The 72089-nt window shown below is 38.5% G+C and overlaps 1 protein-coding gene across 1 annotated transcript; it reads right to left on the bottom strand.

Annotated features, from left to right (window-relative positions):
- Positions 1-13225: 13225 nt before the first annotated feature.
- Positions 13226-64598, bottom strand: LOC140230512 (CAAX prenyl protease 2-like). The gene is made up of 9 exons (XM_072310660.1): positions 64473-64598; positions 35895-36000; positions 33538-33618; positions 27294-27354; positions 25090-25163; positions 19720-19828; positions 17268-17339; positions 15138-15200; positions 13226-13452 (listed from the first exon to the last, which is right to left on the bottom strand). The coding sequence occupies exons 1-9, from the start codon at positions 64595-64597 to the stop codon at positions 13226-13228; spliced, it is 918 nt and encodes a 305-aa protein (XP_072166761.1). The 5' UTR covers position 64598.
- Positions 64599-72089: the final 7491 nt, after the last annotated feature.

The raw sequence follows: 72089 nt of genomic DNA, 5'->3' as shown, positions 1-72089 counted from the left end.
ACCGTCCATCCTGACGAGTAAAATCGGATTTAAAATTGGCGGTTTTTTGGCATTGTTGCACTGTATATCGCCATTGACGCGCGCGCGGAATTTCAACTTTGACGGGCCCGTATGACGTCATATTGAGTCGGATTGACTTGAAACTTGGTAGAAACATTCCTTGACATTTCAGACATCCGATCCGTGTGAAAAAATGGGAAATTTCTATTGCATATGAGCTGTGCGTGCGTATATGTCCGCGCGCGTACGCGTCCGTCCAATTTTTTCAATTTTTCAAAAAATGCTCCAAATGGTCTGAAACGTGTGCAAAAAAAATTTGAGCTCGATTTGAGCATACAAATATTTCAACGCGCGCGTACGCGCACTTTTTAATAAAAAATGTGAATTTTGATAATATGAGTAGAATGCGCTTGACTTGAAATATATGTGACGTAAATTTCATTGAAAAATTCCATTCCAATAATGAGATATGAATGAAAATGTGTTTTCATATAATGACGTCATAGTGACGTCACGGTTGACTGATCACTATGATTTTACTTGCGCTGTCGTCTTTGCGACATGATACATATATGGTATAAGTTTGACATTGAGAGGCAGTGCACTTTCTGAGCTAACCTCTGCACAAATTTTGTCCAGAAATAAAGAAGATTAAAAAGAAGAACAAAGAATCAGTACAGATACAGAAGGTGATCCGAGAGGATACTCGGATCACCTAAGAATCCGTACAGAAACAGAAGGTGATCCGAGAGGATACTCGGATCACCTAACAACAACAACAAAAACAACAAAATCACTAAGATAAGAATTTGTGATGCAGGCCGAATGATTATTCATTCAATCCTTATAATGGTGATTGCCAGCACATTTAAGACATCAGCAAAGTATTCATTAAAGCCAAATGGGCCTATTTGGTTATGATATGGAAACCAGTTTGTTCATGCATTCAATGCAAAACAATGAAAAGGATGATTCCCCTTTCTATTCTGGTCACCTCATTTTCGCAAGTTCATTCTTTGTTCTAATACGGTCCATTCCATCGTTACGTCAGGCAAGCTTATGCATATGTCGCTGAAGTGACTCGAGTGCTAAGCAATTGGGGGGGGGGGAGAGAAAAAAAAAGTGATTTGAAAAAAAATGTGCACGTGAGCTGACTGACTTACTGTTATTGAAAGACTATCATAAAGTGATTGGAAATTAGGAGCATGTGCAAATAAAGGCCCGCTATGAACTCCAAATGGCCTCTGTACAGTTGCGTGCGTGATATCTGTCACGTCCCGGCAGCCGCTCTCATCTTTTACGCGGGGCAGTGGTGCTGGTGAAATGTCACGCTTGCGAGCACGCCCCCAGCGTTCGTCACCAGTGAATACATGGGGCACGTACATTGCGTGTAAACAGGAAACGTACACGTTTTTACTCTCTCCATTATATCTCACTCTATTTCATCCCGTTGCCTTTCAAAAGGCCATGGCACACTGAATTTCCATACTATCATTATCACCAGTGGAGGATTCAGAGGGGGACGCACCGGGCCCGCGCCCCCTCTTTATTTTTTGTTGAAACAAAAGCAACAAAAAGAAAACAAGGAAAAGTAGAAATTACGCGGTGCGTAATATATGTCCCCGCCGGAAGTAGCATTCAGTAGCAAAATGTACAATATAGGTAAAAAGATGAAGGTCAAAGGTCAAAGAGGTCAAAGGTCAAAATTCTATGTAGAAGTTTTGAAGCCCTCACCTAGTGCCATCACATAAAGCAAACGGAATCGAAATCGGGTTAGAAATGGCGAAGGAGTAGCATTTTGTAGCCAATGTACAATATAGGTAAAAAAATCAAGGTCAAAGGTCAAAGAAGTCAAAGGTCAAAATTCTGTGTAGAAGTTTTGAAGCCCTCACCTAGTGCCATCACATAAAGCAAACGGAATCAAAATCGGGTTAGAAATGGCGAGGGAGTAGCATTTGGTAGGAAAATGTACAATACAGGTCAAAAATCAAGGTCAAAGGTCAAAGAAGTCAAAGGTCAAAATTCTGTGTAGAAGTTTTGAAGCCCTCACCTAGTGCCATCACTTAAAGCAAACGGAATCAAAATCGGGTTACAAATGGCGAAGGAGTAGCATTTTGTAGGCAATGTACAATATAGGTCAAAAATCAAGGTCAAAGGTCAAAGAAGTCAAAGGTCAAAATTCTGTGTAGAAGTTTTGAAGCCCTCACCTAGTGCCATCATATAAGGCAAACGGAATCAAAATCGGGTTAGAAATGGCGGAGTAGCATTTTGAAGCAAAATGTACAATATAGGTCAAAGGTCAAGGTCAAAGGTCACAACTGAAATTCTGTATAGAAGTTTCAAAGCTCCCATGTAGTGCTATCATATAAAGCAAACAGAATCAAAATCAGGTTAGAAATGGCGAAGGAGTAGCATTTTGAACATTTTGATCACACACGGACGCACACACGGACACACGGACGGACGGACACACGGACGGACGGACGGACGGACGGACGGACACACGGACACACACACGTACGGAGCCCGTTTCATAGTCCCCTGCTCGAACTCGTTCGGCGGGGACAAAAAAAATGGTTTGTAAAGGCGCCTCATTCCTGGATCCGCCCCTGATCACTGTATCGCCGGTCTTCAGAATCGATATTCGTGTAAATAACCCTTCTTAGTCCGAGTACGTAGCGCAACTAGAGGGCGTATTTCACAGTGAAAGAAAATAAACTTAATTCATAGAATCCTTTCTTTTCCATAATGCATAGGTTTCAGCTGCAATCCACCACACATAACTCAAGGCCCTGCACAACTTTCCTCTTCACACACATACATACACACACACACACACATACATGTGTACACAGATATTCAAACATTTAATCTCCTCTATCTCTTTCTCCTTCACTGAAAATAGAAATGACATTTTTGAGGCCAACACAGAACTAGCAACAAAGAGAAGGGAGCGTATTACATAGAACAAATACCTTTAATACATCAATTGAGAAATATAATTGTAAATCTAAATACAATTCCTCTCTCTCTCTCTCTCTTCTGTGTGTGTTTTTTTAAACAGATACTCATTTGATAAACATTTTTGTTGCATATAAATACAGGTACTGCATTTGATCTTCGCTTGGCTCTATATTATCCTCGTACACTAGTCACACATGAGTGTATTCAGCAACTATAAAGAATAAAAGATGAGTAAACATAAAGTAGCACTAAAATGTTTTGTCAAAAGACCACAGCTGACTGTGGCTACATCAGTAAGTGATATGCTTTTGGTAGTGCACATGTGACAAAACAAGATAAAAAGTGGCAGCATCAAAGAAAGTGGATGCAAAAGTACACATTTGTGACTCAATGACAAATTTTGCACGAATCAAGTGAGTAAGAAAAAAAAAAGTGTTTAGAAACTGAGAAACTCACACTGTTAATATATGTGTAACATATTTCAGAACCTCATTGCATAACATTGAACTGGATTAATTTCTCTAATGATGCTATTCTTTTTGGCTGCCTGCATGCTTACATTAACAAGCCAGAAAAAAAAAAGTGAATTTCTGAACACAGCGTGAGGACAAATATCATCATAATACAATCATACATTTGTCGCATAATACAATACCAAACAACGTCAGGGCTTGTAACATGATGAAAGTTGCAATTGTAATGATGGTGGTTCTTTCTTAAAACATTTGATTTAAAAAAAAGAACAATGTCAAAATTTTAACTAATCAGCACGTAACTGAAACATTTCACTTTTGCTTACTGTAGGGCTGCTAACTGTACTTGAGTTAACAAGCCAGCAAAAAAAAAAAAAGAAAAGAAAAAAAAGAAGAAAAAAGCGAATTTTAGATCACAAAATGTGAGGACAAATCTTGTCACAATACAATAATCAATTGTCACAAAATACTACACAATATCAGGGCTTGTATAGCACTGAAAATCACAATTGTAATGATGACAGCTTTTACAATGCTTGATTTAAGAAAAAAGTGTAAGAATTTCAGCTGATCAGTACAGTATGTAGTTCACACATTTCAATTTTGTTAACTGCAGGACAACACATTACAAAACAAAAGACCACGTATGTAAACAAGCTGCACTTTCGGAACATTCTGTTCATGAAGTAGATTAGTTATGTAATGACACCAAAATTCCAAAGGAATGGGCAACTCAAGCCAATGAACAGAGGTTTGAATTTACAAAGTCTGCTTGTAAACATACTTAAGATATAAATTCAAATTGTCTTGGTGTCTGCAGTTCATTGTTAAGGGAAGTGGTTACAGTAGCATCATTCGTAAAATTGCCAAGCAAAATGCTTTAAACAGAAAACATAGCACAAACAACACAAACTTTGTGTGTTCACTTGACAGCAAAGTTTAGATGCAATCAAAGTCAAGATTCTGATATGAAATTGAGATTTCAAATCAAACCCGTACAGAGTAAACACCAAAGTGACAAAAGCATAAGTGAAGCATCACAACTTCAAGCTAAGATTTTGCACAAATTGCCTTTTCAGCTGGACCGAAATTTTGGGGGACAAAGACTAAACAAAAGATTCATTTCAAGACAAAATTTCTGAGTAATGACATCATTCTATGAAAATATAATATCATCAAAACTCATGCAGTGTACAGAGATTACACTGATTGTGTCATATTGACAAGACTACTTCAATTACAACAACTAAATTGAAATTCACTATGTGTACATGAAAGTATGACGAAAAAAAAAAACCTCAGTGACACAAATATCTTGTATTTATAAACCTGTTTTTTGCAATATTTTTCATTCAGATTTACGATTACACATCTTTCACATAAACTACTATCAATAGAGTCAAAAGAAGAGTTAAAACATGTATACATCTTTTTGTTCTCTTTCTCCCACTCTCTCTATCTATCTCTCCCTCTCTCTCTCTCTCTCTCTCTCTCTCTGAGGAATTAGAGAAGAAGCAAGTGCATAGATCTAAAGACTTTCTTATTCACAGTATTAAAATACAAATATTGAGGCACGTATTGTGAGTTATATCTCCTTCTTGCACAGTTTTAGTCTGTTACAAACACACACCCAAAGTGCTATATTAACTACATATGCACTTTCAACTTCCTTGGAAAAAAAGTGAAAAGTGAGTGTTTCTCTACACACAGAACTGGCTTTATCACAAAATATCACCAGTAATTTTGTAAATCCACCTGCAACTGCTCAGAGGCAAAAGTCTTAGATGTAGTGAACAATTAGACAAGATAACCCTATAAATTTGGATTAAAGCTCATATAAAGCTGGAAGAGTTCATTCAGCAAACTATAATGAACTAGCTCCCTTAAAATCAGCAAAGAATTATACAGGCACACAGACAATAAACACATTTGCTTATAAACACATATGTATAAGTCAACTTTCCATATCTCTCTCTTAAACACCTATGTATAAGTCAATTTTCCACATCTCTCTTAAACACACATGTATAAGTCAATTTTTCTTATCTCTCTGTAGTCTTTTGTTTCTTCTGCCACTGCATTGTAATACCAGTTATTGCCATACTTCCACCCCTTCCACAATCTAGACACACTTGAAGCAGAAAGACTTGGCATAAAACAATGATCAAATAAAATCTTGACATACATACAGATAACAAGTGATAGAGGCATTAAAAACAAACAAAAACAAAAACAATAAAGTCATACATGGAATACCATAAAAGAGGATGGTATTAAAGGTAACTTAAGATGTTTGCTGCATTGGCCTCCAACCTTACAGAACCTACCGTCATGCCACAGACTTTTGCAAACAAACTCCTTTTCCTTCGGCAATGTACAGTTGACAAATTCTGCCTTGTCCAAAATGCAAACTCAAACATGAAGAACAGAGGTTTGTTTGTTTGTTTGTTTTTCTTGGTGCAACACTACGGCATAACAAAAATCTCTCTCTTTTTTGTTAGTCTTCTTTTACTGAGATGTGGATCACAGTTTGCAGGAGAGCTTTGTGTTTAAAAAAAAGAAAAAAAGTTGATATCCTAGCAATGGTTAGGGACCAAACAAAATTATACATAGATGGGACTGGCCAAATATATCATTTTAGGGAAAATCTCACAACTAAATTTCTTGCTTGCAGGTACATATTCAGTAAATTAAAAAAGGAAGGTTGTATTAAAACAAAAATATCTTCCCTACTATAAATATCAATGTAACAGTTTTTCACCCTGTTTAATGAACACATTGGCCTAGTTTGTTTGTTTGTTTGTACATTTCTATCTATGAAGACGGCTGGATAGCCCATATTCAGCTATGTTAAGCTGGTCTTCCATGGGGTCCAGTTGGATTTGATCATTAGTGAATTGAAGTCTTCATTATGTCAGGATTCACTTTTTTCAGCCTTGTAAGATGAAAAAAAAAGTTGAAAAAAAAAATGTCAAAGTACCTTAGTTTAGTGTGCATAATTCATAACAGCTGCAAAATTATGATGCTCTAAGTCTTCAAGGTTGCTTCATCATACCACTCCAAGAGCCAATTATCAAATTTGGAAACGTGGATTTTTTCTTTTCAGCACTTGACTTGAAACACATTTTGCATAATTTTGATACCAGCAAGAAAAATAAAACACACAAATATTTTGATACTGCAGTTTGTCAACCAGCATTTTCACTAATTGTGGTAATGCATCTACATTCAGAGAGAACCTGTCATACTGGTCTGAGCTTGAAATACTAATCAGGAAAAGTCACAGTGATTGAGACCTCAAAACCCACAGAACTAGACCTCTAACTGTATACTCCCTCTACAGTTTGGGAGCTGAACTCCATATCATTCACTCACTCACTCACGTAGAGCATTACCTTTTACAATTTTTAGACATCAAACTCCTACTAAGCATGTATGAGTTCATTTGGGGGAAAAAGAAATCTAAATTTCCAACTGATAAGTGAGAAATGATTTTCAAACACAGATTTAGCAGTGATTCATTGATTCTTACAATTTTTCCTAGCCGAAACCCACATACAACTTGTTATTAATTACACAATAACCATGATAAGTTTGTGACAGATAAACCAGTTTAACACACAAACACTGATATTCCATAGACCCAATTCGGGTCTAGGACAATTACCCCCTGGGCAATTACCCCGCACCCTTCCCCTGGCCCTAATCCTAATCCTAATCCTGAACCTAACCCTAACCCTAACCCAAACTCCTAACCCTAAACCTAACCCTAACCCTAATCTTTACTCTTACCTTACCACTAACCAGTATTTGGCCGGGGGGTAATTGCCCGGATACGACCCAATTCTAATGATATTCTTCACAAACTACAAAAGGAACAAAGCGTTTCTACAAAGTGTTTACAACAACAACAACATTAAAAAAAAATTAATATGGAATGTCTGAAGCGGAATGAAATTAGAATGAAATCCTAAAATCACGGAGCAGATTTAAGTCAAGGCTGGAGTTTCTGGAATGATAGCTAAGTGAATGGCAATGAATGCAACATCATGGCACAGAGCCAAACATTGTTTATTGCTTTCATACATGACTCACAGAACTACAGCTACTGACGTACAAAGTGCCCTTTGAAGAGTCTTCAAGTGTGCATGAAGTTACAGATTCAATTCTTCCAAATTTGCCTTCTAAAGCCCAGATTTAACAGACCTTACCGCGAAAATGTCGCAGCAATGTCAAGAGAATAAAATTTCTCGCCTCTGGCAGTAAAACTGCAGGAGAGAGCAAGGGGTACCGTTTTGATAGACACACACCGATAACCTTCTCCGAGTATAAGTTTCTACGAAGGGGGTGTGTCCAATGATGCGACTACCCTGCCCATCGGCCAGCACTACGTGCAACAAAGCGTGGTTACAATCCATGCATGTGATCAGCACGCTGTGTGTCCATCATTCTCTGTCTGCAATGTTGCTCAGGCGTGTTGAGTGTATCACAGGAATGTTCCCGCAGTTGTGTTCTAACAGAAGGGTTACCCAGGTAATGTCATGGTAATTACCCTAGCTGGCTAGGGTAGAATTTGGCAAAAGTTACCGCGAAAACGTCTGAGCAACATTTTGCAGAGACCAATTTAACAGGCAGGGCAAAAACAAGTTACCCGCATGCTACCCAGATGCTGTCGCAGTAAAAAGGCTCTCTTAAAATGAGGCTTTAGTGTCGCATGTGATGATTACATGACAAGAATGCAGCCTCCTGCAAAATCTCCAAGCAAGCAGCATATTATTTTGTTTGGGTGTGTCTTAGTGTGTGGTGCTTAGTAACTCTTACATTCTGTACCTGTCAATTGTGCAAAAGTGACCAATGTCAAATTATATTATTAAATGAAATAAAAAATACAGCCACACACAGCCAACACATATGCAGGGCTTGACATCAGCGCAACATAAACTGAACACCAGGGGGGCATTTCATGAAGGAACTTGTCGGATAAAATATCTGACAAGTCAATTATATCCGACAAGTTTTGAGCAATTCTTAAGTCTGATTGGCTGATTTCTCTGAACTTGTCGGATATAATTGACTTGTCGGACATTTTATCCGACAAGTTCCTTCATGAAATGCCCCCCTGTACTTAATTGGAACATTGCAACCTCCTTGATTAAAAAAGAACGAAAGAAAAAGAAAAAGAAAATAAAAACACTTCTAAATAACTTGGTTCATACTGTCGTATAGACAATTCGTAATTATCATATCCTTTTCTACTTTGATCTACTTGGCACATAGTCCCTGACGTGATGGCACTCTATACATACACAGTTTTAACTCTTTGGCCCGAATTCACGAAGGTGGTACAAATGAAACCATGGTTTAAACCATGGACAAAAACCATGGAACGCCAAGTGTCGCATTGAATATTTCGTTACGAAATCAGTCATTTCGTCGATGAAATGATTATTTTGTAACTAAATGACAACATTTTATAGCTAAATGAACATTTCGTTCACGAAATGATAATTTCGTTAACGAAACGGTAATTTTGTCGACGAAATGACCAATATCGTAACGAAATATTTCGTGCGACACTTGGCGCTCCATGGTTTTTGTCCATGGTCTAAACCATGGTTTCATTTGTACCACCTTCGTGAATTCGGGCCTATGTGTGCTTTCAGTGCTGATTGGCAAGGAAAACCCCATAGCATTGTACACACTATCCAAAGACCCTGGTACAGAAAGGGTGAAGGAGTGAAGTAAGCTTAACTGCAGTTCCCATGGTAACTATCCCAAATTTTGCATTGCCAGCAATGCAATTAATGTAACAACAGCAGAGCAATGATGTGATTGTGGCTGCACAAAATATGCTATTGTGCATTACCTCGCCTTTGACGGACAAAAACAGCTTGTGTTCAAGATTAGCCTGCCTGAATTAAATGCCGCGAAGGCTTCACGAGCTGCCATGACATTTGATCTGAATCAAATCCATGGATGTGAAGTTGCTTCCGATTCATACAACCAGCCACGACAAACAGTCAAAAGAAACAGAAGATGTCTACAAAGTTTCATGTGTAGCTACTCAACTGCTTTTCATTCACATCACTGGGTTACTATATTTTTTACCAAATACCAAAAAACTAAATTCAAAGTATTTGATCATAAATCAAAGTGAAGGACTATCATCTCCAGACCGAAATATTTAAGGAAAATCATCATTAATACTAACAAGGAATTTTTCAATGACCTGTGAGTTTCTCACCACCAACAAATAATGCCATTGATATCATGGGGAAAGAAATCTCCATACGATTTCCAGGAGAATTCTGGATTCTAGAGGAATTTTCTTGTGCGTATCTAATGTCTGCAAGTGAGAATACACATGCACACACACACACAGCAGTCATCATATTTTTCTCTCCTAGAGCCAATCTGTTGAGCCTTCAAAATGAGGCCAGAGCTTACCGTCCATAATTGTGTTATGAAGCAATCCCAAACCAGGCCATTTCCTTCAGATAAAACACTGGCCAAATTCCAGGCCCACCTAGCTTTATCTGTTTTACGATTGCAACAGGGTCAACGTGAATGGTTTTACAACTGACAATGTCTTGACTTAACAACTTGAAATCCCATACTTTGTAATGTCATTATTTCTTACAAGTGAGCTAGATTTCAATCAAGGTGCTGAAACAATGCCTTAAAATAAAAGTCCCTTCTCCTGACCTGATTAAGAATATCAAATGGGTACATTACTAAAACAGGCAAACATGAACACATGCTGCAAATGCACAAATAAACTAGAAATGTCGCTTTGGCGACTGGTATGCCTCCGCCATAATGCATGATTTTCCCAATAGGTCTAGATAGTACATGTGGACACTGTGTGATTACATTTTCACAAAATTGGCAAAATATTGGAATGACAAATTTGTCACAAATGTGTTGAATGCTCACCTTCCTTGACGTAGGTTTAATTGGATGAATAGGAGAGCATGTATCTAAGGATTGAAGGACTTTAACTTGACTTTGAACCATTCATACATTTAGGCATTGAGTAATTTTCAAGGTACAGGTGTGGAGAAAAAGTGCAATTTCTGAATTGAATAGTAAATTGTTACCATTTTCATCTGGCCCTTGACCCTAAAATTCATGAGATAATTACTTTCAGGTAGAACATGCATAATATGTACTAAGTTTCAAGGTAACTTGAGCCACTTCCGAGATATGGAGGAAAAAGTTAGTTCAGCACTTTCAATTGATCTTTGACCTTTTGACCTTTGAGGCAAAAAGAGAAGAAAAAAACTTTCCAGAGAATTTCTATTAGGTTACACACGCATACACCAAGTGTAAAAAAATAACCCAGCTGGCATTGCATAAATATGAGGGTAATAGTAAAATTTGGAAGTCTTGCACTTGACCTTTGACCCCTGACCTTTGACCCCATGAACCCTACATTCTCTAGATAATCACTTCCAGTCAGTACATGTATATACTGTGTTCCATGAAGATACCTTGAACAATTTTCCAAGGTACAGAGAAAAAAAAAGAAGTTTTAATATTTCTACTTGACCTTTTGACCTTTGACCTTTGACCTCATGACCCAAACTTTCACCAGAGAATCTTAATTGGGTAATACATGTATACATTAAGTTCCAAGAAAATATCTTCAGGCATTCAATAGATATGGTGGAAATAGTGAAATTTTATGTATTTGGCCCTGACCTTTTGACCTTTGACCTCATGACCCAAACTTTCACCAGAGAATCTTAATTGGGTAATACATGTATACACTAAGTTTCAAGAAAATATCTTCAGGCATTCAATAGATATGGTAGAAATAGTGAAATTTTATGTATTTGACCCTGACCTTTTGACCTTTGACCTTTGACCTCATGATCCAAACTTTCACCAGAGAATCTTAATTGGGTAATACATGTATACACTAAGTTTCAAGAAAATATCTTAAGGCATTCAATAGATATGGTGGAAATAGTAAAATTTTATGTATTTGACCTTGACCTTTTGACCTTTGACCTTGAGCATGTGCACCCAAAAGTTGATAGGCACAACTTCACCCCCTAATACACATACATGCCAAGTTTCATTAGAATACCTCAACAGGTTTCGATAGTTACCTTGTCCACAAAATCCATTACGGACGGACGGAAGGACGGACGGACGGACGGACGGAAGGACGGACGGACGGACGGACGGACGGACGGACGGACAACCCGAAAACATAATGCCTCCGGCACCACTTCGTGGCGGAGGCATAAAAATAGTCCAATGTGGACTCTGAGTCCAGACATACATCCCTGAAATCCTTTCTAACCTGGATGGTTGGCAATTTGCTTGAAAGCATACACCCACATGAATCCCATCTTTAATGAGGAATTTTCTACCTGCAATACCACCCTCCTCCCATCCTCTTATCAACTTACTTCCATCCCTTCCCATCTTCTGCAATTACATGTATTGTCATATTCCGCACACCATCTGCTCCGGTCAAAACGCACAGACCCAAATTCATCCTGCTAATATTTTAACATTTTCATGCAACCTTCAACATTGCAACTTTAGGAACCTTAACGATAATTCTGTATTTTAAAGAGTAAGCCACACATGGACATCAAACCAAAGACAGTTCTCAGGCTTGACTCTTTTGATTTTTCTCTGGCTTACATGAAAAAAAAAATAAAAGATTGATGGTAGTTTGTCATTTTTCATCTATATTTCTGGCATCATTAGTCCATGCTGAAGGAAGAACAGTTTTGTCTATCACATGAAATGACCTTCCTGAGATGGATGTGCAAATGATGAACAAGAACTCACTTAGTTGCAAGCTAGCTATCAAATGAGTTCTGAAAAAAAAAATATCTGCATGGTCATCATAATTTCATTTGGTGCTTTGATTGATCGAGGAGGGAAATGTTGGCTTTCACGAAGAAATAACAGACAAAGAAAGAACTCACACAACAACAATTCTACGGAAGGAAAAGTGTCGTCTTGGTGAGATGTAACTCTTAAACATCACTTTAAGTATGCACCTGTGTGCATCCCTCCTCTTCAATTGGTGCGACATCTATTCTTCGCGAAGGAAAGATGTTTAGTCATAAAGGACACGTCACGATTGTAGCAGAATTTGAAAACACTGCAAGATGATTGCGCAATGAGTTGTCACTTCAGTTAGATTGCGGTAAACCCGTTTCCATCGTAGCCTCACAACCTTTCGTTTTTCGCGTCAAAGTGCGATGAAACCCGCGAGTTACCATTCGCACGATGGAGTTCCACCTTCAAGAACAGCTGGCCACATTAACTGGCTCCAATACCAGAAAAGGCAAGAAATCAGTGTTGAAGCATATGCCCCAGTAGTTGTACATCTCACAACAAACTGGTTCCCAGAGGAGAACTGCGTATGAGCTTGTTGTTGAAAAGTGCGGTAAGAAGATTTTGGCCGAGCGCACCTTCCTATCTATGCCTACTGTACTTGTCCTCAGCTGAATGAATGCATATTTTTATATGTCCACAAATTTCTCTTTTTCTCTCGCTACAAAGATGCTATCACTACATAGCCCTTTCTTAAACACAAATGACAAAGTAAAACAAAACAATAAAACAAGACTTGCAAACTTGTTGATATATCGCAAAAAGGCATTCTGCAGCTTCAAAAATATTCTCTCTCTTTTTGAGGACTGAAATAAACAGATTGCCATGACTCTCCAAGGCAAATGTTTTTTGCACATAACCTCTTGAACTGTTAAAAAAAAAAAGAAAAAGAAAAAATACTTTCTGTAATCCAGGATGTATCAGAGAGTTCGGGTGCCAGCAACGAGGTCATCCCGGTAGATGGAGTTGCTGAACCACTCGGGCGTGGTCAGAGGGTGGAGGAGGAAGAGAAAGAGGATGAGACCTACGACGAAGGTGGCGATGATTATTGCACGGTTGCGAGGGCTGTGGTTGAAGACCTGGCCGATCTCGGGGAAACCCATGTAGTTGCAGAATGAGTGGCAGATGAATGGGCCAGCTAAGTGACCTATATATTATTATTAAAAAAAAACACGTAAATTTGAATGACAGAAATGAAATCAATGTTTTATGCACATTACACAAAAATGTTATTGTAATTGTTATTGTTATTGCTCATTTTCCATCTGAGAAGATGGCTGGATAGCCCACATTCAGCTACGCTACGCTGGTCTTCCATGGGGTTCAGTCGGATGTGAGGTGGGACCACTTCACCGGGTTAGACACCCTGCTCTTTGCAACGAATGAATGAAGCAGGATCTTTTAAATGCATGAGTTGTGACTCTCCAAGACCCCGTTTACAGTCCGGCCTCAATTGCGCGGCCGAGCCTCGCAATTTTGTCCGTTTACACTGCTGGGCTCGGCCGCGCTTTTGATTCAAACCTTTCAATATTTTGTCGTAGTGGCGCTCTGCTTGTAAACAAACGCAATTTGGTATTGTCTGGTTTTCAGACCCTTTGCCAAATGAATTCCGTGGCGACGAAGTCGCCGTTCGGGCAAAGGCCTTTGCCGAAGGAAAAAAATCCTATGCAGGACAAAACCACCTTAAACTATACTAGTTTTCGACGTTGAGGGGGTTAATATCCTGAATAGCGAAAGATACAGGCAGAGGGTTTGGAAGCCAGACTAAAATTGGCCGCGCAATTGGCCGCGCATTTGGCCCAGTTTGCGTTTACACCAAGAAGAGGCAGGGCTCGGCCGCGGCTTGGCCGCGGCCGAGACCACCTCCAGAGCGAGGCCAAATGCGAGGCCAATTTTGGCCTCGCATTTGGCCTTTTGCGTATTTACACTGAAGCGGGGCTGGGCTCGGCCGCGGCTCGGCCACGGCCGAGCCTCGCACTGTAAACGGGGTCTCATACACGGGACCTCCATTTTATGTCCTATCCGAGGGATAAAGTGTTTTGCCTCTTGCTAGAGTGGACGGTACGATTACACACAACATTGCTCAGTTCAGACTCGGGTTCGAACCCGGGCCCTTAGGATTGTGAGGCAGACGCGCTACCGACTGAGCCACCTCACCGCCCTGCATGAGCTTGTAGTATTATTATGCCATATAATTCAAAATTTGGGAATATAGAATCAGAATATAGAATCAGAGCATTTGTCACCTTCATACTCCATACAAAACAGAGTAAATGGAAAGATCATAGAAGTTTTAATATGTGACATTACAAGTACAGCTGATAAAGCTGGGATATGAACAATTATGTAGTGGGTAGAAATTCTCTTTCCATTGTGAGACTGAGAAAAGATGGGAAATCCATTATTCTACTTCACGGAATAATCCAGAGGAACCACAGAAATCCTTCATCTTACATGAATTTTGACTTGTGCAATACAATTCACACATATCTAAATTCATTTGGGGTAGAATTTTTCTATGAATTTGCAAATTTGTATGACTTGCACGAGGTTGACTTGGGCAAGGTTGACTGTACTGTTAACAATGTTTGCATTACATGCGAGTGAATAACTTATGCCCGCTTACAGGTATACCTGCATGTGATGGAGTGTGGCAGAACTGCAAGCCAATTTGACTGGCATTGACTACACTTTCTTTGAATCATTAGTACGTGCAAACCAGCTGAGCCACCAATCTTTGCAGTCATGCGTGTAACTGCTGTTTAAACCACAAGAGATCCGCACATTTTCTGCTCACCAAATGTACCGTGGTACCACATGAAGTATACTCACCAGTTCTAACAAACAAGAATGCTGAGTAGGCACCGAAAACAGTTGTATAGCAAGACTGGAAAACTGTGAAAGCAATCAGAATTTCATTTGGAATGATTGATTATAACCATCTGTGATCACAAAAATGCAAACATGCTGGGCATGAAATATGCGACTGTTGGTATTTCTACCGTAAGCTTTCTTAAAATCGTCCCGTTTTGGTAAGTCACTTTCTGCAACCTTCTTAGTCATGCTGACATGACTCATAAAATGGTAACATGTAACCATGACACACACACACACACACACACACACACACACGCACATGCAAAGAATTATACCCATGACGTTCTGCTGCACCTCCCCCCCCCCAATTAAAAATAAAAGATGAGGCAGACTAAAACTGTCCACATGGAAACTAAAAACACAGAAATTGCCCTTTAATAGAACACTTCAGATTGTGCATGGCTGCACCCAATTCCTTTGATAAACATACAACTGAAGAGTTGATGTTACTACAAATTGTACGAGATACCTTCCTTCCTACACAGTAGTTCCTCTTAGATTATGACGAGTTAAAAATGTAAACAGCAAACAAACCCCAAAACATTACAATGAAGTTTATGTAAGACTTCATGCTTGACTATCGACATTGTTTGCTGTTGCTTTTGTTGTTGGCAATGTGTGACAAAGATTCATATGATTTTTTTTCTTTAATAGAAAATAACAGAATGATATAAGCTACTTTTTCCTTGGACACTTTATGTAATGAAAACTTGTAGGGATTAGATAACCATATTACAAAAAACAGAGAAGCGCTTTTACGAAATGAGCCATTAAGCTCCTTTTTCCTGTCCACAAACGGCAAGTTGGTATTGAAGAAAACAAACTGGAAAGTAACAAATAAAACATTTTCTCTGAAAACATGGAACAAACAAACCCATAACCAGGATCATAACAAAAAAAATGAATTAGCAGCACAAGCCACGTCAGGGCGGTTAATGGCCCGTTTTTCATCCAACAGATTACGTGATGGATAGGAACTAGATTACTGAAATCACTTACAGGCAAGAGCGTACTAAGTCATATGGCTTCTAATTATCTGACTGGCATGTAAGCACGGAATCCCGACATACGTCTTGCCCTCAGCCTTTCCAAATGTTGAGAAAGAAACTCCCATCAAAAGGTCAAATTTTTCACACAAAATCCTGATGACATACAACGCTGGGGCGATCACATTTTGCTTCCTTCACAGCTTTGCTCAGGGAGTGCATCGCATCACCGATACAGCAATTCAAAAATAATGAAAACAAAGGTCAAACCTCCCCTTTTTCAAACATTCATGGATGGATGATGCACACATTTCATGATAACACAGTGTCTCTAGAGGGATATTTTACAAGACATAGACCAGTTTGAGGTTTAGTCTGACAGGAAAAAGTGACATTTTACAAGCACAACAGTGAGAATTTGATCAAAATTGCATTTAACATTTAGGCAAGTCGCGAACACTGAAATTTTGTTAATTTTCCCCAAACTGTTTTTGAAAGGTCAATATGAATATGGAAATGGGTGGGTTTGATCTTGCCAAAACTTCACAACTTGCCTTATGGTATGTACATAAAATCTGGAAATTTCCTTTGTTTATCTTTATTTTGTTCAAATGCAATGCCTCAGTCTCAAATCTGATTGTATGTAACTAATTATTATTTCAAAGTTATTCAGCAAGGAATAACATTATGTGTGATACTTTGTAGTAGATGAATTGAATTCTTGGCAGAAAATCACACAAGTCAAGGAATGTGGTGAGGTAATCAATGATCTGATCGGCTTGATAATGTCCATATTCATATTGACTCTTTAAGAACTGTTTAATGAAAATTAACAAAACTTATAATTTCTCTAATTTCTACACAATTTTTGATTGAATTTTCACTGCTATGCTGGTAAAATTCTACTCTTTCTTATAAGTCTAACTTTTAACTGATTTGGAATTCCCCTTAAAGGTATTGTGCAACAAGCCAAAGAATCTTTTTTTTTCACACACCTGAAGTGAGCATTAAGTCATTTATTTTTTTTTCAGATTTTGTTTGTTTGTTTCGTTTTGTTTTGAATGTCATTTTCATAGTGGAGAAATAAGCGCATACTCACATGCTGTTAGAATAATCGCTGATAGAGGTTCCATGCCGAATCTTAACCGCTCAATGATGTGGTGTATATGAGCTGCAAATAGAAGCAGGGTGATGGGAGGAAACGCTGAACCAGACACCAATACATTCATGAAAAACAGAGGTCACACCCACAGAACTGAGCAACCAATCACCAACTTAATGAATGATTCATGTGTCAAGGTTTTTTTTTTTTTTTAATTGCAAGTGATTGACAAAGTGCCTTTCATTGATGTAAATGCACAGTGATTATTTAGTGTTTTAGTAGTAGCCATAATAAAAATCATGGGCACACAAGTTGACGCAAGAACGGTTAATTTTGATAAATATGCAGTACCTGCTGCTACAAGGGATCAGAACCCCCCCCCCCCTTCTCTAACGTAACGTACTGTATCATCGGTTGCCAAAGGGTCAAGCTTATAGCTTATTATTGGCGACAGTTCTGTATGGTAATTCACAACACATGTATTGTAATTGTGTCACATATGTATTTGTAATCAAAATTGTTGAAACTAGCTATAATGAATTTCATATTTGTATATATCATTATGCTTGATTATGTTGAAAAAAAAAATGTAAATGATGCCATACGGAGAATGAATAAATCAAATCAAATCAAATCAAATCAAACCATCACTGGCTATCAGGCAGAAGCTCGTAGTCTAGTGGATATGACGCCTGTCTACAGTGTAGCAATCAAGGAGGTCAGTGGTTCGAGTCCAACCTAGGGTATGTATGACCATGGACCTACTGTACGTCCATGGTATGAGCATGATTTATATTATGATGGCTACTACTAACAAACTGAATAGTCGGCATTTATTTCCGTCGATGGAGGGCAATTTGTCAATCAGTTGCAGCAATCATCAACTGTAGTAGACCACCCTGCATGCACTGCTATAAGTATAGGAGGCATGACGGCAACGTAGGTAGCAGACTCTGTACATACAGTACGAGCTGAAATTTTCGCGGTGGTTTTATTTTCACGAATTTCGCGACTCGCCTTTGAACTGCGAAAATAACAACATGCGAAAATAACAACGCGCAAATAACTAAGTGACCCTCGCAACCGCGAAAATTTCCTCAAGTAGCAATTTGCGAAAATATCTGTACACGAAAATTTCAGCTCATACAGTATGTAACTTTGAAATAATGGACTCCATACATGGAAGCTGAAAGAAAGCTACCATTTAATCCTTTGAGGGCCGATTAGTACAGAAAAACCCATTATGTTGTATACACCATTCAAAGCCCCTGGCACAGAGAGGGTTCAAACTGAGAAAATATCACCAGCAATATAATTTTTTCCTTTTTTAACCCGCTCCCTCCAATTTAAGGCATCTCCAAATCAACTTCATGCATCAGCAAGTAATGAGTGGAAGGGAAATACATATAAGACACCAAAGGCAAACGACTGGTGAAAATTTGAGCGAAATCAGACAAAATCTTTCAACAAACAATAGCGGTCTTTTGAATACCAGTAAGTCATCGCACCAGGCAACTGACTGGAACAATGCAAAAACTGGCCACACAACAATGATGTCTTACAAATAGGACTCCTCATAACTTTTTCTTCATGGGCTCTCCATGTTATTACCTGTACTGCTACTGCACAGAAACAGTCAAGATTTCAAACAAGGCTTTCATGTTCTCTTAGTATGAACACAGTTTTCTTGTATTTGTTGTTGAAATCACCATAAAGATTTGCATGATTGATGGTAATATCTATTTTGAGTTGACTTTGATAATAATGATTTACAGAATTTCAAACTGTTGCAGCTTTAAAACTTTAAAACTTTAAACTTTAAAAAAGTCTGAATTCAATGAACTTTTCACTGATCTATTTCTTTTGTGTCTCTGCCTTCTTCAAAACATTTATCTCTGTGGAGATAAGTTTTCCTTTACTGCATTCACCTTTGTGTGAGAAGTGAACATTATACGGCAATACCACTCTAAAACGAACACAAACAAACAGACAAAAACACCGCTCACAATCAAAGATACACACATACACACACAACACAAATGAATAGTTTGCATACTCGGATTATTCAGTATACACCCCACATGGGTTTCTGCAAGCCAATGTAGAGGACAATTACACACACTTTTTTGTTTTTGTTTTTCAGTACACACAAACAAACACACACAGCAAAGAAAAAGAGAATGCAGGCAAAGTCACAAACACTGAAACACACACAGATTAATTTATCAACACATACATACAGACAGACATTTTTGTAATGACACTCCAAAGCAGTGCTTTGTCGGCAGAGAAACTGTTTGTTTGATGTATTGAATTATGTTTATGTCAATTGTTATGATTGTTATCTTGTATGTATTTGTTTACAGGACCCTCTGGAAAGCAGTACTTGATTACTGATGGGGCTACCCTGTATGAATAAAATGAAATAAAAATAATAAAAGAAACTCACCTACACCGAAGAATAATGGGCACACAATGACGGCTGTTGGACAGCCGAAGCAAGGCACGAGGAGGGGTAGCATACATGCTCGGAATACAAACTCTTCAGTAAATGGAGCCTGCAGGAAGAAAACAATGAGGACAGACGGTTGCCTCTTAAAAAGAGATATCACAAGCAATTTTAAGAACTACATCTCAAAAATGAAAATTTACAACTTGTGTATGTGGTATAGGGAAGTTTGGGTGCTTCAATCTAATATACTAATACATACTATTCTACAAATACATGCAACTGTTATATATTAAACTACATAACTCCTATAACTACTACCTGTGTATGTAATACTTTTTTACAAATTCAGAGGAAATACTTTTTACTTTTCTAATTCACTGTTGCAGTATTCTGTCAGCATTTGCATTACTTTTTGCTCAGGTGTGCATCACACCTTGGGGTGGTCACGAGGTGTGAAAAATGAAACGATGAATAATCAATATACGCTGAAGTTACACCACATCTTTCTATGTATCTGTATCTATCTATGTTGTATGTGTGTATGTGTGTTGCATGACTATGTATTTTTGTGTGTGCATGTGTGTTGCATGACTATGTATTTTTGTGTGTGCATATGTCCATGTTGTATGTAGTTTATTGAAATCATGTCCCAAATATTGAAATGACAATACAAGATGTATTTATCACTATAATCATAGATAGAGCAGCTACAATGTCACCTATGTATATTAAGTCTGTCCTGCCTGAAGGCTGCTCATTTGCACAGATGTCCTATTGGGCAATTTTACTCATTGTGTTCGACATACATGCAGAGATGATTACCAATTGACAATGTGATTGACCCTTTATTTTTTTTTTTCAGCGCTTTTTAGTTCTAAAAATCCACAGAAACAAGTCCTTGGAGAAGAAAGAAAAAACAGCATAAATCAAGGATAGAATGGAACTAGAAATGTCGCTTTGGCGACTGGTATGCCTCCGCCATAATGCATGATTTTCCCAATAGTTCTAGATAGTACATGTGGACAATGTGTGATTACATTTTCACAAAATTGGCAAAATATTGAAATGACAAGTTTGTCACAAATGTGTTGAATGTTCACCTTCCTTGACCTAGGTTTAATTGGATGAATAGGAAAGCATGTATCTAGGGATTTAAGGACTTTAACTCGACTTTGACCCATTCATACATTTAGGCATTGAATAATTTTCAAGGTACAGGTGTGGAGAAAAAGTGCAATTTCTGAATTGAATAGTAAATTGTTACCATTTTCATCTGGCCCTTGACCCTAAAATTCATAAGATAATCACTTTCAGGTAGAACATGCATAATATGTACTAAGTTTCAAGATAACTTGAGCCACTTCCGAGATATGGAGGAAAAAGTTAGTTCAGCTCTTTCACTTGATCTTTGACCTTTTGACCTTTGAGGCAAAAAAAGAAGAAAAAAAAAACTTTCCAGAGAATTTCTATTAGGTTACACATGTATGCATACACCAAGTGTAAAAAAAAAACTAGAAATGTCGCTTTGGCGACTGGTATGCCTCCGCCATAATGCATGATTTTCCCAATAGGTCTAGATAGTACATGTGGACAATGTGTGATTACATTTTCACAAAATTGGCAAAATATTGAAATGACAAGTTTGTCACAAATGTCTTGAATGTTCACCTTCCTTGACCTAGGTTTAATCGGATGAATAGGAGAGCATGTATCTAGGGATTTAAGGACTTTAACTTGACTTTGACCCATTCATACATTTAGGCATTGAGTAATTTTCAAGGTACAGGTGTGGAGAAAAAGTGCAATTTCTGAATTGAATAGTAAATTGTTACCACTTTCATCTGGCCCTTGACCCTAAAATTCATAAGATAATCACTTTCAGGCAGAACATGCATAATATGTACTAAGTTTCAAGATAACTTGAGCCACTTCGAGATATGGAGGAAAAAGTTAGTTCAGCACTTTCACTTGATCTTTGACCTTTTGACCTTTGAGGCAAAAAGAGAAGAAAAAAAAAAACTTTCCAGAGAATTTCTATTAAGTTACACATGCATACACCAAGTGTAAAAAAATAATAACCCTGCTGGCATTGCATAAATATGAGGGAAATAGTAAAATTTTGAAGTGTTGCACTTGACCTTTGACCCCTGACCTTTGACCCCATGAACCCTACATTCTCTAGATAATCACTTCCAGTCAGTACATGTATATACTATGTTCCATGAAGATACCTTGAACAATTTTCCAAGGCACGGAGAAAAAAAAGAAGTTTTGATATTTTTACTTGACCTTTTGACCTTTGACCTTTGACCTCATGACCCAAACTTTCACCAGAGAATCTTAATTGGGTAATACGTGTATACACTAAGTTTCAAGAAAATATCTTCAGGCATTCAATAGATATGGCGAAAATAGTGAAATTTCATGTATTTGACCCTGACCTTTTGACCTTTGACCTTTGACCTCATGACGCAAACCTTCACCAGAGAATCTTAATTGGGTAATACATGTATACACTAAGTTTCAAGAAAATATCTTCAGGCATTCAATAGATATGGTGGAAAAAGTGAAATTTTATGTATTTGACCTTGACCTTTTGACCTTTGACCTTGAGCATGTGCACCCAAAAGTTGATAGGCACAACTTCACCCCCTAATACACATACATGCCAAGTTTCATCAGGATACCTCAACAGGTTTTGATAGTTACCTTGTCCACAAAATTCATTACGGACGGACGGAAGGACGGACGGAAGGACGGACGGACGGACGGACGGACAACCCGAAAACATAATGCCTCCAGCACCACTTCGTGGCGGAGGCATAATAACCCTGCTGGCATTGTATGATGGGAGGGAAATAGTAAAATTTTGAAGTGTTGCACTTGACCTTTGACCCCTGACCTTTGACCCCATGAACCCTACATTCTCTAGATAATCACTTCCAGTCAGTATATGTATATACTATGTTCCATGAAGATACCTTGAACAATTTTCCAAGGTATGGAGAAAAAAAAAGAAGTTTTAATATTTTTACTTGACCTTTTGACCTTTGACCTTTGACCTCATGACCCAAACTTTCACCAGAGAATCTTAATTGGGTAATACATGTATACACTAAGTTTCAAGAAAATATCTTCAGGCATTCAATAGATATGGTGGAAATAGTGAAATTTTATGTATTTGACCCTGACCTTTTGACCTTTGACCTCATGACCTTAACTTTCACCAGAGAATCTTAATTGGGTAATACATGTATACACTAAGTTTCAAGAAAATATCTTCAGGCATTCAATAGATATGGTGGAAATAGTGAAATTTTATGTATTTGACCTTGACCTTTTGACCTTTGACCTTGAGCATGTGCACCCAAAAGTTGACAGGCACAACTTCACCCCCTAATACACATACATGCCAAGTTTCATTAGGATACCTCAACAGGTTTTGATAGTTACCTTGTCCACAAAATTCATTACGGACGGACGGAAGGACGGACGGAAGGACGGACAGACGGACGGACGGACGGACAACCCGAAAACATAATGCCTCCGGCACCACTTCGTGGCGGAGGCATAAAAACGAACCTACAACTCTGTATACCTATGTATCTAAAAAGGCACAATATCACTCACGGAAGAAAATCCAGATTATGACATATTTCTAAGATTCAGAATGAAGAACCCCCCCCCCCTTCCCATCTCCCTGATTTACACCAACTGTTACATTTGAAGCTCACTTGGCATCAATATACTACTTCAGACTCCTCAGCAATCTCAATAAACAAAGCAAGCATCCATCCCAAAAATCTCAAAACGGACTATCTGCTTGGGCTCTCCCAATAAAAAGCACTGAATCAGTATCATAATCTCATCCCCATACAACAGACTTTGTAAAATACTGGCCATAGCACTGTTTTGTGAACACTGCTGTGGCATTCCAATATAAACTCACAAATAGCTTCTGACATAAACAGGGTGAACCATACACAACCGAATGCAATATGTGCCCCTTCCCCGTAGCAGAGGCATTACACATCTCAAACCATGAAGGTAAAATGCAAGCAAATCCCATATTGGCAGAAAGGCCTTGCATTACGAACTCACAGATTGAAATAACTGAGACAATGAAAATGACTTTTCTCCTGGTGACTGCTGTGTGCGACTCTATAGAGAACAGGATTGCTCCTGAGAAGTCATCAACTGTTACGCAGACATAATCTATGAGACTGTGCATCACAAAACCAACAAAAAGTCACACCCCTTGATATTACGTGAGGACCCAAAACAGGTGAAATGGGTCCACCTACTGAATCCTTACTTGAAGTTAAAATTTAAAAAGCCAATCCTCATCTCCACCAATACTATACCATCCCTTTAATCTCAGACAAGGTCGTCCTCCGTCACACATATAGAGACAAAATAAGATCAAAGTGAAAGCTTCTCATCTTTCTGGGATTCAAAACTGCACCCACACAGCTAGTTTTCATTGCTTATATTCCTCCCCTTCTCGCTTGCTATTGTTTTTGCTTTGATTCCTTGTTTGTTTGTTTTTTTCCTCATTTTGTGGTAACAGTTTTCCCTCTAAATGCAAACCATACACATCTGCCAGGTGGGAATGCCACTCTCGGGCATGCACTACACTGCTCGGATTTTCACCAAAGTTAATCTGAGCTGCTTTACTGCCAGATCCATGAGAAAAGATTGCAATACTTATTCGAAAAATGCCTTGCTCATGAAGAAACAACAAACACACAAACAAACAAACAAACAAACAAAGAAGTCAGAGACTTCAAACCCACGCCATGGATTTCAATGGGTCAAGGCAATGGTTGAAAGACAAATTTGCATAAAATGGAAGTTACATCACTGATAGCCTAATATTAGCCACAGGGCATGCTTTGAGAGAGTGCCTTCTACATTATGTAGATGGTAATGCCAGGCATGCTTTGATTAAGCACTTCTGGAGTTAAGGTGGTTTATCTGTGACTTAAATGGAGGGCTTGCATAAGCAGAGAAAATTCATACTCAAAGACAAAAAGTGAGAGAGAAATAAAGAAAGGGGTGGGGGAGGAGTATACGGGAGACCACGAGAGGGGAAGAAATGCGATGGGTAGAGAGTGACGGAGACAGATCGGGAGGGGAGGAGGAGAGAGTGAGCGTGAAGTCGGTGGAATGAATTTGCCTCTGCCTCCACACAAGACGACAAAAAAGGGAAAGCGGCAGAAAAAAGCAGATGGAGAGACAGAGATGGAGAAATCGAGACAGAGTGGGTAATCATTTTTTTTTTTTTAAACGATAAAACAAGAAAAGCAGCACTGGTAAGGACCACAAATCATACCGACCGTCATTGTCATGCGCGATCATACTCACAATCAAATAATTTCGTAGCCACAGCATTCGCGTGTGGTTGTTGTTCCACAGGGAAGAAAAGGCACCTTTGTCAGCTGCAAAAGAAAACGAGACAAAAATGCACAAAAAAAAGGAGAAAGAAATACGCACAGTAAGACGACATTCACCATATCACAAATTGGATGAGTCAAGAGTAACGATAACAGAAACAACATATCGTACCACTGAGTTCTTAATGAAATGAAATCTCTCCCACACTCGTCATTCGAGATATCGCTCCATTAATCATCGTCTCGTCTCCCATCTTGATAGCAACACTACACGTGAAGGCTGCGATTAAGTGTCCTACTTTCAAAAGGGCATCTTCACTCCACAGTTTTCTCAACGCATTCTTCCAGTCGACACTGTCATCATGCCAAGACAGACCAGTCACACAAGAGGAGGGCCTTTTCTCTTTGAAATCGAAAGTAGAGGGCATCCAAAATCTTTCCCCCACCCCCCATACGTCAGAAAAGAAGAACAAAAGAAAAGTTGCTTTTAATAGTTTTAGTGATGCAGCAGAAGAGATACTTCAATACTTCTGCAGAACAGATACATCAAGATACTGTAAAACAAGATATATTCGCGGCATGAATTTTTCGCTCATTGGAGCCAACGGCCTTTTTTGCGGCATGAAATTTTCGCGAACTGCCACTGGCATTCAATGCATATAATGTAGACAAGAACTTTCGCGTGCATATAATTTCGCGAATCTTGGCGCTCGCGAAATTCGCGAAATTAAAATGCACGCGAACATTCCTCGTTTTACAGTAAATCATTTTCATAATCTTAAAGTTACAATTTGAATTTGACTACAAAAATATCAATAACAATTGATATAGATATGGAAGAAAAAAACCCAATATGCTGGCTCTTCATCTCCCACTGATGGGGACAACTGACAGAAGGATAACGTCTTGATAAAGTTTGTTCTGAGACTTTGAATGCTGCCTCCATCTTTCTGGGGGAAGATGGGAGCACCCGCTAAGTGCAGACCTCAGAGGGGAGTTAGAAATTCAGTTTGCACTCTGATAACAATCATTCAACCCATCAAGAGCAGCAGTATCTTTCTATTGTAATCATTATCATTCAATTCTTTTTTTTGTCTCAAATTGGCAACTGATTTCAATTCTTCCCTGATATTGAGTAGCTGTAATGAATCTATTGAACCTGTTCCACCTTATCTTTTAATAGACAGGATATGGAGCAAAATTCAATGTTGCAAATTTAATAACAAGATGGCCATTTCTACAGCAAAGTCACCTTAGAACTGGATGGGTTAAGTCTGTATGTTGGAATTTTGCTTCATTAATCTCATGGTACGACAACACTTCACAAAGTGTTAGGGCATGCTTCTTTTTTTTTTCTTTTTTTTTTTTTAGGAGAACAGAAGGGTGGCAGAAAAGTTTAGTTTAGAAAAGTTTAATCTACAATTATGTATTGGTCTTGAACTAAGACTAGTCCCCACGATAAACTGAGGGCAATCACTTGCAATTGATCATGTCATTCCGACTTTTTTTTTTTCCTCCTCGCAATATCTATTATTCTCAGAAGTGGGTTACCTCTCGCACTCAGCATACAACAACAATGTGCTGCCGTGGAGAGTATTTGATACATTTGCGTGAGATTTCTTTTGAGCTGATACGGCACAAGTGAAGTGTGCTCACACAAATTGTTTACGCACGAATGCCACTTTTTCTTGTTAACCAGCAGCCTACAACAGCATTTGGGAAATAGTAGCATACGGGTAATTTGAATCAAAATTCAGCAGATAGTCAACAGTGTCCATGATAAGGTAAAACCTGCTCCACTTTGTCTGTATGTACCCCCCCCCCCCATCCTCCACCTCAATTCAATAATCACAGAAACTGTTTATTGTCATGATGCAATGCAAAAATATAATGCAACATTATTTACAATACTCAAGACAAATCTACATCAAATATACATCTGAATTTAGTGACTGTAGGAATATTGGTAGTACCGGTACATGTTAATGAAGTCTGAGGAAAATTGGACCGTCCAATCCAAAGTTATGAATTTGTGAAGTTTCTGTTAAATCCAGGGATGAAACCTTGTTAATACATTTCTTTTGAGAGAGAGAGAGAGAGAGAAGAAAAAAAGAAAACAGCATGTTATTACATTTGTTTGAAAGACACAATAAACACATAAGGTAAAGAGCTTACCTATTGATACTTCGTGTGTTCCCTCCAGATACAGCATATACAGTGGACCTGAGAATAGTACCTGGAAATCAAGGAATAAATCTAATTACTACCAAAAAAACAACAACAACAACAACAACAACAACCAACCATAATACAATTTTATTTCTGTGACAATTCTTCTTTTGTTTGTTTTTTTGTTTGTTTTTTTTTTACCATTACTTGATTATGGTTACTACATCATGCTGTATTTTGAATGCACAAAAATACATCTTTCTGTGGCACAGAAAATGGCCAAAATCAATTACTGAATGTGTATTGTGTTATCGGTTTGCACTGCTGTTTTCAACAAAAAGAAATTTGACCAAAATTGATCAGAAAGATGTGAAATGTCTGTCTCATCAACGACATCTGAATTTTGCATTGATACTTGCTGAAATGACTGTATTTGATATTCCTGCTTTGTTATAGCATCTTCTGATACATCCTTTCCTTTGTCAGAGACTGAACTGCTGCATGTGAAAAGATCGTACACCAATAAATATAACTAATAATAATTTGATACTGGATAGAAATACGTACACTGAATCACATTCCACTGAATTGAGAATATCATCCAATCAATGATAGGACTCTGCACATAGCCTTGACTCAGGGCTGAAGGCATTTTTCCTTGTTCTTTAGTGGGCAATCTAATCTCCACGATGGTATACTCACACACCGTAGTTAGCTAACGTTGTGTTATGATAGGACATGGTTCTGATTATTTTTTTTATTCTCTCTCTCTCTCTCAAAAAAAATCCTCACGCATCAAAACAATTACAGCACACATTGAATTTGTATTAATACTGTGGTTCATACAGCTACTGCACATACACACAAACAGAAGCACTTGATTTTTACTACTTTTTCATTTTCATTAAACTCTGTCTTTTTACTGTCTATTTTTTTTTTTTTTAATCAAACCTGTCATATGTCAGTATATGTGTATCACTAGTATATATTTTTTTTAACATATGAAACTTTGGTATTCTTAATGTTTCCTGTTTAATAGGTAAATTTGTTCTGAAACTCTGACAGCTATATACTGTATACACCGAATATTTCACGAGGTTTTAATATTTGCGAATTTCACGAGTCAGCTGCAATTCGTGAAACTAAAGACTCATGAAATTAAAGACTCGCGAAAATATTGACTCTGATCCCGATATGAATGTGATGTACGCGTATTCATTTCTCCGTTCAGTACAGGACTCCACGATCGTGAATTTACCCACTCGCGAAATCATCGGGAAGTCTCGATTCACGAAAATGGCGTATACAGTAGTCAACTGGGCCAGGGGTGCAATTTCTCACCAAAGGCACAGTGAGGGACATCTTTGCTTTGTGCATACATTGCACATTGTCATACTTTTCATCTTACTGTAAAAGTGGATATTTTCATGGGGTTAATCTTTTTTTTTTTTTTTTTACCGCTGGGTAAGATGCATTTTGCGTGTTTTCAGATCCATGGAATCAGGACATTAATTACTGGAACATATGGCATGCAAATATGATATTCACATGCTTTTATTTTCACTCTAGGTTTGGAATGTGTGAAAATGTTCACACAAAGAAAATTTCCACTTTTACAGTAATACCATTGTAAAGGCATAGCACTTACATAGTGAAATGATAAGAAAAAATCTTACATGTTTGAAATTTCAAAAATTTTCAATGAGTATTTATTACCTCCATATTATGTGTCTCTCATTAAGCAAACCAAAACAACAACTGCAATCATCAAATCATTATATCATTTCACATGGCAGCCCACGCACATGATACAATTGTATAAAGACCTGAAATTGATCAGCACATATGTACTTGAATTTGGCCACACACAGTGAAAAATCTACAGATTTTGTCACATCAATAACTTATTTGAAAACAACAACAACAGCAACAACATAAAAACAAATAATGCTTCCTGCACTCTCCACGGCAGAGGCATTAAAAACAACAACAACAAAAAATGGCCGATAACTCATTTTCCTTAATATCCTACAATCATAACCAAATTAATCAGCATATATATCCGAATATTTCAAATAGAGAATAATATGTACAGCTATTTGACTTCCAGCTAGTATATCTCTAAAATAAGAAATAAATCCATTTGAAGTATTCACCGATACACGCAGCAGGGGATACAAGGATTTACATACAATCTTTATCTAGACTTAAGAAATCAACACATTCCAGCCTCACACGTCCTAGTCTTTCTTTTTCTTTTGCAACCAGACTTCATGTCTTCTCACTCTCTTCTCACACATGTGTCTCTTGTAGATGTGTAACTGTTTTTGTTGGGTTTTTTTTTGGTGGTGGCGGTGGTTAAAAAACTGGCAAGCATCCACACCACTGCGAACGACTACACGAATCCTGCATTGATTGATTCCGACCCACTGCGATAAGAAAGGGTAATGTCACAGGCTTGGGGGGGGGGTGCAGGAAAAGCCTGCTGAATGATTACACACTGGAGATGTTTGTAATGAATCAGCCAATTTCATCGCCCATTCGACAGAAATGAGGTAACCATTCACGACAGAACTCACACATGCCAGCTGCCTATTATTTGAGGGGAAGGGGTGTTCTTGAGAGAAAGGGGTAGATTCACATTTCTTGTTCTCCCCCACTTTTTATCTTTTACACAAGACCCAAATTGCATTTATAGATTTTGTAATTGTGATTCTGGCTACTTTGCATTATACTTATATGCACTAATACTAAGGTATAAAACAAACTGATCTTGAATTTACTACTAATTTGTAGAAATCACATCCATTGCATAGTAGTAAGCATCACTACTAGTACTATTGATAAATTATGCATAAATATTACATAAAAATGTATGCCTAACTGTGACATATTCATTGGGTGTTTCATGAAATGACCAGGGTCTAAGTCACATTTTATAAAACAAATAATGCACAACGTGCCAGCGGATGTGACGGACAATCTTCTAATCTTCTGCAACATTGAAAAGGTGCAAAATAAAACAATTTGGTCTCAAGTTTTAACATTTCCATGTGTGCCCAGGGCTAGTCTGGTAAAGTCTGTAAATACAAAAGGAAATGCTGATAGATTTGTGTGGGTGTGCGTGTACATGTATGTTCAATTCAGCTTCATTAAGGCTTGTTCAATACTGGATGGAGCTCAGAGTATCATTCATGTACTGCCCACAACAATGATATATCACACAGACCTGGGTCTATATCAGCAAAAAATCAATTCAAGTTTTTCATTCAATTTCAGTCATACAGGAGGGTTGCTCAAATTCAATTTTCAAAATCACTCAATAGGTTCTTGTCCCCACCATCAATAGTAGAACTGTCATCTACGCCATGCACTGCAGGGCTTTATTCGTAACTTTCTCTGGCCATTTGCATTTACGAGAAAGCAAAAATCAAGCCATTCCTTATACAGGGCTCGACACTAACTTTATTTTTCGATGGCCCGATGGGGCCACCAAAATCATCAATTTCAAATTTTTGGAGGCCCGAGAGAAAAATTTGGTGGCCCGAAAAAAAAACATTGATAAAAGTCCTTTTTTTTTTTGACGAGTCGCACACTCACTGCATGCATTTATGCATTTCCGGCGCAAAAAAGTTACGAATTTATTGACACACTTTTCAAAAAATTTTGGTGGCCAGAGGTGGGCCACCAAATTTGCCCTTTTCTGAAATTTGGTGGCCCGACTTTCATTTTTGGTGGCCCCGGGCCACCGGGCCACCGTTAGTGTCGAGCCCTGCCTTATAGGAACCTGGTATGCCAGGCTCCCAAAAGGTAGACAAAAGTGTCTGCAATTGTGGCCTAAACTCATGTTTATTTACATTATGCTGACCAAAAAAGTGACTTTGATCGAAAGACTACAGTTTCTCCTATCGTATCAGTTTCTGTTCTTTTTCAGTATCAAAACTGTGTGTATTTTTGACTAATTTACCTTTTTCCAATGTAGCAGTGTGCCTGTTTTGCTATAAGACTCGTATGAAGACATACATAGTCATCAAGGCTGAACTCACTAGAATTTGACTTTCCCTGACCCCGTCTGGGTGTTCTTATAGCGCATAACAATAGAATTTGTGAGGCCATCAGCACATGCTCTATTCATACCTCCTGTCCGACTGATATCTTGCATTGTTCGATGACACATGCAGTTGACCATGGCAAGGGGAAATGTGCAACACTTGACTGCTTTCACACAGGCAGATTAAATACCATTCTCTCCTTTCTCTGTCAACGGGCACAAAGAATCTTGTTTGGGGGCATCAGAGGCTTTCAGAGAATTGCTGCAGGAACTGGTTAAAAAGTGTTGCCAATCATGTCAGTTCCTTCTCACTATCAATACCGAGGCCAACTTCATTCATGTATTGATTAATGGCCGTTTGATGGGGTAGTAACGAGACGGTTGATAAAAGACTGTCAGTCCAGGACGACTGAAAATGAAAGTTGATTTTCCTGCATGAATCCCTACATCCCCTGGAAGTCACTCCAAGGAAGGCCAGGACTTTCTGCATGGACGCTCTAGTCTTTGTTCTCAACTCAGTGAAGCTCATACTCACAAAGATGACACCATTTACGTTGTAGTTTCCCCTGTTTCTTTACATAATACACAAAATATCTATAATTTGGTGCCATATTCCATTCCTCCTTGAATGGGAGATGGTACCAGATCATAGATATTTCCTGTGCTACACTTGAACAAGCAGGGTACAACAATTCACTCTTTAAAATGTGTACTCTCGTTGGTAAATTTTCTAAAAAAACATAGACCCAAAATTTATATTTCCGAAACTTTGGCCTGGCCGTGGCTTCCTCTGCCTTGTCTTTCTCTCATATAACCTACCAGTAAATGCCGCAGCACAGTAAATTGTAACTGTTCAAGTGGGCGCAGCTGTGATGTGCGCAAATGAACAACATCAATGATGCGAAATACAAAATACAACGGGGGCAATGACCTCATTCACACAGTATGGGAAATATTGCATGGTACAGACCAATCAGATTACAGAAATCACCATCACTATAAAAAGATGAAACACACTTGCTTCTCACAGTGTGCCTCCTCTTCCCACCTTCCTGGATTAACTGAAGCATATCTTTCATCTATGTTTTGGGTTTTACACCTGAAAAATTAAGCAGAATCTCTCGTATTATCTACCTGAGAACGTCATGTAGACCTCCATCCACCATTTAACCCTAAGTGCGCTGTTAGTGCCGACAGGCATCAAAGGCTCATAGTGTTATACACACTGTCAAAAGTCCCTAGTACAGGAGGGGTTACATGGGTATTCAAATGCCACTCCAAGTTTAAGTTGAGTCATCACTGCATTCAATTTGCAAAAGAGGTTGTGACCCATCTATGTCACTGTTCGTCAAACTTTCCACCAAATTGATTCAATTTGTTGAAGTTTAATGATATTTTCACTGTTCTGTTTCATAGTTTGACTTCATTCTGTTATACAGCTGAATTTCAATGTAGAGTTTTCCTTTAAAGGGGTTGCATAGTTTTGGTTGAGACCCAACTTCAGGTTTCTAACAAATTCTTTCGTGAGATGAGAAATCTCTTATGAAATATGAAAGGCCCTGTAATTCCAAGAGGAATTCAAAGTTTATTTGATGAAAATTGTTTTTGAAATGGCGGAGATACCCGAAACAGAGCAATCTGAATAAAAGGTGGGACCCACCATTTATTACAACGGCTTTGTTTTACGTTGTTTTTGGATGTCTCAATCATTCCAAAACCGATTTTCATCAAATAAACTTTAAGTTCCTCTTAGAATGGTATGCTCTGTAACATTTCATCAGTAGTTCCTTGGTATCTTGCAAAAAGTTTAAAGCCCAATCCTCACCTCAACCAATACTATACCATCCCTTTAATATGGATCTACATTGTACGTACATCCATCACGTAAACATTGCTGTGAGGTCAACTACACATAGCAGTCTTCATTAGCCTACAACCCTGTACTAGCCATAAATAATCCTAGCAAAGAAGGAAGAAAGGGTAACTGCCGAAAACAAAAGTTCTTACCTCAGACACCAAGAATTAATTGGATATGAAAGTAGTTTAGGAAGGTGAAATGCATAAATCTTCAACAGCTTCTACAAGTCGGAGACACATTAATGTGCTACCCATTGCCAACCCCCCAACCCTACCTCCTACTTGGGCTTCTGCAGTTACACATTACAGATAAATAGTACGGCAAATGAGGTTGTGCCTTACCATCGTCAGTACTAGTGGCACTGTCAGAGCGGCTAGGAGGCCGGGTGTCCTGACACCGAGGTGTTCACATAATGTCCAACCCTGAAAAAACAGTTTAGGGGAAGAAAAACATGTGTATGTGAGGTGATGATTCTACAATATCAGAACGCTTTACCATTCTTGAAAGGCTCAAAGGAAGCAAAAATGCACAGAAATTCACAATCTCAACATCAATAATTCCAAATGTATACAAACACATGGAAGAATACTGTAAAACCAGAAATATTCGCGGCATGAAATTTTCGCGATATTGGAACCAATGGCTTTCATGACATGAAATTTTCATGAACTGCCACTGGCTTTCAATGCTTAGCGTGTTTACAAGAACGTTCGTGTGCATTTCAATTTTGTGAAGCTTGGCTCTCGCAAATTCACGAAACTATTAAAGATGCACACAAAAATGTCTGGTTTTGCAGTAGTTATGAAAGTGAGAGAAAAAATATGATTTAAATCCTAAAAGTGGATGATAACGAAACTGTTTTTCACCTCATCATGGTTAATGGAAGGATGACAACCCACTTACAACAATTAGTAGCTTTGAAGCAACCAACAAGCTTACTAGCAGGCTTCTCACGGTTTAGAAAAACAAATATTAGTATCCCTCCTTTTACTCTTGTACAAATAAAAGGTTACTGCACCCCTCGAACACAGCTGTGGAAGTGAAATTCCAAAATAAAGAACAGCTAGATTTACTTTGGTACAATTTATGTATAGTATAAGTATACTATTTGACCGTGACTTGTTCTAAGTGACTGCAGCATCACTCAAGCAAGTATTGTAGAAAATTCGAAAAGAAAATCGAAGTCGACAACGAACGAAAAAGCTAATGGCTCATGGCTCGATTGTATTCCAAAACATGTCTATCCTGTACAGTGTTTGGTGACAAAAGTTTGTTGATGCCTGCAATAAGGGCGATTTTTATGTCTGCTGCACATCATGCCATAAAATCCATTGGGGGAGACTTGTATTGCATGCGGTACAGGATCAATGACAAGAGCTGGAGAGGTTGTTTGCGAGGTCCCCACCCCCAGTAACGAGCTCACGACATTAGTGTCGAATTGTCAATGGGGCTCGGAATGATCAGCCGGCTTTCCAATGCTGCGCTCATCGCTGTGCAGCGTACTCTATTACGGAAGGGAGAAAAGCGCAGCCAGTCGGGATGCTGAAGATGTTACTTACACACACAAGAGATATGCAAGAAAGCAATGATATAGAAGAACAGCAAGTAACCGCATACGGATGGCATTTTCAGCCAAATGTTTGGAATATGTACGATTGCAGTGCCTCCTCCAGGTAATGGGGACTGATTCACCGATACGGACGTCGTCTAATGCGAGCAGAGACAGCTGTCTTCGCAGCAGCCTCTTTCTCTCCATCTCGTTTCTTCACCCACTCCTCCCGTTTTCTCCCCTTTCTTCTCCCTCCGCCCCTCTCCTCCGCCCCTCCCCCATCCCCATCCTCCTCCCCCTCCTCCTGCTTTTTCTCCCCCACAATGAACAGTGGCCACATGCATGTGCCTGGCAGATCAATATGGGAGTGAGAACAGCGTGATAAATCAAATATCGAGTTAGTTGTCGGCACTTAAAGCTTCGCTGAGCCCTTCTCTTTCCTAGAATCCCCTTCCCCTACCACAATACTTCGAAGGAGAGAGCTACTACAATGATATCTCCTGTGGGGTGTAAAGATATTTGACTCGTACGTAAAAGTAGGGAAATATCTTGCATTATTCTGTACATTCACAATCCAATTGCTTATATCTTGTGACAAATACAGTCAAGATTTATCCTTAGACATAAAAACAGGGTGGCATCTTGTAGGTAAAAAACACATCTACAAAGCAATTGTTCAAAAAATGTGACGAATACACTTGAAAGTTCACTGACCTTCACTTTAAAGTTAGGTGTGACAACTTTCTCAAAAACAGATGTTCTTTTTTTGTCTTATACAGGACTTATCATGGGCCTAAGATATTTAATATCTTGAAAGAAAATATTATAAACAAAAAAATTACTTGTAACTAATGCCTTGATGCAAATACATGCATATCTGATGAATGGCTTAGAATACCCACACAACTGAAATTGTTTTTAAATGTCAAGGATATTGGCCTTTTTTAAGATGAAGGAAACAATAGTTATATTTACATGTAATTACAGAGCTATCCCAACAAATTTGCAGAGTTGACAGAATGCAATCAAGCCTGTCCCACCTACTTACAGGGGCCAACCTCACCCCTGCTAAATACCAAGTCTGTCCGAACCCCCCCCCCCCCATTTTCTCCATCTGATGTGAAACCCTTATCACAAGAAAATGGATACCTGTATACTGGTTGCCTCGTTGCTGATGAGGAGGAGAAAGAGTGGAGCTGCTGCACACACGACAAACACGCTCAGCGTTCTCTGCTTGATCGTCTTTGGGTGGTCCCTGTGGAAAAAAGAAAACAGAGAAACCAACACATGAATCAATTAATGGTATATAAAATGTGCAGATAGTATGCCTATACATGTAGATAGTTGAAGAGAATGGATAATGCTTCTAGAATTCAATTGGGGAGTGGGGAGGGGAAGGGCTGGTGGTGGTGGGGTTGGAGGAAGTTACATGCACTTACGGAGGGGATGTTGTGGACTTGATTATTATCATTTATCTATTTTCAAAGGAATATTTTTCATTTCCTTCAATCAGTATCACATAAATAACTAGAAATGTCGCTATGGCGACTGATGCCTCCGCCATAATGCATGATTCTCCCAATAGGCGTATAGTACAATGTCTTCACAATGTGTGATCCATGACAGTTTCACATAACTGAAATGTCTTGAACTGGGTTTGCTATAATTTTCTAAGAGTGCAGGTACACATATTTGGGGAATTTTGGGAAAGTTTATGCAACGAGTAATTTCCAAGGTACGAAGAAAGAGTGTGATGACGGTACAAAATAGATTTTTTTTTTTTTTTTTGGGGGGGGGGGGGCATTGAAACCTGGCCTTTGACCCTTAACCTTTGACCTTCTGGCTGGAAATTTCGCGGAGAATCTCCATTAGGTAATGCATGTATTAAGTTTTGAAACTAATAATGCAAGCATTGCATATACTAATATATGAGGGAAATAGTAAAATTTTGAGGAGTTGACCTTGACCTTTGACCCCTGACTATTGACCCATGACCCCTAAATTCCCTAGATAATCCCTGCCAGACAGTACATGCATATGTACCAAGTTCCATGAAGATACATTGAAGCATTTGAGAGAAAAGTAATATTGTAACATTTTCACCTAACTTTTGACCTATTGACCTTTGACCTCATGACATGAAACTCTCTCTGGAGAATCTTTACGCAGTAGTACATGTCCACACCAAGTTTCAAGAAAATACCTTCGGGCATTGCATAGATATGGGGGAAATTGCAACATTTGTAGCAATTGACCTTGACCTTTTGACCTTTGACCTCTTGCCAATGTCACTAAAATCTACTCAACTAATTGTCCCATCATACATCATCCTTGGACCAAGTTTGGTGAAAGCTGCTTCGTCCAGTTTTGAGTTATCACGTAAACAGATAAATTTTAGGATTTGACCTTGATCTTTGACCTTTGACCTCTGTCCGATTTCACTGAAAAACTAATCAAGTAATTGTCCCATCATACATCATCCTCCAACAAAGTTTGGTGAAATTTGCTCCATCCAGTCTTGAGTTATCGCGTAAATGGATAGAATTTCATGATTTGACCTTGACCTTTGACCTTTGACCTTCAGCCGATTTCACCCAAAATCTAATCAAATAATTGCCCCATCATACTTCATACTTGGACCAAGTTTGGTAAAATTCCAGTAAATATTACTCAAGTTATCGCGTAAACGAAAGCGGACGGACGTACGTACGGACGTACGGACGTACGTACGGACGGACGGACGGACAACCCGAAAACATAATGCCTCCGGCACCACTTCGTGGCGGAGGCATAAAAATATAGGGCCCCAATATTCACAACTATGCAGAATGTTGGTGGAAAAAGTAAACGCACACATACACATCAAAGGGTCACTTCGGTTAATTGAAATCATACATCAGCCTTGTATATGCCTGAGAGTACAATTATATGCAACAAAGTCGCATCATGTATTGTACTCTCTTCTTTTACTCAACTCTTACTTATTTCCATGTGTTTGTGTGCATGTGTGTACATGTTTGTTGTGTAGTGGGAGAAGGGGGGGGGGTGGGGGGGGGGGAGTTGGGGTGGTGATGGAAGATGCAAAGGGGAAGATGGATCAGAATCCAGAAAGAAAGTACAATGAGGGCAAGAAATGCGTTTAATAGAATATGAGATGGCATGAAAGAAGAGCCCGAGGGGGGCAAGAGAAATTGGAAACACCACATCCATCACTCTATGGAGGGAAACGGATATCCAGGCCCCTTCCCATCCTCCTCCTCCTCCTCCTCCTCCTAGATTAGCTGCTGTAGATGGATGCAATTCAGCATTCCACGGTCCAGGGAGTGCATTGCATTTTCTTTGTTTTTTTTTAAATGGTGTGAAACAGGCACATATGCAGTTTACCACACCACTGCCTTCCAAACCCATCAGCTGTTTCAATTCAAATATTTGTACGCTACGGCACACTGCTTCACTTGTTTGAAACATGCCACTGTGATGGGGGATCATGGTAAACATAAGACACATAAACAAAAAGCTGGTTACATCTTTATTTTTGTATGCCTCACAGAAAATCCTGCATGCCAGTTTCGATCAAACTAATGATGCAATACACCAGAGACAGAAATGATGTTGATAATTACAGTACAAATAATAATAACCATAGTAACAATAATGATATTTTGGTACTTCCTCCCATAATAATATTGTTAGAAATAACAATGAATATTTGTAAAGTGCAATAGCCACCTTTGTTTCTTAAAGTACAAATTATGAATGCTGCAGTTTTTCAGATAGGGTACCATATTGCCATGCACACTTACTGTAGGCACAATACATTCTTGGTTCTGTGGGTAGGTCTGGCCACGCGCATTACACAAATAGCATGGCACTAAAAAACATGGACCACTTCATGGTGCAGAATTTTTTCACAAATTTTGCCCTCTATCACACTCGTGCAACAAGCATATGAACATTCAAATACATCTGGAGATACTGAAATAACCTCTTCCTTACAGTTTGAAACAAGGAAAGTCACTGAATATTAGCAAAGTGTAAAAACTGTAATAATTTGGCATATTTTTTCCCCTTAGTTACTCTTTATACTGAAGATATTAGCTAAACCATCATGCATTTTGTGGATTTTGATCTTCTTTTTTCTTTTTCATGCAAATAATGCCACCTTGGCAAAACTGCAAAATGAGCCAAGTACACAAGTGTGGCAGCAAACTGAGTTCACCACAACAAAAAATGCCAACTTTACATGAAAAAGATGGAGTACTATTTTGGAATAATTGCTCAACTTTCATCTGCTACATGGGCAGTAACAACTGTTTGCAATATACCATTGTGTATTGACTCTCTCTCTAGCCAAGAAGGCATGATTTATATCTAAAGGCTATTATTATCATTACCTCCGCAAAGCGGGAGGTTACGTTTTCATTGGCTTTGGTTTGTTAGTCTATTTGCATAATAACTAAAAAAAAATTGTGAACACACTTGAATGATATTTGCAGGAAAAGCTGATAATAACACAAGAAACAGATGATTAACTTTTGGTAGTGATCCAGTATTATTATTTTTTTTTTTTTTTTTTTTTTTGGGGGGGGGGGGGGAGGATTTATTTTCTTTTCTGCAGACTGAGGGTCAATGAACTTGGGAGTTCAAGCTGTGCATGTTCGAGGTTTGCATACGCACGCTACAGCCTACAGTGCGTGCTCTGTTCAGAAGAGGCGCCGTGCAGCTGGAAGCTGATGATGTAACAAAAGGCTTCTATATTGGGAAATTGGGCGATTTCAGCTTGCATTTATGGGTGGAAATGAGCTGCTTGGAGGGCTTCTTCGCTCTCCGAGTGCTTTTCTAGTTATCATCAGTATTATTACCATTCTTATACTGCGCATAATATATTTGCCAAGGTCTCTAAGCACTTTAGAGGAAAATAAAAACATAATAATAAAAAAAAGACTATCCCAGTGTTATCTTTTGATATCAAATATAGCAGCTTTCTTCTTTGGAGTCTTCCAATATCTGCACAGTATCTCAAGACAGCATGTGAGACCATGCAGTCCCGACAGGCTCGGCAGAGGAAAAATGAAGCATGCACTTTTGGGACTTCCTTTCTTTATTTACCTGGTCTATGACAGGCATCCCCTCCAGTCAGATAGATTGAGATGAAAAACACCATATCTACTTCATGAGGAGTCTTATCTATCGTTGAGACCACTGAGACATTAAGTCTCCCTGTAACGAATACCTGACAAATGGATACAGTGAGATAATGTCCGTTGGATATACCCCCATGTATCAGATGTTTATAGCAAATTGGGTCTAGTTTACAGAAGCAATGGAGGGGGAGATAAGTGGGGGAGGGACAGGGAGGAGGAGGGTTGTGACATTTTGTTTAAATGTCAGCGAAACTTTCCAGAGAATGATTTTTTTATGTAATAAAATCATGATTGTTAGAGAAGTTGTGATAATGTATAACCAACACATTTTGTGATAACCCAGTTCTTGTCATTGTGCATAAATCACAGTACACTGTATATATCAAAATTTACTTGTGCATGATGGGTAAACTCCTGTTTTACTATTGTCTGCTACTTTGCAGGCATTATAATCTGATCTCAGACATGTCCATGTAACAGACAATTTATATAATGTAAAAAAAAAGAGAGATTATAACATTTCTAATACAGAAAGTATGTAATAGTTGATAGACTGGGTTATAGCAATTAAGCACAACTTATTAGACAATATGTAGGTATACATAATTATATACAAATTACAATGGATATTTTTTTATAATGACCAGGGCCAAGTTTTGTGGCCTTACACAGATAATTGTCATCACACGCCACAATAATTGCAGCCACTAGAGTATCAAGAAAACACTCAGCTATCTGCTTACTGCTTTCATGTTGCCATGGTGAATGCAATTACAGTAAGCTGCAATTGTCGAGAAAGTTATGTTGTTGTTTTTTGTTGTTGCTGGATCGGTATAAAATGAAGACCTGAAGAGTAAAGTGATTCTACATTACACACCACTTCGCACTACTCTCACAGAAATGGGGTATATCAATTGCATAATTAGATAAATATGTCACACCGACTCGGCCGCTGCTTATTGACCGGGGAATTATGGGGGCACTGCCTTCAAACATTGTACCCAATGTGAATATAATTTGGAGGACTAGAATTCAGTAGGTTTGAAATTGAAGGCGCAGTTGTCCAGACAACATAGTCACTATGGTGAGCCAATCAGTTTGCACACTCAATCAAACTGACAAAACATATAGACACACAAATACACACACACACACGCACACACACACACACACATAACACTGCTCATAATGCCTTTGTATCTACATTAAGCAATACAGGCAGTGCTGCATTGTGTACCATGCTACTAGCCTTATTCAAAGACAATCACACTTTTATTTTAGAACTGGCAATCATTAAGTTGTTGTTTGTTTGTTGGCATTTACTCCGCTTCTCAAGTCAAAACAAAATAGCATTACATTGTTGAAAAGAATTGAACTATAACTAAATCAAATAGAAGCAAAAGGAAAGTAAAATTGCATGTGATGCTAGAAGCATAATCATTACGAAACATCCATGGTTGTACATTATGTCCAAAAAAAAAAAATTACAATCAAATTTTCACATTGATAACACCCAATATGATTAAACTGTCTTAAAAGAGTCTTAAAGGGAAGATAAACCCCCAAAACAATGTGGATTGAGTGAAAGCAGCAACATTAGTAGAACACATCAGTGAAAGTTTGAAGAAAATCGGACAATCGATGCAAAAGTTATGAATTTTTTAAGTTTTGATGTTGGAACCGCTGGATGAGGAGACTACTAGAGGTTATGACGTATGAGTGGACTACAATATCAAGAAAATATAAAGAAAATACTACAAAAATCCATTTTTCATGAAAATTACAAATTCCATCAACTTGATATTGACATATGTTAAGGGTAGCAATTATTCCCCCTGCTTTCTGAAAGCGGTTGGTCCACTGCTCTTTCATAATTCTAGAAAAGTGAATTTTTGTTGAATATCCTTTATATTTTCTTTGTATTGTTGTCCACTCATACGTCATATCCTCTAGTAGTCTCCTCATCCAGCGGTTCCAACACCAAAACTTTAAAAATTCATAACTTTTGCATCGATTGTCCGATTTTTCTCAAGCTTTCACTGATGTGTTCTACTAATGTTGCTGCTTTCACTCAATCCACATTGCTCTTTGGGTTTACCTTCCCTTTAAGATAAAACATCTTAGCTCTATTTTGCAGAAAACCCCATTCAATTTGGTTAAGCGGTCACAGAAAAATGTGAATGTTGGAAAGCATGGCATGAGTCTGATTCTTCAAAGTTTTATAGCACTTCGATGCTTTTGTGTGTGAATACAATAGACAGAACTTGGAGGGAAGATATTCTTAACATCCTCTACAAAATTCCTCATTTCTCTTTGACCACTGAAGCAAATCGAATGGGGTTTTCTGTAAGATGTGGGCAATGAGTTATAGTTTCATACCTGAATTTGTATTTGGATTGATTCACTATTTTTAAAGAAATCATTGCGGAGGGTCCTGTTGTAATTTTTTTTTTTTTTTTGACATACAGTATAAATCTTGAAAGGCAGCAAATTGGATTCAACTTTAGGAAGCAGGAGACCGTCAGCAAAAGCAAGGCTTGACTTGGGCGACGGCCTCATGGGGAATTTAGCTCAGGTTTACCTCTCACAAAAAGTAGCTTTGCCTCTCATAAAAGGTACTTTTGAAATAGTACGCAGCGGGAGAAAGATGCAGAAGGGCTGAAGCCGAGCACGTCAGGCGAGGGACTTCTGAGATCTGCGACTGAGATTATTATTCATAAGCCTGAAGGAAACTTAACCAGCACACTACTCCTACCGAACAATTCATTCACTGAATAATTCAGTTGTTACTTAAAACTATCAGAATTGCTAGATTCCCTTATCAACCCTCACTGCGAAATGTACTATAGTCACAAGTTTCACTGAACAGCGTTCTGTTGAGTGACTGTGACTTTTGCTACCAGACCCTGGTAACAAAATTCAGTCAATTCAAAGGCGTATTAAGAATAAGGACACAAAAATGGGTCTTCAAATACCCTCTTGTTTGCGCTTGCCTGTCACTCGTAGCTTGACTTTGTCTGTCACGACAACACTTTGCTTGCAAACACACAGTAAAGCCAGAAACATTTGCGGCATGAAATTTCGCAAATTGAAACTGGCATTCAACGCATTGTATACAGAAAAAAAAAAATTCGCAAGCATTTTAATTTCGTGTAATTTTATAATCTCCTTGCGAAATTTAAGAAAGTTTCATGCAAGTGAAAATTTCTGGTTTTACAGTATCTTACGATTACTACAGCAAGGGGAGTCTGTGACAAAGGCTAAGCTTACACCAGCAAGCAAACTGCAGCAAACACATTTTCTGTGCTCGGTGGACACCAGACAATGATTCTGGCCATCAGAACCAGACACGCTCAGCAAATCATATTTGACGGGGCAAACAGAACTACTGGTCATAGCACTGCAAATATTCAGAGGCTATTGATGGAGTAATAATGTAGCGGACATATCCCTTCAGAACAATACATCCCTCCTACTATTCCATCTCAGCAAAGATCAGTGTATCTGCCTCACAGAATGATTTACCTGAGTTTTACATATATTTATTCTACTATAGACTTCAAATAAAACTCATTGCATGTGTGTGTGTGGGGGGGGGTTTCTGGTTTGTTGTGGGTTTTTTTTTTTGTTTATCTTTTTAAGGTTTTTTTTTTGCTTTCATTTTTGTTTAAAAACTCCTGAAATTTTACCAGCAGACTCTTTCAAGACTGAATGTGGGCATTTTCTGTGATGAAAAAAAAAGGGGGGGGGGGGGGCACTGTGTACATTGCAGTAGCAAAGTGATGCAAGCAACATTCATGCAGAATGAAACATCACTACAGGACCAGGAGGGTAATCAACACCATACAACACTTACGGCTGCCACCACTGCCATGGGTCTCAACTCACGAATGAAGAATGATGGCTAACCAATGTTTGCTCTATTCTTCAAAGTTCATCACAACATCTTGTCAAAAAACACATCTGTACTTTCAAAAATGTGACCTTGTACTTGTGGATTTGCAGCCATGAGTACAGAGTTTCCAAGAGACATGGCTGCACGGAAGAACATGAACATAAGAGCACCTCCTTCCTCTCCTTATTCCTCTCATTTAATGGGCAAGTTGATCAAAATAAAAGACGGAGAAATCTGAACTGGATGTGTCCGCCAGTCGCAGTCAACCCTGGAGATTTATCCAAGACCCGCTTGTGAGGGCACTGCCTATTTTTATTACCTGTCTTTCGCTCTCGAAATATGAATCCGTTCCCATTAGGACGCAAAACTGAAGGAAACTGCATTATCCTAAAGCCAACTAGTTATTACTGCTGCTGCTGCTGAGTGATGCTATGATAATATTTAATGGCGCCAGATTGATATGGACCAGCATAACAATACATCTTCAGAGAAACTAAAGGGCAAAAACAGCTATCAATTTATCATACATTCTAGACCAAAGGTGACCCGAGACAATGGTTTCAGGCAAAAGTCGCAAGAGCAAATTCCCTCGTAGGCGGGGTACAAAGATTTTGACCATTATTTTTGTCGATTTTGGCTTTTTGCGGAAATAAAATCTTTGATAAGTTTTTGACATCTACATTAGTAAACGTCATGGCATAAGACTAAGTTTTTCATATCAAAAATGGAATTTTAATCACCCTATATTGGATTGCACTCATCAGTTTCGATCTTCTTTCGAACGCCACGCCAATACGCCCAGAACTGCTACAGCGCGGCGTCTCATGTGCGATTGGCTAAAAAAAGGCACCATTTTGATTACTCACAATTTTAAACATTGCCTTGTTTGTTTTTTATTCTTTTTGTCTTTGGGGTGTTTTCTTTTTTCCCCCTCAGTGAGCTCAAGTCTTTTGTGCACAAGATGGGAACCAGACTTTGGGTTGTTGTTTGTTTTTCTCAGTTGATTCATAAGTAGCTTTTGAGATTACTGCCAGATATTCTGAATCATATTTCACATACTAAGAATCTTGTTTTAGGATTGGTCAAGAGCTGATCACGTGATAAAGCGTAGTTTTGCCCATCACATAACCTGAGAAGAAAAGCTTGTTACACTCTATGTTGATAATGATAGTCCCTTTTGTTTTGCTGATTTCTTCAGTCCACACAGTCCTAATGCGAGATAAGTACGCGCGAAATAACAGTGCATTGCACTGTGGACTATCACTTAACTAGGTAAAAAATGATAGTCCACAGTGCAACGCACTTTTATTTCCGTGCCGTGGTGCGCGGAGCAAACTCGTTGTTTTGTCATCTACGCGCATGCGCCTAAAGTAAACTACGTAGCATAAGCCCTAAGGATACCTAAAGACAGCTAAAACAGTTTCAGATGTGGAATGAAATGGGAATATCTAGGACCTTAGATGTGGAATACAAAGCAAATAATAAACTTTTAGTTTCAGGCAATGAGACAAACTATCACTTCCTCAGCGATCTGAATGTGTACGCTGTCTTTCCTCAACTGCGCTTCGGAAAGATAGCTACATCCAGATCGCCTCGGAAGTGATAGTTTGTCCCATCACCTTCACCAACGTTATTTGCTTACTATCACAACCTAACACTTGCTTACTATCACAACCTAACACTGCCATTGATATGACACAATATGAATGAGTGTTGAATTCTCTACAGAGATGTATGACAGTAAAGGCATTTATTCAGGTACATAAAATAGATTTTCACATCTCGACACAAAAACCTAAAACTCCTGCACGTGAGTGTTGTCTAGTGTGTCGCGCCTAACTCTGAAGGGGATGGCATGTTTGATAATGCACACAGCTAAACTGGGATGAAACCTAAGCAGTCTATTGGATTCAAACATAGCACTTTATTTGTTTCAAAAGCAGAACTCACTACAGAGATAATAATGCAGAATTCAATATGTATGACTACATAGATACTGACATGCAAATGGTCGAAATGCTGTCACATTACCATCATAACAAGGATGAGAAATGTTATATTTCGCAAACATGTCGTAAACTGCGTACAACCATGGAATGTATCAACAACCACATTACACAAAGCGGGTTATATTAAGAGGGATGTCTTAATTAAAAGTCAACTGCTGCATAGGCGCTTTGCACACACAAATGCAAGTGCGACAGTGCAGCGCAAGCAGAATGAGCATCTTATGTGTCCACATCACGTCCACCTGACAACAACAAAATGCTAATTTGGAAAAGCCTAGCATTTGGTTATTATCATAATAGAAAAGGTTTGTTGATGCTTTCAATGCAAAACAATGAAATGGATGCTTCTAGTCACCTATGTGTAACCTACCCAGGTTCATTCTTTGTTTGAAAATGAATCCTATAAGTTGTTATGTCGGCAAGGTTATGCATTATGTCGCCTTGACGAGGGAACTGCCTTTAGAAGCAACTGAGAAAAAAGGAAGGTCATTTGTCAAAATGTGCACACGAGCTAATGACAAACTGGCTTATTTGCGTCTGCAAAAGTACATATACAGTATCACTGGCTGAGAACCAGAAGGGCTTTATTGCAATTTTTTTTTTTTTTTTTTTGGGGGGGGGGGGCATTGAGTTATTGGTATCATGTTTGAGAGCTTGATCTCCTCTACATTATGATGTCAATTCTAAATTATTTTCATTTTCAGTAAAATGTTAAAAGTCAAAACCACAGGGGCTCAATTTACCCTATATTTGGAGCAATGCTTATTAATCTACCCACTTTTGATTTAATAAACTTTTTATTTCATCAAAATTCATTGTTTTGTTTTGGTTTTTCTGCTCATATCTTAAGACCACAGTGGCACCCTTCTAGTTCTTAGCTGACCAATATATGTAACTCTGTCTAAATGATTCGGCACGCCGTACACCGGGGTACCGTTGTAACCCGGGGTACCGCGTTGTACAGCGCCATCTCATGCCCATTATTTTATAATGCGTATCCGAATTCAGATACGCCGATTCCGAATTCGGATACGGCAAAGTCGTAGCAATGAACTAGCACCATAGGTGTTTTTCGAAGTACACTTGCATGCATTAATTGTTGCATAATCACAAATAAGAAAACATTTTTGTGCATAATAATACTAAAAAATATTTTGACACATTTTTTGGTAAGCCAGGGTACAGCGCTGAAAAAAAAAATAATTAATTCAACAAAATGGCGAATTTTCATTTGGTACCCCAGGGTACCAAATATTGCATCAAATGACTGCTGGAGTCTGCTCTCAGCGGACACTAATCACATGCCATCAGTTATGAAGCAAAAGTCCATTATTCTTTTTTTTTTTTTCAGTCATATTTTTTTCAAAGCAGTAACCTCCTTTTCATTCCTGGTAGATTGTGACATGCCAATCATCACAGCTAAAAAAAAAAAAAAAAGTAAAAAATTGTGACCAGCATTCAGACGAGGACAGAGACACCAACGCACTTTCCCCCATCATCCAACGGTTCTCCCCCGTAACCATGGTTACTGGAAACCAGACTCACTGAGCAATAACATCAGACAGAGTGCCCCCCAGAAAGAGCAGAGTGCACCACAATGAGAGTCGATATCAGGCCACTGTCCGATCCTGAATTTTTGTCTTCTCGACCTCCTTGCCCTCCCTGTCTCGTATTTCTCCATCAAGCTCTCTCACACCTCTACCCATCATCTCCCCTTGCTCTATATACAGGTATCTCTCTTCTTTTCTTCCTCCATTCCCTCCCCCCCCCCCATTATCTTTTCTCTTACTCCCAGAAAGTCATCTAGCCCCTTGCATCCATTTATCTTGTGAGAGAATACTCTGCCATTTTTACTTCTTGTTGACTATTATTAAACTTCACAACTTAAAGATATCATAATTCATGATGGTATAGTATTGGTTGAGGTGAGGATTCAGCTTTTAACATTTACCGAGATATTTAGAAATCACTCATAAAATGTTAAAGAGTATATGATTCTAAGGGGAAATGAAAGTTCACTTGATGAAAATCGGCTCTGAAATAACTGAGATATCTAAAACAATTGGAAACCTGCTGCAGCCCCATCTAAACCAACACGGTACCATCCCTTTTATAGGTGATCTAGATGCTAGATGTACCAAACATATATATTTCTCTGAAGAAAGGAAAGTGAAGGCGGAATGTATACAGCGAGGATGCCAACCTTGAAAACACCATTGCTATAGAATATTCTGAGGGATGAATAGGCATACATTTACTGGGAAAATACCTTTCCTGCAGTGGACACCATGTGTATTATTTAGTAATACAGTAACAGAAAAAAACAGTATTTTTCCATGAAACCTGCAGTATTTTTGGCCCAAAACATGACAAAATACCCCTGCTGCCAAAAAGTAACAGTTGGGAACACTGATGCAGTACTGGCCTTGATCCTTAGGGGGAAAAAAACAACAAAAACAAATATCATTAGCTTTGTTTCAAATATAATATTTCAATACAGTTCAAACCTATGAGCTATGTATCAATAATTCAACATAAAAGACAAAGTTGATATCTAGGAAGTTTTCAGAATTTCCATCAATAAGAGTGTCCATGAAATACATGTATACTATTAACCCGTCTGGAATATCCACTGAATTATTTCTGTTATGATAAAAATATAATGAAATATTCATTCATATAGTGCTTTGGTTTCAAAGTGCTTTGCCAAGATCTTGTTGATTCTATGATACCATGTAAGCAAGTTCAGTGATCTTTCTTTCTTTTTCTTCTTTCTCTTTTGTGAGTTTCCATTTTTTAAAACCTAATTTTAGCAATTTTATTTGTCCTTTAATCAATGAAGCTACAATGTATACAACTTGAAAATGCATCACAAATATATTAAGTACATGTATGCCCTGCATCACACTACCTTGAAACCTTTTAAGTCGCGTGTCTGTATGACAAAAAAGGTGCGATTTATAATATGGAAAGATCACCAACTGCATTAATTTTCCACAGTCTCTATTCTTATGCTTACAACCTATCTTTCCCATTAGTGCATCGCATACAAATTGGCCTATTGACGGAGGGTATTGTTCGCTACTCATCAATACTCTCGCTAATTGACCCCCATCCGCATCATGGCAATGAGTCTGTGTGTGTTTCCATCTTCAACAAAGGACCGATCTATCAACCTCCTCCCCCCCCCCCCCCCCTTTAACTATCCAATCCTATTCCTGTGGGGGGGGGGGGGGGGAGGCAGAAGGCCACCAACCACTTCCACTACCACCACATCCAACCAGGTGAAAACTCATTTCGTTAAATGCAATCTCGCAATTTTCTGGTATGAGATGGAAACTGCCCCCGTGGGGGGGCTGATAAATATCCCACGGCCAATTCATGACGGCCGCTGTCAGCGAGAGCGCGTGTCACCTTAGAGTGAGCTATACATATCGATATACACCAGCAGAAATGCATACGCGTGGCAATTTATAGTCCGGTCAATATTCATGCGATCCTTTATTTGTGCGTCAAATATGTCTGGATACCATCAAGGCATACAACGCAAGTGGATGGAACTATCAATAGCTGTGGCAAAAACACTCAATGGGCTCGTTTGAATAGCATCACTTCACCCAGAACAGTTGCCATGGCGATTAAGCCTCTGACCGTACTTTGATGTCACTGCAGTGAACTGTTCCATTAAATTCCACTTATGCAGTGTATATACGATTTTTCTGCTGGATAAACAGTATTACAACTGCCAAAGTAATTAGATACTGTTAACCATCAAACAAATACAGACATCAAGATTCACAGAGAGATGAAAGGGACAAAAAGACTGCAGACATGTGTTCTAACTGCAATATTTGATCTAAATATTTTTTTCCTCACCCGTATTTGTTGTTGTCTGGCTATTTGCTCATATTTGAATCCCATTATATTTCCTGAACAAAAGGCAATAACATCTGCAAAACTAATTGGTGCTCGAAAATCTACAGAAATGTAATGATAATAAACAAATAAATGTCCAAAATGCATTCATGAGCAAGGCATTCATAACACGACTCAAATTTCACAGTGCCAAGGTCAGAATACACAAATGAATATTTCACATGAGCCGCATTTACACCTACTAACAGTGCAATTTTTAAAATCGTGATATTTTCGTTCCACCATTTACACTTGCGCAAAAACATGCGAAATTTAAGCTTCGCGAAACATTGCGATTTTTTGGTCGGTAGTGCGCATGTGTAATTTACCTCTCTTCAACATGGTAGACGAGTGGAAGTGTGGGCTATTCGTATTCACTGCAGTGCAGTCTACTACTAGTATTTTGCTCACAGCTAGCTAGCTGGTTGGAATGTTGAGCCAGGGCTTTTTATCAGTCCAATGCACACATAAATTTGTGTTACTCGAGAGTGCAAACTTACGGTAAAACTATATAGCTCGCTATATTAGATTTGTACGTAACAGGTGTGTAAAACTTCAGCTTAGTATGGGAAAGTTGATGAAAGTAGCATTCAGGAGGATCATGAAATTTCGCCGATATGACAAAGGTGAGAAGTAGGCTCGTTTTTTAGGACTGGTATTTCATCAGGCAACAGCAAGAACTCACCATTGTTTACCAACACTTGACATAGGCCTGTATTCCACAAAGTCAACGTACACAGTATGGGCACTCCAAAATCAACGCATTTCTGGGAGAACATTATTTTGTTAAGTTGTTATGGGGTGATGATACGTGGTTGGAGAACTTCAGGTCTGTTACTAGTTTTCATATACAATATAGTTTCATCACGAAGGTGAGAGACCACGAGCCGAGGATCGGCCGTTTACCTGTACAGCATGTACCATGTACTGGCCAGCGGCCGACGTACTCTCTACATGTTCCAAAGAGGGATCAGGAGCGTGCGTAAACTCCCGGTGCAATACGACACTGAAAGTCACGTGATGAAAAATCGTGATATTTCTGCAGCTTGGGTTTACACTCGCTAAACTTCCCCTCAAACATCGCAATGTTTCAAAAAAATCGCACTCTGGCTGGCGATTTTTCTAGCGATGTTTTGAGGGCGTTGGGTGTAGTTGCTTAGCAACTTGCACCTAAATGTCGCGATTTTAAAAAAATCACAATTTTTCCAAGCAAGTGTAAATGGGCCTATGGATGTGGTTTTGTAGACCTACTCTAAGTGGGACTTCATAGTGATACTGTTGTCCTGCTTTCCATGTGATAAAATCCATTGTTTTGCTACATATTACATCCCTCTGTGTGAGGCTTAAAAAGGGACCGGTAAGCAATACTTCGTTTGAAAAATCCAAGGTACATGATCTGACATGCAATCAACATCTCTATGATCTTTGGTAAATATGATGCTATAACAAATTAGGGTTAAAAAGCACATCAAAAGTTTCAACAACAACAAAAAATAGAGAAAATATGTGAATGACTAAATCTACGTATTCCAAATTTCCCTTAGAAAGTTGTGTCAGAATATACCATTCAGTCATAGCTTGGTGATATTTGTTCACAGTTTTTTTTTTTGTTTTTTTCAGCAACAGCATAATTCTCAGAACTTTATGGGCTAGAGCATTTTTTTTTTTCCCAATGCAGTTGAACATCATTTGATCATCTAGGGAAGTCAGCAAACTTCAACAGTTTCTGGATCTGCACCACCACAAATAGCATCTTTATGGAAAGCAACAATACATGGACCATGAAGATCGCAAGGAATGTGTACTATACAATGTGCTAATATGTGAAGTTTCTACAATACCAGCATGCAAAATGTGCTACTCAAAATACCTTGGCTCACTATAAAACCAAAAGTACAAACAAAGGGCAAAGACAGTCACTTGAATCTATTCCAAATCATCATGGCTGTTTTCCACTGGCTTTGAATCAACTGTTTTTGAGGGACAGACAAGTTCTTGTTTGATCAATCACAGAGACCTGTAATCAGACTTTGCTTTCACATACACTGTATACCGAGAGCGCTTAAAGGGTGTGTACAGTTCTGGTCGAGGTGAGGATTTAGCATTTAACGTTTTGCGAGATATTCAGAGATCACTCTATGAGATGTCAAAGAGCATGCAATTCTATTAAAGGGGTATCAAAAGTTTATTTGATGAAAATCGGTTTTGGAATGGCTGAGATATCCAAAAATAAGGTGAAACAAAGAGATCCTAATAAAAGCGTGGCCTGTCGCCTTTTATTATTATTACTTTTTTGGATATCTCAGTCATTTGAAAACCAATTTTCATCAAATAAACGTTGAATCCTTCTTAAAATTAAATGCTCTTTCATATTTCATAAGAGGTTTCTCATTATCTCACTTAGGAATGTTCAAAACATGAATCCCCACCTCAACCAGTACTGGACAGTCCCTTTAATTTGAAACATGATTGTAATGAAGCATTACATGATTCAAATGAAGCACTCTTACCCTGCCAATACAAACTGGAATCACGGAAGGTGATATGAATCATAATTCAAATTATGTTTCAAATGAGGGTATGGAAGTGTTTTCCAATCAGAATTTGCCAGAATTACGTAACGAAACAGATCGACCCCCAAATTTTTTTTTTTTCTGTGGGCAGAGCTTGTGGTGACCTTTCAACCCCTTCCGCCGAAAGAAACACGCTCAAGTGCTCGCATTGCAGGCTATGTATCGCTCAGTAGTGATTGATGGGAACTTGAAAAGAAGCCAGCCCTCCCTCCTCACGCTAAAACTCAAAACCGCAGAATCCGTGAAGCCTTCCTCAGTCGTGTGAATGGATGATAACTCGAATCGTAACTCCAATTGTGTTTGTAATTCAGCATTACAATTACACTTCTTGATAGGAGTGAATACGACCAGAGTATCTGCGGAGTGCAAAGTAGCACCCGACTTCTATAAGGTTTGATACACTTGGGGGAAAAAAAAATGTCCTGATATCAAGAACCACGCATCGCTATTCAAGAAACTTGATAAGCAGAAAAGGTACAAATCTGGATTCAATATTCACCACAGCCTTGCCTCACTCCATAGCAAATTCATCACAGCAGACTGTATTAAGTTTGCCTAATGACGATTACCATAGCCGTTGCTATAAAACATGGGAAGCACGAATCCCTAACACAGAGCTCAGATTTCCTGCTCACTTCAAAAAGGGAGTTGTCTTCATGCATTTTCACTTTCTATCTAATGATCACCTTATGACAGCAGTCCTGATCTGGTTGACCATAAATTCGCTTGCTTTGATGCTCTGATTTCTCTGTGCTCGAGATGAAAACAAAAAGGACAAACATTGAAGCTCACAGAGAGCAACATACATTGTATTACCATCAAAATTCAAGTGATATTTTCACGACGCTGCACTTTAAAGTGACTTTAAATGAAACCAGTGCAAATGTGTGGGAGATTTACAACTGTTAAAGAGAGAATCAGCAAATTTTATGCCTACCATGACTTGTGTCTCATAGAGAGTGCCATTTGATCTATCCCTGGATGCATGCACTGTGAACCACATGTGCACCCTGTGAATGCATTACAGGTATGAATGACCTCTAGATGGAATTTACATCTAACACACACACACACACACACACACACACACACACACAGGTGTACACGACAACAGCACACCCTGTATCCACTTTATAAATACTCAAATACGGGTATGGGAAACTTAAAAATTTTCATATAAAATGTCATAAAATCAAAAAATGTGTGAGAGAGAAAGTATTCCATAATATGTAATATTTCAGCCTATGAAAATCAAACTATAATCAGTTAAATATCTTCCAAATTTTCTCCTGACACGGAATCCTTGGTATCATAATAGGGAAACAAGGGTACATGGCATGTCTTGTCACAAGTGTGGTTTTCTGTAAAGGAAGTTTTGAAGAATAAGGTCTGTTGCACAATTTCAATTGGTACACATACCTATTAGGCAGTGTTTCACAGCCTAGAAATAACATGAAAATCATTAAGGCACTATCATAATCTCAATTGCAAATAATATCACCACAATCCATATATCCCATGACAGAGGTAAGATCTGGAATCTGAATGTGAAACTTGCCTAAACTTTTTGCACTCATACACTGCACACCACAATATTACATTAATACCTCAAGCCACAATGAACAAGAACAAGGATAAACTGCAGGAGCACACAGATCTGCTCAACGCATGCTGTGAGAGTTATGACATGAAAATCAGTGTGAGTAAGACTGAAGCCATGACAGTCAGTAGAACCCCAGAGAAGCTTGAAATCAACATCAATGGAGCTCAACTGAAGCAGACAACCGAGTCCAAGTACCTGGGCAGTATGTTTACAGAAGATGGGAAACTAGACAGAAAAATAGAAACATGCTGTCAGAAAGCAAACGCAGTCAGCTACCAACTGGCCCCCCTTCTTAGACACCCCTTTCTTAGACACCCCAATATCCCAATGTGCACAAAGGCAAAGCTCATCAACACCATCTTCCTGCCAACTCTCACTTACCAGTGCCAGACATGGCCCCTAACAAGAACTCTTGAGCAGAAGCTGGTAATGTGCGAGATGAAGTGTCTGAGGAAAGCCGTGAACAAGACCTGGGTCCGGTTGCATAAAACTTTTTGAACAACCTTAGAAAATTCAGGTTGGGATTTGCCCAACCTGATTTTTTTAAGGTTGCTAACCTAAGAATGTAAAATCCGTTGCATAAAAACTCTGGTTGGGAGCTTTCAACCGGAATTTTGTGATTTCAACCGGAAAAAAATCCGGTTGGAGTTTTATGCAACGGACCCCAGGCTGCAGCACTGCAGGGGGGTGTTTCATAAAGTTGTTTGTAAAGTTACGAACGACTTACGAGCGACTGGTGATCAGTTCTTGTGCTGAATTATTGAAATTCTAGTAAGTATAGCACATAACAACTGATCACCAGTCGCTCGTAAGTTGTTCGTAACTTTACGAACAGCTTTATGAAACACCCCCAGGAGGGACATGATACGTAACGAGGTGATCAGAGACATGGTAGGTGCCACATCTGTCCTACTATTATTAAGCATCGATGTATTAAATGGTTCGGTCACCTCACACGATTGCCACCAAACCAGCCCCCCTTACAAGCTTACAACCTGAGATACTCTGTTGTAAGAGCCAGAGACAGACCAAGGCGACGTGGAGAGACTCTGTGGCAGATACCCTGAATGCTCGCGATATGTCCCTTCTCCAGGCTACCCGCCTTGCAGCAAATAGACGCTTATGTCTCCCCGCGATGCCCTCGGGTACAAGCGGAAGGAAAAAGTAAAGTAAGTAGACAGTGGCAACCTTCAGCCAAAAGTCTGGCCCATAAACCACAAACTGTGTTCAAAAGCGGCCGTCATGCTGATTAGCAACACATGTTAAAATATAGCGCAAAAATAACCTGTTTCCCAAATTAGCACGCGAGTTTAGCGCAGTCTGGCTGGGAACCCAAATGAGTGAGATAACTCTGCCGTCACCTGGCATAATTAGAGGAATTACTGCGCAAATTTGGAATTGTGCAGTGTAGCACCTGCTTTTTGTGGCCAGCCAGTGGAACATTTTATAATCACTGTTATCTTATTCATGTCAACCCACCAGAAGTAGAATCCTGACTGCATGCTGTGAAAAACACATATATTTTTATACACAATAATTACCAAGCCTACACCTGGTGCTAAAAGAGGTTGGAAATTCAAAGCAGAGAGAACGGGGGAGAAAATAAAAAAAATTCTTCTTCCTTCTTTGTAGATGAACCTTCGTCTTACAGATTGAACTTTTTCACCAGAATCTTGGAATATACACAAACTAGCTAAAAATCACAGAAGGAAAGAAGAGATATATTGCATAATTATTATACTCTGAATGTACTGATTAATTCACAGTACTGTAAAATTGGAAATTTTCGCAGTGTTGAAATTTTCGCGCATTTTGCGCAATCAGAAACCAGCGCAAAAATAAAAGCACGCAAATATTTTTGCTTGCCATATGTTCCTGTAACTGATGTCTTGATCCCGCGGAATTAAAAACATGCGAAACTCTTCTTATGCGGCAAAGCGCAAAAAATGAGTCGCACAAAAATATCCACTTTTACAGTATATTGTTGGTATTTCTCACAGTGTAAGGCTAATCAAGTTAGGCTAGCCAGAAAGTACATACATCTCTCTGAAGCATAAGCACTGAGCATATACGCAAAATTTCCTATGGGAGAGGGCATGACATGTGTCAGGTCACATGATAAATACACCTCAGAGCGGTAATTGGTATTTTGTGACAGGATTCATGCACCAATGTCACATCAATGCACAATTTGTGCAAAGTTTGAATTACCGCCCTAAATACCACAGTGGCATTTTGTAAGGTGTTTGTGCTCACATTTCGATATGCTGCATGATTTAGCAAGTCATTTCATGGTAACTGTGAATGGCCTTTTAAAGTGACAGCAAAAAAGCATACTTTTTATTGTTTCTTCACCAGAAGAACAATGGGGAGGGGTGCACGCAGAAAGGAAGGAGGGGACATTTCAGTATTCAAAATAATTTAATGCCATGAAGCACATGCTGCGCATCATGTCATTAATCATACGTTGATGGTGATATGTGGGGATGACATTGAGCTCTGGCTATCATAATGAACGCCATCAACAGTATAGCCATAGACTATCGGAACCAAAGCAAACCATGCATTAACTGCACCAGAATGATAGACTCCTGCTCACCACAGTTTAAAGTACAGGTACTTCCCGAACTGCTCATTGAGAGAATCATGACAAATTGTAGGAATGTCTTTATCGACTCAAGTAGATTGTCAACAAATGGTCTGTTAAACTGAACCTGAACAATATCCTGGTTTAACCTGCAATTACAGCCACGGCATCAGCAAAACTACAACAACTGTCTGTTAAAAAGAGATAAATCAGATTTTTCAGAAAATCTGTTACAAGCAATCAAGCACTGATACAAATGCAAGACAACTACAAATAAGGAGCAACAAAAAACAAAGAGACAAAGGAAGAATGCTTTTAAAGTTATTAATGATACAAGTCATGTAATAGACATCGTGCAGTATCCTTTACAAGTACTACTAAAAAAGTAATCAAATGAAAAATATATTGTACCTACAGTTTTTCTTTCCCTTAAAAACACTTGCAGCTCTAGGCATTTCCTTCATGATAGGAAGATGTTGCCAAAAGTAATGTATATACATCTCTGTTGCATAGGGAAGAGCAGGTAAATTAAACAAACACTTAACAAGCTGGGAGCTGAAAAGTCTTATATCCATTGTGAGGTGAGCTTTGGAATAAAATACTGAGGGCATCAACAGGCCATGTACAAAAAGCAATAGACGAACATACATTGTAACTCAGCATAAGTTTAATGCTACAGCAATTCATGATTTTAAGGAGTACAGAGGTATGATATAAAATATCTTGAACTGCATCATTTTGTTTGCATTCAGAAGATTTATGGAGGTGTAATATTTGATTTCAATAGCACAATAACATACATCATTGTTTGTGTCTTTTTAGTTGTTGTTGTTAATTTCCAATCACATTCTATATCTGCCAAAGTCAGGAGCACGATTTTGCAGGTAACTGACCCAATATTTCCCCACTGTCCCAAATTGCCCTAGGACCAACAGGGTGCAGTACTGTAGTCATGCACACAGAACGTTGGGAGGCAATCCTGGATGAATACCCGGCGCGCATACCGAACTTTACCACACCATCAGCCGCGGAGAGATACAAACTCAAATTCGTGCTTTACGTCCCTATCAAGATCGGGAGTTAGGCCAGTTACCCTTCTAAGCAGTCACCTCCGGGGAAACAAGAAGTAGTCTCAGTGTCAAGATTAGATGTCCCCTTGTTTGGTCACTAAGGTTTTTAACCGGGAAGCTGTAATCCTACTCAAGCCAGATAAATGGCTTTGATAAGACAGATGAGATCCATGATCAAGTTTCTTGATTACTCCAGTGATAGGCCTATAAAAACGCTCTAGAGCTATAGTACTGCATAAAAAAAAAGAAGAAGAAGAGACTAGTTTCATATTAACCCACTGAAGACTTGTCCCCGAGTATACTCGGGGAGGTGTCCATTGGAAATGTGTGTTAGAGCAAAATCAGCCGGTCTTCAACAGGTTAAGACATCCAAAGGATGACCTCTCCTTTTATCAATGCATTGCTATTTGCAAGGAAGAGGCAACATAGCCAGTAAAAACAATGACTTACCCTTTATCTGTAAAAGTTTGACCACCACCAGACTCACTATCATTTGAAATTGAAATCCTTGTATCATATTTGAGGACTGTATGAGTGTTTGACCAGTGTATACTGCAGACAGCACTTACAACAAAGATCTTCTTTGGATGCCATGTAATGAAAAATATTTATAAATTTGTATTCTACTTATCTGTAACTTTAAATTTAAAGCTCCAGCCTCCCAATTAATTGTGTGTGGTGGGGGAGGAGGGGATGTGGTAATCCTTTGTACCAGAAACTTTGCAGAATATAGTGTTATCATACTGCATCACAATTTCCAGTATTTACGTAGCTTGGTAAAAGGTTATTCACACAGGGACCAAGTTCACAAATATGAATAGTACCTCACCTTTGAAAATTTCATCTGCAAGTACGTTTAATTGTTGATGAAGGTTAGGGGTCCACTTCAAATGGCAAAGGCAACAATAGATTGACACACAAGAAGCCCAAAGGGGTAGTATAGTGCACAAAAAATGGAAAGAGCCCCAGATAAAGCTAATGCATGCATGCAATCATAGTAAATTTTAAGTTTTGAGTTTAGATGCACAATGTTTAACTGGAAGGCAATTACAGTAAAACCTGTCTATAGCGGCCACCCAAGGGAGATGGAAAAAGTGGCCGTTTTAGACAGGTGGCCCCTAAGGCAGGTAATCCAACTTTGTGTGCACTGCTTACATGTACATGTATCATCGTTGTATCCTTACATGTACAAATGTATATGTACAGTATATGTGTATGTATGCACACACCGTGTACGTGTTTCATGCATTTAACCATGCCGGTGTATATAAAATTGTTGCACAGTAGTATGTGTATTGTCGTGAAGAAAGCTTAAACTAGTGCATTATTATGACTGAATGAGGGATGAATGCAGCAGTGGCGATCACTGAACGTTACCGCATGACTACAAAGCAGAAAAACACACTGAATTATTGGCTCCATTGGGTTTTTGGCCGCTATATACAGGTTAAAATCTACCGCGGGAAACAAGATTTATGGCCGCTGGCTGCGTTAGACAGGTGGCCGCTATACACAGGGTCTTAACAGGGCTTTTCTCTCGGGGGGGATTTTTCAGTGGCCGCTATAGACAGGCGGTCGCTATAGACAGGTGGTCGCTAAGGCAGGTTTGACTGTAATAATTTCTGAGTATTACTGTGTGCACATCCCCTAAAGAAAAAGAGAATGAGACTGCAGTCACATTGACACTGTATCACATGTATACTGATGGTGTTGACAGATTGTGCTTGTACACACCATACCTGTCAATGTGGACACACCAACAGACAAAAAAACCAAAACAAAACAAAACAAAAACCCAGCTACACTAGACTCTAGTTTTCTTTTCATCCTGTAATCCATCAAAATGTCAGTATGCAGCAGAACCCAGGAGAGCTCTATCTAAAATATACCCATGGCAATCTGCATCCCCTTAAGTCAACAACCTTCAAATCTTATAGTATTGGTTGAGGTGAGGATTCAGTTGTAAACGTTTAGACAGATACTTAGAAACCACTTTAAGAAATGTTAAAGAGCATACAATTCTATGAGGAAATCAAAGTTTATTTGATAAAAATTAGTTTTGAAATGGCTTAGACATCCAAAAACAAAGTAAAACAAAGCGATCCTAATAAAAGGTGGGTTCCACCTCTTATTAGGATCGCTTTGTTCTGGATATCTCAGCCATTTCAAAACTGACTTTTATCAAATAAACTATCAATTCCTCTTACATGTAGAATTATATGCTCTTTCATATTTCATGAGAGGTTTCTCATTGTCTCAAAAAAAATCATCATAAAAAAAAAATAAAAACATTGGAAACCAGAAGCCCCATCTCAACCAAAACTGTACCATCCCTTTAAACTTTGGCACACTAGCAATTTGCATTTGAAATGGCAGGGCACATACAATGTCATGTTCATTCAATGTTTCAAAGTGTAATACTTATTTTTTTTTTAATAAACAGTATAAACATTAGAGTAAAAGCCAAGCTTCCAGAAAAAAAAAACAACAACAAACTCATAAGGATAATCCTATCATGACGCAAAAAAAAAAAAAAAAAAAATAAGTTGACGGATAGCATTCACAACTGGTGATATTGTGTTCACATTCTATTATTTTGTAAAATTTCCCAACCCTTAGTGTGCATGGGAACTTTGGAGAGTGTGTACAATGCTATGTGGTTATCTGTGCCAATTTGGCACTCAAAGCATGTAAAGGGTTAATAAGGGCTACCCACAGCCACAGCACAGCTCAAATGGCCTTACAGCTACCGTAGCCCATCTCATACGGCAAGCTATATGACATGAATTGACATAGCTGCTTCTCTCATTCTCCTTCTCCCTCCAGGTATTGAGTATGAGTATAATTCCAGGGCTACAGTGATACAGTTTTTCTTCTCCAGTGTATATGTAGCTCTAAAAATATTGCTGAATAAATCATGGACCTTGTAAGAAAAATGAAATCATAATGATAATTACAGTGAGTCACGGTGATACAAATACACACATACCAGCTTGCCTGGGGCTATTAAACTTAAGTGATGGGCTAGAGGGAAATGCCAAGTATAGGATATTTGCCCAACTGCCTATTTAAGCAGGTAAGACACATCTTTTCTTGGCGATTTCCTGCAATTATAAGTATCATCATCATCAGATGATGGGCCAAATGGATTATAAGTGATAGCTCCCGTGCAGGATTCATGCTGAAAATTTTCAAAAAAGAAATGAATATCAGCACTCAGCAGCGGGATTTTTTTTTTTTTTAGATTATGTTGCTGTTTAAAACAAAATGTAAAAACTGCGCACAAGTGTGAAGACCACACCCTCCCTTGGCATGCTTACTTCCCTCAGAGATGTCTGCTCTCTGGACCCTATACAAGGAAGTGAGCCAGGTGAATGTAAAGTGATTGTGTGCAACGCACGGCTGTTGCAACCGGGTTGCAACCGGCTAAGAATCTACTGAGAATCACTTCCTGATTCAAGGAAATTCATTGTATACCCGAATTACATGCTAGGTAACAAACTGAAGTACTTTCAATTGGCAATTAATACATTGATTTAAAGAGTGCATGTCAGTTCTGACAATGCATTGCATTAGTTATACATTGTACCTATGTAAAACAAGATATTTCACTGCATGAAATTTTCATTTTGTAATTGCTTCTGGCATTCAATGCGAATCTTGGTTCTTGCAAACTTTGCAATATTAAAGGGTGTGTACAGTTCTGGTTGAGGTGAGGATTTAGCATTTAACGTTTTGCGAGATATTCAGAAACTACTCTCTGAGATGTCAAAGAGCATGCAATTCTAAGGGTATCAAAAGTTTATTTGATGAAAATCGGTTTTGAAATGGCTGAGATATCCAAAAACAAGGTGAAACACAGAGATCCTAATAAAAGGCATGGCCTGTCATCTTTTATTATTATCACTTTTTGGATATCTCAGCCATTTGAAAACCAATTTTCATCAAATAAACGTTGAACCCTTCTTCAAATTACATGCTCTTTCATATTTCATAATAGGTTTCTCATTATCTCACTTAAATATGTTGAAAACATGAATCCCCACCTCAACCAGCACTGTACAGTTCCTTTAAAATGGGTATGAACATTTCTGCTTTTACAGTAGTTGCAGAGAATGAGAGTATAAAGCTCATTATGGACCTTGAGGTTTTGCTTATCAGCAAGCTTAACCAATGGCAATTGACAATTTGGAACTCTTCTCATCATAATGATTAGGTAACCTACTGTAATAGTGGAAATTTTTGCGCATTTCACGCAACCAGAAGCTAAAAATAAAAGCACTCTTGCATACTCTTGCATGCCATATGTTCTGGTAATTAATGTCCTAATTCCATGGAATTGAAAACATGCTAAATTCATAATACCCAGCCTAGCGTGAAAAATTACTCACATTATGAAAGTATACACTTTCACAGTACAGACAGTATTCAATGGCAAGAGTAGTAAACCCATCCACACACATACATGTACATGTACACTCGTAACAGTAGGCCTACATGTATATATGTACAGACAATATCGACAAGATTTGGTAATATTTAAAGGACAAGTTCACCTTCATAAACATAAGGATTGAGAGAATGCAGCAATATTAGTAGAACACATCAGTGAAAGTTTGAGGAAAATTGGACAATCGATGCAAAAGTTATGAATTTTTAAAATTTTTGTGTTGGAACCGCCGGACGAGGAGACTACTAAGGCTCGTGATGTCATATGAGTACAACAGTATACAGAAAATGTAAAGAAAATTCAACATATTTTCACTTTTTTCGCATAATAAAAGAGCACTTGACTTGCCTCTTTCTAAAGGCAATGGGAATGATATTACCCATATCATATGTCAGTAACGAGTCAAGGCAATGTGTACTTTTTTCAAAAGATGAAATTTTGTGAAATTCTCTTTATATTTTCCTTATATTGTTGTACGCATGTGACATCATACACTGCAGTAGTCTTCTCATCCAGCAGTGACTGCACAAAAACTTTAAAAATTCATAACTTTTGAACGGATTGTCCGATTTTCCTCAAACTTTCAATGATGTGTTCTACTAATATTGCTACATTCTCTCAATCCTTATGTTAATGAAGGTGAACTTGTCCTTTAATAGTAAAGACACAACAGAATAATCATAAAGGATTGATTAAGAGTAGATCACGGCATACAGCAGGGTCTGGCAGGGGCACTGTGCATGCATGAATCACGTTTAACTAGTACAAAAAACAATTTTTAATAAATATGGTGCAAACAGAAGTGGGGTGGGTGGGTGTCCCAAAATTTGCAAAAGGAGCTCTTTCCTAATCAGTGTTATGCCTACACTATCACAAAAACAAAATTTTATAAAAATTTTTAGATCTTGACGGGCACATTAACTCCATTAGGTTCTAGTAGGGCTCTAGACTAACAAGAATCTACTTTACTTACCTACAGTGTAGATCTAACGACAAATGAGAGATTGGTTATCGGTTAGGTCCTATGCTAACCCCGAGACGCTCCGTGTACACAGCTTCACACTGTGGGAGCGTCCTGAGTCAATAGAGTGCTATATCGGTAAGCTTAAAAAACATACACAGTCTGTCACAGATTTTCGCGCCTCCGTAAGTTTCGAATTTCACTAGAAAAAAACTTACTTTTATAGTATACATAAGATTCTTATCTAATTCCTACCATACGTTCACCTTGTTCTTGTTCACACTGGTCCAATGATCTTGAAAAAACGTTTTTTTACAGGTCCATCTCCTAGCTCCCCATCCCATTCACCATTTTCGAAATCAGTATGCAGTACACTGCGCACGTAAATATTCATGTGCTGGGCGGAGTCGCAATGCTTTTAGCCTTCTGACAAGGCCTGCGCGCGCGTACCCACCCAGAAAGCAACGCAATATACAGCGAGAGGGTTTGCCACAACAGTATGATACAGCCTTGCCATAAAGCTACAGCTGTACAGATGAATTGACGGCCAGCGCATGCGCACAAGTTTCAAATCCATTGACTGTATAAGATGTCGTTCTCCCAAGTTCCTTTCGACCGAGTTGTATTTAACTCATCAATTCGAGCAGAAATGGAATATTGGCAGGACCAAAAGTTGAACGCAGTCAGTCTTCAACATTATAACTTCACCTGTAAGTCTTCATATTACAGAATTTTTGCGATTTCATATTGATATTTAGGCGCTATACTTCACGTGTCATGATCATATCTCCTACAATGCGCAGCCCCAACACGCAGTGTTGGGGCTGGTCGCAGTTAGTCCTATGCCTACTCTACAATAAACTACATGACTACATTTTACTGAAAATTGCAGAGGCAAATTGAACTTGAAGGTTCAGGTGTAGGCACATGTCTCAATTTAAATAATTAAATTCAATTCCAATTCAATCAGTAATTTCTTACATAAACAAAATAAATCTACACATGCACAGTTAAACCTGATTTACACACCCGTGATGAATGCTCTTTGCAATTTTAGCAGAGTGGTAGCCTGACCGGGCCCTGTTGAGTATAGTTAGCAGAGTGGTATAAAATACAGACACAACTGCATCAATCATGTTTAAATTAATTAATTTAACTTCATTTCTCACTGCACGTTTGTTACAGCAGGAAATCGGGTTCCATAGAATCGGCTACTCTACTCCATAACTGGGCGCTAGAGCATTAAAAAAGTGCTATGATTTTTAGTATGAATGGTCTGCTAACAAATGTGGCTCCTGATCATGCTGATCCTGTGATGCAGAATGCCGTTTACACGACCCAGTGCTCACCGCGATCGCGAGGTCTCGGGGCGGCGGCGGGGTAAACGTGCCTGCCGCTTGGGTGTTCGCGCGGCCAAGCTTCCGTTCACTTTCGGGTCACAGATGTGTACTATTTCCCCGACTCTTTCCACAAGATTCCTCAATTACCACATTTTACGAGACACTTGCCGTATACTATACCTTGGAAGTTCTCTCTTCCATACATACAAGCTCCCGACGTAGGCCACAGCAAGCATTAAGCAGCTAAAAACTGCTTTCGTTGGCGTCAAGCACGGGAAGGCAATGTTTCCTATGTACGAAGCCATCTTTCCACCATACCGACCACAGCCAGCGATGGAGCCGATTGGGCTTGTGTTGCATGCTACATTGTACACATGCAGAGCAGCTGTGATGTGGCTTGCTGGTGGTTTGTGTGTACGTGTGTGTGCACACAGTCATGTAGGCTAGCAGTGTATCCCCTCATTCGTGCAGTGACTGCTAACATTGCCCGTGCACCGACAAAAGATGGCGACATTTTAAATTCTTGAACCAAGACAACATCAAAGAGATTTTTCTCCTCTCCACCACACTCTTTGGACAACATGCAGCGGTTTGTTTGGGGATTTTCCCCTTCAACTACTAGTAACACTTCGGCAATTAATCGATAGGCAATGTACAAAAAATATTTGGATGATATTCCATAGACGTGATTAGCTTGAAATAAATGTTTCCCATCACTACTGTGGAGCTTTGCGACGGATTGTCAAATATACATTACCACAATTCATTCATTTTATTCATTTCCATTCTCATTTTTCTTCCAACAAAACATAACACAGAGTAAATAAGGAATTATATCATAAAAATAATACACATTAAAAGTTATGTTTAGAGAGGAAAAGAGAAATGGGAGGTCCACTAAAAAAAGTTATGACAATGTGGGCATGGCTCAATGACTTCCCGAGTGGGTGTGTTGTGTTGTGTGTGTGTTTATGAATTCCTACCAACATAATATTGCCCACAAAATTTACCAGGGAAAATTTAACATATGAAGGGTTTGTTTGCAAAAACCGATAAGTCCATTTTTGAAGATTTTGAAGTACGATCTCTGTGAAAAAGTACAAAATAATACCTTTTAAATGATGTATTGTTCACTACATATAAAGGTATATTTTTGAAGTTATGGTCAAAAGAAGCAAATTTTTCTTATTATTCTCTTTATTTTTCTTGAACTTTAATCGCAAATATCTCCATTTGGCAAAAATGGACTTATCGGTTTTTGCAAACAAACTCTTACGTATTTCACTTTACTAGCATAATGAAGAGTGAGATGATTTGCCACTTTCAGAAAGCAGGGGTAATACCAAATATAAAAATCAGTGAAAAAATAATTCAAACTATTGTGATAGGTATTCATCATGATCATGCGAACTACGGCAAAAAATGTTCCTTTCATACAACAAATATTTGATTGCAGTATTCTCTGGTTTCAGAAACGCAGGCTTATCACTCACTGTGTTGAGACTAGGTGTTCCGAAAGTTCGTTATTCAGAAACACACAAATTCCACATGCCTAGGTGTTAGTTAATCCGAAAATGGGAAAGGGTTCATTGATCCAAACATTTGTGACATCATTCCGAAAGTTCGTTATTCCTAAGCTACTGTAAGCTTCGTTATCATGTGGTTTGTTATAGTCCGAAAATGAAAAAGGGTTCGTTCTTCCGAAGGTTCGTTAATCCAAAAATGGAAAAAAAAAAAAAATGCGCACTAATGAACCTTGGGAATCATACGAACATTCGAAATAACGAATCTTATTTTTATTTTCATTTTTGGATTAACTTACCTTCGGAATAACGAACCTTATTTCACTTTCGGATCAACGATCCTTTCGATGAAAGATAGACCGACGAACGAAAAGTATGTCGAGATTCAAAATTCATCTTTCTTTGACCCTCAGCATGTTAGAAGGGGATTCCTTCGCCCTACTATTATGTCTATCTTTTCTCAATCCAGGACTGGTCTTATATCTCCGAGTGCACACATTATATGAAAAATGGCAACAAATGTACATAACCGTATTATTTTTAGCATAATCATCAGCTCGTCACTTGCCAAGCTAGTAAGCCTACATTCATTTTAACATTATCGATGAATTTTGTTAAAGCGACTGGATCCTATTTTCATATCGCATTATTATTAGTCACATAGGCATAGAAAGGAATGTATCGTCACAATGTTACATACGAGTAGATAGATAACCGGAATAAGTGAAATGCCACAAAAAGCATACAATTCGAGTCAAACGTATTATGGTTACAGAATACCATAGCAGCACAGTGGGTAGCAGAAAAATATTTTCATCACACCAATGTAATTATAATGTTCTTTCAATAGGATTCACGGTTGCCTCTGTTCGTTGTCATTATTATAACATATATCATCGACAAGGATGATGATAATCGTCTCTGAGAGCGCGCGTTGTTGAATTTAGTAGTCGTGGGTCTTGTTGCATGTCAACGAGTTGACGAAATAATGACCGTTCGGATCTCGAGTATGGCGCGCCAGAGGGGAATCAAATATTTATGTTCGACACCAACTAAAAAACCATTTCATCAAGTAAAATTTCATTCAACAAAAATATATTCGACAAAATATATATTTGATAAAAGATATATTCAATGAAATATGTATTTGACAAAAATATATTCAAACAAAATATATATTTGACAAAAAAATATATAGGTTTGACCAAAATATATATTTGACAAAAATATATATATATTTCACCAAAATATATTTGACCAAAATTATATTTGACCAAAAATATATTTGACCAAAAATATATTCGACAAAATATATATTTCACCAAAAATATATTTGACACAAAATATGTTTGACCCAAAATATATTTGACCAAAAATATCTGACGAAAATATATTCGACAAAATATATTCATTTCAACAAAAATCTATTAGACCCAAAATATATTTGACAAAAAGTGTTTTACATACATGGCTTTCCATACTTTCGAAAAAAAAAATCATTCGATGAACGAAAAACCATTCCATGAAAATACATTTCATGAGCTGAAATACGTTTCATGACAAAATACGTTCGACAAAACGAGTGCGCAATATTCGCTGTGTACCAAGCTGGCCCATGCGCGACTTGTCTACATGCAGCGCAACACGTACGCATGCATACACTGCACGTGTACCATGCATAGCACACTACAGCTAGCTAGCCCGTCATCGGCGCGGCGCAGCCGCTGGCCGCCGCGGTGGGATGCTCGATCGAGTGGTGGGTTTTGAGCGCGGTAGCTTTCGCGATTTCGATGTCGATCTAGCTCAAGACTTCACGCATGGGCCATGGGCTTCCACTGTTCTGAAAGTGGGAGTAGGAATGATCCCGCCATGGCGTTATGCAAAAGATTCAGCACGGCTTAATCTCCGCCATTGCCAGTTGGCGAGCGCGAGATCGGGATCAGGTCGTGGCCGTGGCAGAGCAACATCGGCGGTAACCGCATGCAGCAGCGACCCCAACACGTTACTGGTTACAGCGCCCCGCGCCGGGGTTACATCATCACAATACAAATACTAGTATTTCATCACATCATCACTATACAACCAGCTCTATACCTCATCACTATACAACCAGATACATACTTCATCACTACAACCAGATACTTCATTTGATGAATCTTCAAGTCTGATTGGTTAAGAATTGGGGCATACGGTCAGCAATTACCTGTAGTTCCCACAGTACCCAAACTGACCCATATTATACGTACTAAACTGCCCTCTTGATTTGTAGCAGCACATTCATATGCACATGTAGGGTAAGCACTTGGCTTCAATAGTGAGAGAGGTCACCAATATCCAATACGATGGCAATGCACGTGAAATGGCAGCGCAGATGTGTTAATTGGCTATCCAAGAGCTATTGCCATCAACCTACTAAATTTTCATATACAATTTTCTTCATTATATAATACATGTATGTACAGATATGAACTACTTTTCTTCAAGGCAGTTGTTGCTATCGGTGCCCCTGTAAGGTTCCTTGGGTCATAGCACAGAGCCGAGATCCCTCGTGGTAATGATATCAACAATTCCCCGAAGAGCAGTCCATATTTGCACTCCAGGAGATTGTCATTAAAAACTTCATGTCTGAATAGATGGGAGAAGTGTTGTGTGGTGGTTAGTAGAGGTGCCATTGAACTACGGCAAACATATTCCATATGTAGTATCAAAATGTCAATAAATGTTTGTAGAATATGTTGAAGGAATTGAACTACAGTCAACCTTGCCCATGTTGAATCTATTTGGACTGAAGAAATGGCTTCGATCAGAGAAAATTCAACTAATGAGGGATTAAAATTAATAGAATGTACCAGTATAAAGAGAAGAGGACTTGAAAAGGACCTTTGACTTGGGTGATTATTTGACTTATGCGAGGCCAGCTTAAGCAAGGTTGACTGTATTTTCATTTGTGTTGGAACTTTTGCAGCAGTTATCGCAAAGAATGAATAAAACTGGATACAAATATAGAATCCATGTTATAAAACTTGCAAGGATGATACACTAATTTCATCACAATCATAGTCATGGATTGAAAAGGAACACATATATGCTATTATGTGCCAAGTTTTTTTTTTTTTTTTGTATGTGAGGGGGTGTGTGTGTGTGTGTTTTCATTTGATTGCTCTTATGGTTTGTTCACTTATAGGTCTCCATACTTTCAACACTGTTATTATTCCTCGAGTACTAGTAGTATGTTGCACTGCATCTTGTATGATAAAAAACAAACAAACACCAAAACCTCTAATTTTGCAGTCATTCACCTGGAGCATATACATTTGTACTGTACTCTTCTGAGCAGCAGTAAACTAATTTGCCCATTCACAATGAACTGGTTGTTTCCAGTCGCACAACTTACAATATATATAGAAAACTTACAGTTTGTGGGATGGCGTCATTCAGTTGTGTACACAGCTATATGATGTACGTAGTAACTATCTCACTTTTTCAGTCATAAATTTATCTTGTGTATCATTCATCCACTCACGCATTCAATCACTCCTTTCACTTTGTATGCCAAGTTAACAAGGAAAGATATTCGTGCCATACCAATCACAAGATGGAAATTTAATTGCAGTCATTAACAATTCTGGACATAAAAGAAATACAAAGTTTATGTAAATAACACTGTATATTCAAATTGGCTTGCCATTATTCAACAAGACAGCTCGCACTGCTGTTGTATGTATTCCACACAACCTACTAAAGAGCTCTGAACCACACTGCTTTCACAGTAGTTTGGGTACAGTCCCTTTGTTATCAGTCCATATTTTCCATTCACAACAGACCCAAGAGATGTCACCTGTAGGCCACACAGTTTTGGGGGATAAATTGTTTCCTGTCATGAATCGCCCACTTATGGCCAGAAGTAACAAGATTTCAGAGGCTGAACTTATTTCACAGATGAGCCAGCAGGCAGTATTTCTAACATTATGGCATTGTTATTTCATGTTACTGAGTAAGATCTGAATGTTACTGAGTACATGTATTACCAGGTAAAATTTGTATGCTTACCGTTATGTTGTAAAAGTTGCATCGCAGATTACAATTTGCACTGAAATAACCCCCATATTTCTCCTGTTGAAACATGAGAGATATTGAAACATACATTTTCTTCATCAGACACTCACAGATAAAACATAATAACATATGATAACCAATAATTACAGTATATAGTGCCTTTTCAAAAAAGACTTGAAGCACTTCAACAATTACAACACTGATCCACTTACAATGTAACATGTAGGGGGCTTGTAGGCATGGCACATCCAGTCAATATTTGAAATATTACACTTTGAAAAGTCGCAAGTAATTAATGCAGGTTTGATTCATTTCAGAAGGGATCTTTCTTTTCTATCAAAAACAGATCCCTTAACTTCCAAGCTTCAATCATATTTCTTACATGTCATGTGGTTGAAGCTTCTCTGGCATTGCCAGCTTAATGCCACAGTCAAGGTGTCACAAATTCCAATCTTTCAAATTCATTAAATCAAATTCCAATCTTCTACAATCTAAATGAGGCAATTGGCACAAATGTACATGCCTTGTCACATATCTTTTTTTTTTCTATATTTTTCAAATTCATTTCATTTCAGTCTCACAATAATTAATGAATGCTAATTTTGAATGGCAAGTACAATGCTTCTGCTCTGAAATTGTGCTGTATACTGTAAACCTGTTTCAATCAGAGGGGGCAGAAATTTGCTTACGACACAAGTTAGCCTTAACCCAATGAGGACTGACTGATTTCCCATAGACACCTGCCCTAGTATCAGGGTTCTCGCCAGGATTTTCTTCACGCTTGTCGGCATTTATGGGCGCTGTTCTGGGGGTGGGTACGGGAGGGGGGTTCCCCCTCCCGCGCAAAGCGCGGAAGCCTTCGCTAATGCTCAATACAACACAGATAAATCGCCGCTAAAATGCCACTAAATGCGACATTCTCACGGAGATGTAATGAACGTTGTGAGGGGCATATTCTCACAGAAACAATGCAGAAACTCCATACCTTATGTTAGCGGCAGTTCCTAAATAATACCGGTAAATGAAAGAGAAGTATAGGTGCCGATGGTGGAGGTTCCGATTTCTTATAGGCCTTTCCTGTTTCACTGTTGCAATAATTAGCCGCCTCTGCATCGCAACAACGCGCGCCGTGTTGCTTTCTCGCCGTCTGCTCGACCACGTGGTAGGCCTATTGCATGCAGATGCGCGAGAAGCGATCGAGAACTTTCGGGACATCGTTGCACTTTCCTTTCTGGGAAAACTGCGGTAGTTTGGCCGTGACATCAAAGAGATATCCTACAATTTTAAATGTAATGATGGTCATTATTCCGAAGGTTTGTTTAATCATAAAATGAAACGATTCATTACTGAGTACTTCGAAGGTTTGTGATCGAAAACAACAACAACACCAAAGGTCGGTACTACAGATGAATGTTCAAAATAAAAACTGATTTCGTTCGAAGATTAACAAGCATTTTTTCTTTATTATTTTCCGATCAACGAACCTTCAGAAAGGAATCTATCATCTATCATCGTTATTGTTTCAGAATAAAAAAAACCTTCAGAATAACAAAACACCGTTGTTGTATTCCGAAATTATACTGGCAGAACATTCGAAATAACAAAACTGATTTCGTTTGGATATAAACGAATATTTTCTCCTTTATAATTTTTCTATTAACGATCATTCAGAATTAAGAATGTAGAGTATTATTTTGCCATTATTCTGTCGGAGTAACGAACCCTGAGGGTAAGAAAACTATAACCGTTTTAATTTCTTCTTTATCGTTTTCCGATTAACGATCGTTCAGAATTAAGAATCTAAAGTATTATCGTTATTCTTTCGCAGTAACTTACCTTCAGAGTAAAAGAAAACTAACAGTTTTGGGGCCGTCGTTTTATTCTGAAATTTCACTGACGGAAACGTTCGAAATAACAAAACTCAAGTGATTTCGTTGTGAAATGAACGGACATTTTTTAAAATCATTTTTGGATTAACGAACCTTCAGAATAAGGAATATAGCATTGTTTTATCATTAATCTGTCGGAGTAACGAACCCTAAGAGCAAGAAAAGTGCAATTGTTTTTTGGGGCAGTTGTTTTATTCCAAATTTCACTGGCAAAACGTTCGAAATGACGCACTGATTTCGTTTTGAAATTTACGGACATTTTTCTTTATTCAATTTTCGGTTAACGAACCTTCAGAATAAAGAATCTACAATTTATTATTTCATCATTA

This window comes from Diadema setosum, chromosome 1 (genome assembly GCF_964275005.1).
Source record: "Diadema setosum chromosome 1, eeDiaSeto1, whole genome shotgun sequence".
NCBI lineage: Eukaryota > Metazoa > Echinodermata > Echinoidea > Diadematoida > Diadematidae > Diadema > Diadema setosum.
The sequence above is the reverse complement of the archived record's forward strand: the minus strand, read 5'-3'. Positions and strand labels throughout refer to the sequence as shown.

What these genes read in the sequence shown, in the direction of transcription:
- LOC140230512 (XM_072310660.1), bottom strand. Translation starts at nt 64,597, where the DNA reads ATGGCTTCGTACATAGGAAACATTGCCTTCCCGTGCTTGACGCCAACG. An exon ending in TGGAAGAGAGAACTTCCAAG is followed by an intron (nt 36,001 to 64,472) that starts GTATAGTATACG and finishes TTTTTTCCACAG; the next exon opens with GGACCACCCAAAGACGATCA. An exon ending in CCCATTATTCTTCGGTGTAG is followed by an intron (nt 17,340 to 19,719) that starts GTGAGTTTCTTT and finishes TTCTATTTGCAG; the next exon opens with CTCATATACACCACATCATT.